The following is a 72089-nucleotide window of genomic DNA, read 5'->3' on the forward strand; positions in this document are numbered from 1 at the left end:
AATCACCAACCAGGTCTTTTGTGGCCTCTTCATGCATGAGGTGTAGATTGTGTAGCTACCAGATAGCTAACTGAAGTCTTTAATAGGACGACATACATCCACCTCCAATCTGTATTCCTCTCAAGTGAAATGTCTGTGAAATGTAAATGTAAATTGTCTGTGGAAGGAGCATGTGAATGGTCTGCAACTTGATAACAGCAGCTTAGTTGAGTCTGAAATAACAAAGAAATTAGCAGCTCCTGACACATGGAGTGACATGAAGTAGCATGCTGCTGTATTTATGGTTTATCTGATCCTAGATCAGTGCAGCCCCCTGAATGATGAGAAAGCGCCTATGAATATTATTATTGTGTGCATGTTTTAAAATGGAGGAGCAAACCTAAACATTCACTATTTTACTGTACAAGAGAAAGTGACTTTTGCTCCTTAGGGGCCATTTTAGTCGAGGACCAGACCTCACTGTGAAGCCAGCTGTTACAGTGAACTCAATGCCAATCATTAACTTTGTATTAGTAGATGAGAGAATGTCGCTTTCCATTAAACCTCGGAGCTCGGCCCTCGGAATGACGTCACACCTGAATAATGAGTTGATCGCGTTCCAGTTGCACAGTTTGGTTGGATGTCGAAGAATGAGAACAGAACATGTGACCGCGCGGAACGATGTTTACTTCAGCCAGCTAGCCATTGTTAGCAAAACCAGTCCATAATAAGGCATTACGCAGTATTACACGCATCTTAACATCGTAGTAACACATCCACAGACAGTTGGACAGTACTATGTGTACGACAAATTTAATGAGCAAAATGCTATAATAAGCAGTAAAAACTACAGCTTTCACTGATTGTTGATAAACGGAGCAGCCATCTTGGATTTCGAAGTGGGTGGTGAGGTTCTTCCCACCTTCTGAGTTGGAATTACGAATTAAGGGGGCATTCCAGTTGCAGCTTTCGACGCGGGGGTCGGTAGTGCCGAGCTTCGAGGTACAAAGGAACGCAGCATTATCATGATGGTGAGAGCAGCTGGAGGAAAAGAGAGATCATCACACAGTTATCTTCACATTTAGAAAAAAATTCAAACCAAAGTATGAATAAAACTGAAAGTAAAACAAAGTTTAAATAAGTGTTTTTCCACTACTGAATATTTCACTTTTTTTCTCAGTCGTCTGTCTGCTCTGATCAATCAGGGACAGTTTGGATTGAACCAAAGGTCCAAAAAGGTATAATTTTTCACGACTTGTTTAATCAGTTACTGTAAATAATGTAATCATTAGTGATGCATGCTGCTCCAGCACAAAAAAAAACTGATTGCGGGGACTGTATGATCTTTTTTTTTCAAAAAGACAAGAGGGTTGCTCCCCCTGGTGTGTTACTGAATTTTTAACGTTGTTATGCAAACTGCAGGTTCTGAGATATATGAGTCTGTCCTGTACATCATGTTTAGGTGAGTGGTTTCACAGTTCCTGATGTATGCTCACATCTGCTTTGGTTTATTATCCTGCTGTAGAATTTAGCCTCCCCTCACATTCATTTCCTAGACTGCAGGACATTTGCGTCCACAACCTGCTAGAATCCATTCGTCTGATAGTGCAGTGTTTACTGGGCCACTTAAATGGACAAAAACATATTTCATGACATCCTCATGTTGATACACAGGACAGAAATAGGATTCTTTGTCACTACCTTAATTCATTTAACAATAAATCTGTTTTTTTCCTGTTTGTTCTGTTTTAGAGTGGGGTCTTTGGCTTATCCCTCTCCTGCACAACATCTTGTTCGATTTTTTTATATATAAGTCAATATGTGACTATTTGTAGGTATGTGTATATACATAAATACATTGGTGTGCATTTTATATTTTTATAATTATTATATTTTAAGATGCAAACATATTTAAAAAAGACAAACATAAAGACAACAGTGTAAAATATGTCTTTATACATGGGAGAAACAATATTGTACAGTATCTTACGTGCGTATGACACAGCTGCTTGTTACCACTACACAACAGCGTTATCGGACAAATGCTGAAATTGTAACCACTGCGTTTTTTACAAAATACCAGCTTACATCTCAAGAAGTGTGTGTTACACCTCAAAGGTATACTATGCAGGATTATCCAGAAAAACACTCATACAAAGGTTATCCTTCTCCATCATCACTTGTAACCCACAGGAAGTGTTTAGAATCTGAAAAAGATGCTGCCTTCTGCCTATACCCACTGATGCATAGCCACCAGCTGATAACACTGTGTGTCTTCTCTGCAATGGACCCAGGTCCCTGACCCGTGTACAGGCTCGAGTTTGGTTGCAGGTGTGTTCAAGAAACACTTGTTATCACCATACAAAATGTTCCACTGTAAAGTTGTAACCTCAGCACAGGAAGCATGTACCAAACTCATGGTGCAAAATTCTATCTTTCACAACAGCAAGCTGTGAATTAGAAACACTGTGGACACAGAACAGTAACACTTATGACTGTGTATAAATAAATTTCAATTTGAACCTACTCGTTATAAACAGATCGTCTTGGAGCATGGGAATCTCAGCAGATCCATCTAAATCAAACACATACACAATGAAAATATGGTTTTGCACAGTTTGCACTGCCACTGACAATATTGTGCCAGCAAAGTTACAGAGCTTTCCTGTTTTTCATGAGTGCACAGTAATTTAGAACAAAACATATCTCTGTGTCCTGTCAAATCACCATTGTGGTGGCTGTTTCAACAGACTTGCGGCTTTTTTCCACGCAAAAAAAAGAGAGATTCACATCCTAGCGGTGCTCAGAAATTTATACGAATTAAAGAGAACAATAATTTGTGAATCTCCAGTTTAGCGATACTGCTGTGGAGGATGAACTCTGCTCAGACGACCCTGAGCTGACACGTGACACCTCTCTGCTGGTTATTTAGCAGCAGTTAGCGGTTACTTATAGCAGCAAGTAAAGACATTTCTCCCTCAGATAACTCCAGTCATTGAGAACTGAGGCATACATCTGACATCTACACCTTTCTGAAATGTTATGTTGTCTCAACCTCTTGTCCCTTCCCTCTCATCTTTACCTCTCTCTAAAGTTTGCATGATCCCTGCTCTCTCTCTCTCTCAGACACACTTTGTGTTTTTAAAGAGTAATTGAATAATCCTGCATATTATACCTTCAAAGGTTCTACCCTAAGAATTGTAATAAATAAATAAATAATTCATGATTCATATTTAGCATCTTTCAGAATGTTTTGATGGTATCCTGTTCTCTGACTGCAGTGTGTGTGCTGCTATCAGCTCGTTTATCTAAAATAAAACACAGATCACCCAACACGGGTTGATTTAGGCGTGATAAGCGTCTTCCCATCACATCCTACGGTTACCTTCGTGTGTCGACTTGGCTTGGAGCCACTGCTGCAACAGGACAGCTGCTGATGCACACAGTATCTGGGTTAGAACGATAATGATTTGACATATTAACAGCCGAGACCGGTGTCGTCTATAAAACCAACCATTCACTTTCAGGCAAGACACAAAACTAAATTTTCTGTGACAAGTTTTCTGAAGTGTTATGTTTAAATATGCAACTGAGGCATTATTGAATTAAACATGAAATAATTTACATACATTTCCAGACCAGAAATCTGAACAGTGGATAAAACCAGGTTCAATATTCTTGTTTCATTGTAATGTAGAACCAAAGGTTTTTACAGAGGGGGTTTTGCTCCATAAATGAAAATAGTGTCAACAACCATGATAAAATAAATTTCAACTTAAACTTTTATACACATGATATTTTATGAATCATGAACGAACCCCTTTGTTAAAACCTTAAGAATATAAAACTGGTATGTCAGGTGAATCTGAGTGAAACTGAACTATTTGTTGAGTATGAGAAAACTAATTTGAGAAAAAAGATCAATCAAGAGTTGTATTGTAATTTAAATCTGTAAAAGAGAAAGAAGAGAAAGAATGTTATGGAAGCAAAATAGCCCAAGATGTCAAGTGACCAGGGCATAAAAACAATGTTTTTGCCTGAAGTGTCTCACCCCAGTTTTCTTTTATTTTCTATTCCTAATCTTCTAAATGATTTCTCAGCCAGCAGAGGACATTCTTATTTAGAGGCAGTAATGTCTTCCAGTTTAGCCACCAAATAGCGAGTGTATGTGTCTGACCTTTAGAGTTATTAACCATAAAACTTAGTATTCATTAGTGTGGGTTTTCCCTGTCGCTTTCCCATCATCATGGAGCCTACATGATGGATGATGATGGCTGATATGCACTGAAAACCACAAGTCTAAGCCTCAACTGACTGCAGGGTTTGCATTTAGAATTTAAAAATGTGTTTGGGTTACTTCAGTGCATGATTAACTTTAAAGCTGCAGGCACTAATAAATATTTTACTAATTACATGTTTATCAAAAATGTCTCCCTGTTAATGAGTTTTTCCTCTTCACAGTCGGCCAAAGTGCTGCTCGTTGTGGGAAGATTTTAAGGTCTTGACCTTCTATGTAAAGTGCCTTGAGTATATTATGATTTGCCGTTATACAAATAAAATTGAATTGAATTGAACAGTATGTGTAATGTAAAAGTGAGTACCTCAAAGTTATTACCATACTTCTAGCAGCAGCAGAAAACAACTTGTCTAGCACCAAGTCACAGTTAGCTACTAGCTGCAGAGCACATTGGAGCATTTAGCTGCACGTGTTAAATACCTTTCACAAGAATTTAGTGAGAATTAATATTTCACTCCCATTTGTTAAAAATAACTGTTCTCCATATTAACATGTGATAATTATTATGATGCTTTAAAGAAAGGTTTAATGTTTTAAAAAATATTTTTGGGATACAGTTTATTTTATCTGTAGCAACACCCACACTTAGCTGGAGGGTTAACTTCAACAGCTTAAGTGTCCTTGTCAGCCTGAACAGGTCAAGTGTCTCTTCCTCTCTCTACTTAGAACTTAACATCTTATGGCCTCAGGTGCTATCGTCCAAAGAAGCACAAAAATGTTAAGAGTTTAATAGCCCATATGCACCTTTCCCTAGCTGCTTCCTCCATGTTCTGATCGGTGCACCCAAGGCAAAGTCATCTCTGGTATGGGGCCTGACCAAGAATAATTCACAAAGCCTGGCATCGTTCCGAACACCTCTCAACCAGCACCATTCTGATGTTGGAATCAGCGTGGCCTTTTGTAAAATCTGGTCCACTTCTTGAAGTGATAGATTGGCGAATGCAAAATAAAAAGCCACGAGTACCTTATAGAGGAGAGTGTCCAAAAGTGCGTGCAGTTATCTCTATTTGAACAGTTACCGTGTCTCAACCCTATGGTCTCAACCTGACGACAGCAGACTGTGTATGTTTAGAACATAGTATCCAGTCCCTTTTGCTTGTCGACATGGTTTGACTACACTTTCGGCTAACAGAAAAACAACAGCCTTACGATACCTGAATGATGCATCTGTACAGCCACATTAACATGTGATTTTCAGTGTATTTCAGTCACAACTATCATTATGTGGTTTGAATCCTAATTACCATTTAGGATTAAATAAAAATATCGATGACTACTTCAGCTTCAAGGAACTGGTATCAGCCTTCAAAGACTACAACATCAAACCCTGGTCAGGAAGCACATACACAACAGTGGAAACATTGTGGAGGTAGGGGTGGAGGAGGTATGGTTTAACTCTTGATAGAGGAATATAAACTCCTGACAATTGTGGATTTGCTATGGTCAGCTCATAAAAGCGTGATTTGTGATGATACAGATTGTATTCTGTGAGAAGTCTTTTATCGTAAATCCAAACTTCAGACTGACCGATTGGGTGGAGCTATAAGAGCGTGGGTTATGTCAAGACGTGTGCACCTGCCAACAGTGCTGAAGTTGATCAATGAAAGGAGGGAGGCGGAAAAGAGGAGGGTGGGGTCAGGCGCTCTTCAGAGACAGAAGTCAAAGGTCAGGTCTGACTTTCCCATGTTCTGTCTGTACACCGTGTCAAACTTTTCATTCATGGACACTGTGAAGACATCCTTCCACAGCCCCACACGACCTGCAATGAGAAAGAAGGAAAGTTTATTCATAAATACTAAAAAAAAAAAACTTTCAGTCACCTTTTATCACCTTTGGTGTAATGATTGTCCAAAGCCACTGTTCATTGCGACCTCAGTTTTTGAGCCACAGTTCAGTTCAAACTAAAATACTGCCTGAGTGTTTGCATGATGACTTGTACGGAAATCAACAGCTGCAGCATGGATGCAGCCTGGTGAGGCCATGACTCACCTGCTGTGGCACGTGTGACACAGATCAGAGCGACTGCCAAATGTGTGCTAAGACTAAAGCACACCACACACCAGACTTCCATACACTAAAAGAAAAAAACATTAGATGGGAAAACAGGAAGACAGAAACTATAAGGAAGACAGAAAGTTAACATAAAAATCAAGAATCCGGAATGGCAACATAAACCAAACTGAAAAATGAGAATAAATTTGTGTAAAAGGAGGAGTCCTGCTGGTTGAGGTGTAGGTGCAACATGTAGCCACAGAGCAGTGCTATAATCATACTTATCCTGTGTTCAATAGTAAATACACTTTTATTACAAGATCAACCTTGATATGAATTATTGTGTCTAAATTAACTAACTGTTTGTGGCAGTATCAAAGAACCTCAAATCCAATAATACATATAATGTAATTTTGACCAGCAGTATTTCATGTGAGGTTTGAATTCATGTCACTCTTCATGACCACTCCCTCAGTTTCATGCTCCGTAATCTGTAATATCATTATGAAACCAAGAATGAGGGATAAGGTGAAGCATGAATATTTTCCACTGTATCAGAGGACCGGGCCTGCAGAGCAGTGTGCACTCCGGTCTACTTGAAACCCACACTCACATTGTTCTCTGTTCTCTAAAAACAAACCTGGCAAAATAAGAACTGTGTTTAACATAGTACAATAACCTATGACAACCTAATGCTTACATTTGTGGGTTTATTATTTAAATGATCTTTTATCCATTTTCTAGAAAGAACTGTCGGGTTTATAACCAGTGGAAATTTCTTGATTTCATGCATCAACCTCCACAAGACTAAAACAAAGTGTTACCTGGATTAGTCAGGGGTTTGAATTAAACCTGCTTGACATTTTTAAGGCTGTAGGGTTGTTATAGGGTTGTTCAACCAAGTTAGATGGATGCTCAGAGGGGCACAAGTGCTGTTTAAATCATCTGGGTGACTGTGCCAGTCAAGAAAGAAGGAAAGATACTTCATTACACTGGGTTAAATACAGTAGGACACACCACTCATGACTTACTGCTACATGTGAGTTTGAGGCTTCCGTAATTTATCTAGAATTCTGAATCCTGTTTTTTGTTCCCTTCCTAATGCCCTTTCAATCTTCCCCAAAAAGGTCCGCTGATGCGCATTCTAGGAAACCAAGGGTAATAAAGAGGTGCAAGGTGCCACCATCCTTGTTGCTCCCTCACCTCACTGCTTTGCACTGACAATAACAATTGGAGGAGACAAGCAAATCAGTGTTTTTATCAGGTCTTCTCTTATCTGCCAGATATACGTACATGAACAAGAGCAAAGTTCAAACCCTACTGACAGGTGTTTTACTGTATGACCTCATTTAATGAATGAGGTCAGGTTTGTTATTTACAGCACATACTGATGACCTAATCCACCTAGAGGTAAGGGAGAGTCTTTGATGTGCTGCCTTTCATTTTTTCAGGCTGTTCATGCTGTTGTTGTTATTAGATCAGACGTCTGTCAGTCAGAGTTCATCAAAAATCAAAACTGATTTCAGAGTCGAAAAATACAATTGTGCTGATATGCAAAAGCTTTGGAAGGAGGCATATGGTGCCTTATTCCACATAATAACACCACTGATATGAAGCATGCCTGATTAAATTCCACCAAGATGATCATTCATTATATTTGCACCCTATCTGTGAATACTGGGTATATGTTCTTTCTCTTAAATGCTCTCATGACTCTAGTCCCATTACCACAGTGATGCATTTATGTGGCCCTCTACTGGGAATTGTACTTTCATGGAAATGTGTGTTCTGGTAGCTTGTGTGTTTTTGACCCCATGTATTGGTTTAACAATGGACATGTTGTGTCTTTTCTAAACACTGTACTTTTTTAATGTGACTTAAGAGTAGGAGCTTTGTGAAGACTACAGTCTTGAAAAGTAGAAAAAAGTGATTTACTGAAGTGATATGAAATTCTGCATTTTTGGTAAATGGTAAAGGGTCTGTACTCAAGTCTTGATGACAACTAAAAGCACTTTAAAGTACAGTTTTGCCTGCAATTAAACTTTTTTTATTCCATGTTATTACTACTTTTATTTAAGTAGAAGGATCAGAATACCACATTTAGGGCTGCATTCATGTTTACCCCTTGTAAATCCAACAAAGTTAGGTGCAATGCTACATCAATGTAGTGCTCCTTTAATAAAATGAATGAGTGTGCACTAGTTCTATTGGACATACAGTACAAACATATCCTCTTTGGTCTTTTTGGAGGTTGACTCTTAATAATCTTCATTGTACCTTCATTGTTTTTGAAATCTGAAAAAGTCATCCTCTCATCGTTTTGTTCTCTTTTTCCTCAGCCACTCACCCCTGCAGATGGACAGTGCCTCCATGGTGCAGCACTGCTCAAGGAGCTGGTTGCAGCTCTCTACCATGCCCTCTAACTGAGCCTTGTCACAGGAAACACCCAGGAACCGGGCTAACTGTTCCACCAAGGTCCCCAGGTCCTGTGGTGAAGAGAGAGAGGAGAATTTATAATGATAGGAAAACCTACAAATGTGATGATCACTAAAAACAAAGTGAAGTTTGTTAGAGGTTTGTAACCAAGTTTGACTAGAGTATTTTAAATGATCCAATTCTTAAATTTGACTTATATTAATGGAAGTTGGAAGTTAGAAAAATCTCAAATCTGTGTAATAACCACATATCATTCCAACATTTCCTTCCCAGGTAACAGCCACAAAAAGACTATGAACTATCAATTCTCTTACTCAAGAACATATTTCTCCATACTTTTTTTCACTTTTGTCACTGTGACCTTTAACCACTGAAACATAATCCCTTCGTCTTTTGAGTGCAAGTAACAACTGATCAGAAGTTGAAGAATTTCCCTCAAGCAGTCTTCAAATATCACATTCAAAAGGCCAAAAGGTAAAGTGTGTAGAATTTTGTGATATCTAGTGTTGAAATTTCATGTTGCAGCTGAACACCCCTCACCTCATCCTCTCCTTCCAAACATGAAAAAGAAACAGTGGTAGTCTTAAATTGTCATAAAAACTCAAAAGGTGTTTAATTTGTCCAGTCTGGACTAATGTAAAAAACATGGCGGCCTCCGTAGAGAGGACCCCCTCGATGTAAATATAAAGTATTTAAATATAAAGGACCTTTTCGGCGGTAAAGAAAACTACAATTCGTACAATTTAGATTAAATAAACTAGTGAATGAGGCCTTTGACCTTTGACAACCAAATTATATTCAGGTCATCCTTGAGTCTAAGTGAATGTTTGTGCCACATGTAATGAAATTCCCTTTGGGCACTCCTGATATATTGCGTTCAAAACAACGCAAGGTCACACTTTGACCTTTTGACCTTTACCCACAAAAATGTGATCAGTTCATGTTTGAGTCAAAGTGAATGTTTTTACCAAATTTGAAGAAATTCCCTCAAGCTGATCTAAAGAAATCATGTTCAAGAAAGAACAAGCCTTGACCTTTGACCTCTGCCTACCAAAAATCAAGAGATTGAATCCTTGAGTCCAACTGAATAATTAGTGCCAAATTTGAAGGGATTCCTTGACAGTGCTCCAGAGCGATCACCTTCACAAGGCTAAACATGTGCTTTGTGAGGTCACCGTGACCTTTGACCGCCAAAATCCAATCAATTCATCCGTGAGTCCGAGAGAATATTTCGAACAAAAGGCACCCCTGAGATATCGCTTTCACAAGAATGGGACAGACAGACAGACAGACAAACAGACAACCCAGAACATAATGTCTCTGGCAACTGGCAATCGTTGGCACGTAGGCATAAAAAGTGTGGAAAGGGTCAATAGTACAGACCTATAGTCATCATGTTAATTTACACAATGAGCTCCATCACATACATTTTCTAAATTAAAAGCAAGATTGATTTGTGGGGGACATTTTTATTTAGTTTTCCTTTAAGTGGTTATGATGTTGGTTTGTAAAAAAATTATTAAGAATGCAATAACCTGTTGGGTTTCTCTACATTTTGATTTTAAGGTCCTGACCTTCTCTGTAAAGTGCCTCGAGATAATGTACATTATGATTTGGCGCTATACAAATAAAATTGAATTGAATTGAATTGAATTAATGATAACAACTAATAACTTATATTAATCTTAGAATATCTTGGAAATAAGTTGCTGTTTTTATAGTCTAAACTGCATGAAAAATAAAGATTAAGCCTATCTGCAGAAGAGAGGTGAGTAAGCCTTGTAAACATGGAAAAGTCTGATAATGTAAAGAACAACCTTTGGCAATGCAAAGAGCAAATATTGAAATGACATGTTAAGCTCTTTTTCTTTGAATGGAGAGTTTCACAGAAGAACAATCTGAACAAAGATAGGACCAGATAGGATAGACGTGTCTTCCATGCTGGTTATGGTTAAAGGTTAAAGTGCAGACAAATGATTGGACAAGGTGGAAATGAAATGAAATGAAATGAAACAGATTAATTGATTATTAATCGGATAAAAAGACAAATGCTTTTATATGGATTACACTTATCTACAACCTTATTATGATGATCACTTCAGATACCTACAATTGAATCCTGACCAGTCATAATCCAAGTTTAAGATTTCACCTTAGTTCAAGATACCTTCTATTAAGTTTGAACTCGTCAATATGGTGTTGTAGATATCATGAACTTGAATTAGGACTGGTCAGAATTATAGTGTATATATCTAAAACTGGAATTAAAGAATATAATATAATATTTCAACTGTATTGTACATATTTATAATGAGAAACCACACAGACACAAATGAAAAAAGTTCTTTGAATCTGCCTATGTAATTACAGAATGTTTCTGAGCTGTTAAAACAGATTCAAAGACATTGTTTTGACAAGTTAGAATGATGTTATATACATCTTATATCACTGTATATAAAACAATATTACTTGTCAGCGTGAAAGTACAACCAGTCAAAATAGCAGCATAACATGACTGCGGTATGAACCTAAAGATGTTTATGATCCACCAGTAAACTCAGAGCAGAAGAATGGCTCCAACATGTTTGATGGTGTGCTGCTGTTCCATGAGAAATCAGCTTTGCGCACCAACGGACATATGTAACGGCTTTAATGTAAACTGTTTCCACACTTTTGACGACTTGTATGGTTGTATGGCTACACAAGGCACAGGATTGGCTGGTTTACTGCAGCCCCCTCGGGAGATGCTGCGACAATGTGTGTTTTGTAGAGTAAAATACTCAAATAAACCATTACTAAATTAGTTGCCAACTGAATTTATAATCCATTAAATCGATTAGTTGTTGCAGCCCACCAACAGACTAGTTTTTATTGCCCAGCTTCTGTGGGAATTTTTCCAAACTTCAACAGAGGACCAGAGAAGACATACCTTAACAACCACATTTGTGATATTAATCAAATTTGTAAAAAAAAACCTTTTTTTTACAAATTTGATACAAAATGGCATTATTAACATCATGTTTTAAGCCTAAAAGTCCTTTAATATCCTCCTCTGGACCCAAGTTCACACCCAAATCATTGCGAATGTTTAGGCTAAAACAATATTTTAACTGTCACTGTTTCAAGTCGAATTTGAATTTCAGGGCTTACGGACACATGGACTACACCACAGGTATGGAAGAATTTTTTTTATGTTGTTTTTTTTTTGTTGAATGGTTCACCATTTACTTCAGTTGTATTGAATAGTACCTTTTAATTCAGGATTAATATTTATTATTTAACATTTAGGTTTAACATTTAACATTTCGATTTGAAAGTGACATTATCTTTAATATATTTCTCACAAAAGAAATAAATATGAAAAACTTCACATTTGTTTAAACATTCTGGAGCTTAATATGGTGAAATGTTCAATTAGCATCCCATACGCAGCGACATCAGTTTTATATCACAGCACAGTCTCTGTCAAGACACAGGATGTGGGATCTTAGACTGTGGAACTGCTCAAACTGCACTTGACCAAGATGTCTGATCTACCAAAAAACTGCTTCCAGCACAAGGTTATATCAAGTGTTATACAATCAAACTTCTTCTAACCAAAGAGTATCTCAAAAATGAGGCTGTGCTTCTTCATCATCACATCTCAACAACTGTAATTTGTTTTATTCAACCGAAAGCTTGGGCACCAGTCAGCCCTACAGCAGACATAAAAATCTTAATTTAAAAATGTTTTAAAGTTAGAGTAAATTGTGATATAACGTGATTCGCTCTATTTAGATTTGGATTGAGAATGGTTTGTGATACTTAAATCTGGAACACACTGCTGGCAATGCAGGACTACAGTGTAATTACTGTCAATGACGGTACAGAAAAGAACACGTTTAAGGGTGAGGGTAAAGAGCATGTATGCTCATTGTATGAATAGAGGTTAAAAATTGACTTCATACTAGACAGCAGCACAGTACACATGTACACACGTGCAATATCAGTACAGCAGTTCCACTGGAAAGATGTACTGAGTAACTTCCTATCTGAATCATAAAAAACATTCTAAGAATCAAACCCTGACAGACGAGAGACTACTGGGTTAAGACATAGATTAGAATGTTACATAATGTTAAAATAATAGAGAATGTTGAGACAGAAACTTAAAAAGGCACAGGAGACAGTGATGATGTTACCTTGTACATATCTTCATATTTCAAGAAGAGGACATTCGTGTTCATACGATGCTCCCAAAATTCCTGAACATGTTCAAACCAGGAACCATATCCCACTATGACAGAGACAAAGATAAAAAAAAAAAATACACCTAGATGAGCTTATAGTAGTGAGAACACAGGACCAGATGGAAGGTCCCGGTGACCCAGTCCTCCAGTAACCTACTTACATACTTACACTTGTCATCCATGAAACGGCGACAGAACTCCTGGAAGGTTCCCCGGTAGCTCATGGTCCGAAGAGAGCGGTGGAACTGGTAGTAAGAAACCACCAGGTCTTTAGGGTTGCGAGCCATGTAGATCACCTAGAAGAAAACCAACATAAAGTTATCTCCAGGCACTCTATATATTAAGGTCAAGATCTTGAAAAGAGTCCTGTGAATTACTGTTGAACAACAGTCTTGTAGAATTAGGTTACTGGAACTGAGGGTGGTGAAGTCATATGAACACGGTCTATCCCCAGGCTTTGTTAGCCTGAACAAAGATCTCTTGGTGTCATGGCTGCTTGAAGCAGAATTATTATCGGTAATGTTATTATTGGTTAGTCACATCATATTCAGCTTTGACTAATTCTCCTACCTGTTTGATGTTTTGTGTGTTTGATAAAGGCAGCTAGACACGTGTGTATGCTGCATTGAAATCAACAGTTCCGTACTGAAAACAGAACTTTAGATATTAATAAAATCAACTTCACACATGAAGAGGAAGCTGTGACAGCAAATAGCGTTGGCATGACTGTTTTTGGCAAATAGCATTGAATGTCATGATATAGCTGTACTGCTAGGTGAAAAGAGTTGTCTCCTTCTCCTGACAACTAACATTTTACTTATAAATTAGTTTTGGATTTTCTATAGCATTGTTATAGCGGTCAGTAGATACAGTAATGAGTGAATTTAACAGGACACAGTTTGTTTGACACCTACCTCAAAACATATTTAACTGTCTTAAAATGTCTAAAATGATCTTCCTCTGGCAGTAAAACATGTGTGGCTACAGTGTGGTATTGTCCAGGCTGACCTTGGCTTCTCCATTGTGCATCGCTGTCGGGAGGAATCGGTAGGGAAGGTGACTTTTTATCAGACGAGGGGATGTCAGCTCCTGTGGAAAAAATAAGACGAGTCAGTACTTTAATCTGTATTCTTCCGTTTTTCTTATCAGTCCAGCAGAAGGTCTCGAGTTATATCAGGTGTCTCTTATCTGCTAGAAGACTAAACAAGTAAAAAGTAATCTATACCCTAACTGTATCTATATTTCTGTGATACTGGTCCTGTTTATGTCTGACCCTAAGAATATCTCAAATTACATGGATGAACTTCCATCAATGACTCCATATAATCCATATCTAGGACGATCCATGCCTACAATGGAAACAAGGCTATGAGTACATATAGATCTGCAGTGTTGATAATGTGTGTTTGAGAAGCTGTTGGCTCTGCCTGTGTGTTCCTTGTTCTCTGTTATAGCATGCAATGACATGCTACAATGACATTACATGCAACCAATAATGATCACAATGCTTTCCAAGTATAGTCAATATGTTATGACTCATTATTCTGGACTCTTTGTTTCTTTGGACTCTGCCTCTTTAATGGACTCCTTGTGTATTGTCTCTATCCCTATGTTTATGTTTGGATTTGAGTTTTTTCAGTTCCTGTTTTATTTTTTAGAAGTTTTGTTCCTTGTGTGTTTCCACCTTTCCTTCCTGTCTTTCCCCTTTTTCCCGCCCTTGTGATTGTCTGTATGTTCGCCCCTGCCTCCCCTGTGAATATAAATCTCTGTGCTCCCCTGTATCTTTGTCAGTGTGGTTCCTCCTCCATCATCCCCCCTTGCCTTTGAGTTTGTTCTTGTTGCCAGTGTTTTGATTTTTACCTTAGTGTTTTTCCGTTTATGGACCTTTTGGATCTTACTTTTCCTTTTGTAAGAATTTTACCTTTATTAAAGGACACTTTATGTTACCAATTCTTGCTCCTGCATTTTTGGGTCCACCTGCTCCATAAAATGTGACACTGTACATATTTAAACTAGAATGGCACCCAGTATTAATTATTCCCTAGGAATTCAGTGAAAATGTCAAAAACGTCCGATACACAATGTTAAAAAAAGTAAGAAGAAATTCCTTCACCTCCAGATCCACAATTTAATCAGTTCTTTCATGGCCGATGCATTCTTCCACTAAGTATTTTACAACCACTTTGTGTTTTCATAGAACTTTACTTCCTGGACAAAGGAACTTATAGAAATATGAGCTGAGATAGAGGAGATCCACATTTAAACTATCAATTCCGAAAATAACAGTCCTTTTCTCATGCGTGTTACAGAGTCTTACCTACTGTCAGAGTGAATTCAATTTGCAAAGATGGTTGACATCTTTAAATTGATTGGCATAATCCTAGTTTGGGACCGCATGTCACCCCTGTTGTTGTTTTTACCTTGTCAGCTTCTGAGTATCGACAATAAATTTAGTTTTGCACTTAGTGACTCTGCAGTGTTGTAGTTCTACATGTTTTGTTTGAACAAATCGAGAGAGAGAGGTTAGCATGTGGCCAGGCTTAGTGTTTGAAAGCAAGGGTAGCCTGTGTTTATGTCAAATAGAGACAGTAACCAGCATCCTCTCATGTTTCACACATAAGCAAGGTGTTGTTTTGTCCTAATGTGTGGGTCTACTCACAACAATGCAGGCAGCAAATCTTCATCTAAAAGCTCCCAATAGCTCAGGCCTCCTGCAGTCCTGTAATAATTAAGGTACTGGTTGAATGCTAACGTGATCTCAGCTAGAGTACTGTACCTGTATGATATCCAGGCCAGGTTGGGGGTACTCTAAGACCGGCAGCTGTTCATCAATGTTCATAAGGCCGATTTCATCTGGGTCTGCTCCCTGGCTTACTAAATACACAACCTCTTGAAGCAGACTGGTGCCTATTGGGAGAGAGCAGAGGACAAGGATAGAGAAGGGAATGAAGAAAGTGGATTGGATTGCTGTGCACACAGGGACTGAACCAAAACAAGACAATACAGAATAAAAAGTGGCAAAACCCTCATTGGATATTACTGCACTAAGCATTCTAAGTGGTCACACAGGGGCAGAGCATACATGCATGTGTTTAGGAGGTAATAGAAATTTAGTTTGCGAATTGAAAGTCTACAAGTACAGGAAACCAACCCAATTTATATTGCATTGCATTTAATACATTAACTATATGAGGGCGAGTTATTTTAGAAAATTCCAAAGATGGTTAACCTGCACTAACTAATATCTTCATATCAAACATTTATAACACGATCATATGTAATATGAAACCTTCATCTACTCATCTACTTTTGATTTTGCTGTAAGCACCCAAAGAAGCAACCAGTTTCAGCACCAAACATCAAAGTTTAAGATTGGGTCGTGTAAATATTGGTACATTACAACAGAATAAGAGGCTTACACCAATCAAACATAATTAGAAACAGGTTACTGCTTTTAAGTGTCTGATCAGACATTATCTTTCTCTCTTCTCTCCCCTCTTTTCCACCCATCTCTCCTCTCCTCCCCTTTTTCTTTGCTCACCCCAACCGCTCGAGGCAGATGGCCGCCCACATTGAGGGAGTGTTTCTCTCCACAGTCTCCAAAGTGCTGCTCATTGTGGAAACTGTTGGGTTTCTCTATATTAGTAAGATTTTAAGGTCTTGATCTTCTATGTAAAGTGCCTTGAGATAATGTATATTGTGATTTGGCACTATACAAATAAAATTGAATTGAATTGACTTGAATTGAATCAGCATATTTTTGACTTAGTCAAGCCATTAGGCCAGTTGTTCTCAAACTGTGGTAAGTGTACCAACAGTAGTACGTAAGCTCTCTCTAATGCTACGCGAAGAATCTTATAATATTATTATCATAGAGCCCTGGCTGCAGTGTGTGGTATGTGTGTCACGATGTTCTCAGCAATGAATCCATGAAACCATCGCATTAGGGCTGGAAAACATGCGATAACATTGTTTAATATCGCGATTACGATATGACTTGGGATAAATAAACAGTCCTTGGCTACTGACGCAGAGATCACGGAGAAGGCACACAGCCCTGGCACAGTACCACCAGGTCAGGTGCAGACACCAGGGAGCCATGCACAGCTCCACTAAGTCCACATACAGTGTTAATGTGGGGTTTAACCACGTTTAAAAAGTCTGTTGTTTATACACGTGTCCGATCATACTGTTTTTTTGTGTGGGAGAGAGAGAGAGAGACAGGAAAAGAGCTAGCCTGAGGGCTGATGAATAAAGATTTAACTCATTAATAAAAGTATTGATCATTATGTGATGATCAGTGTGCATGTTGTTGCAACAAACAAATAAACTTTAAACTGTAGTGAGGCATGAGACTTCAGCTGAGAGAGGGAGAGAGAGACACTGTGTGTGTGTGTGTGTGTGTCTGTAACTTTTCTGCGATCATTAATAAGCTTCACAATTCTTTTATATAATCAACTGCTCATAATGATGAATTTAACTTAACGACGTCATCACTAGAATTTTCCACAGTAGAGTTTAGTTGGAGGAGGTGGAGCGAGATTTGATGGAGCCGCGTTTATATCTATACACCAGTGTGTGGAAGTTTTTAAGTGCCAGTTCTCGTTCTACACTTTTCTACAGCATTGCAAATAATTTTCTTATTAGGAATAAACATTCCTCTTGTGTGAACTGTCTGTAGATGAATAGGTTCGGCCTACGCTTCTATATTTTAAGCCATGGAAAATAACTGAGACAACAAATGAACTTTTCCATCACATTTCTGCTGGTTAACAGTGAACTCGTTCAGAACAGGACACATCAGGCAGGGTCTGGGGCTTTCACTACGAAGCGAGTTCACCATACCCAGGATATCTTTCCTTTATCCAGCTACATTTAACCTAACAAACGCAGTCAGGCTACGCAGTCACATGACGTTTATTATCAATGCAGTAAGTCAACACAAGTTTTCATACTCTAGATATGAGCATGTGCACATAAAAGGGGCAGTGTTTACTGCAAATGACCAATCACCGATATGGACAAATGTACTTACAGCAGAGCCCCGTTTCCATTACATGAATGCATAATTTACATATTTTCATTGTGTGTTTGACAGTTTTAGACTTATTCTTTGGGTTCAAGGCTACATGGGTGCAAATAAAAAATAAACATAAAAATGAACTCTAAAGCTGTAAGTAGACAACACTTTTATTCCATTTATACTGTATATCAGTATACGAATGCACAATGGGGTTTGCAAACAAGTAAGATACAAAATGAAAATAAGTAGAATACCAAAAAGAACAATAATCATTTAAACTACAGAAACGACATTGCTATTAATGTGCTAAATGCATGTGAAACGTCTATGTTTTTGCTGAGCTTCTCTCCATCACCCACAGTGAACAAGTAACAAGCAAAGAAGCATAGAGCAATGCATGCAGTCTGTGGTACTGTGAGTGCACTGCTTCTACCTGTGGGGTTGGTTTTGTTCGGCTCCAGCAGCCGAAAGATGCTAATAGGAGTAGTCAAAAGGATTCCTCCAGTCGTTGAAGACTTGCTCTCAATCCAAGCACCCAATGTTCTCTGTGGTATCCCCATGACTCATTTTGGCTTGTAAACATCCTTAAGTGTACTCGTCCAATCTAATAATCTAAATATTTATTTTGGAAAAAAAGGAATCTAATAAAACAACTAAATAAATAAATAAATAAAGGCTGAATTTTAGAGAAGATATCAACCTTTAAGCTCTCCAATGTTCTGTGATGTGAAAAAGTCTGACCGTTCTTACTCTGAGAAAGGGATCAAGTGGCCTCAAGCTGGCCATATGCTGGCAGTGAAACCAATAAAATGATGTAATGTTTACTTTTATTATGAACATCAATCTGCCATAACATTAAAACTTTGTTTATTAAATCTTGTGGCTGCTTTGAGTGTTTTGCATCCATGAAATGGTTAAACTGTCAGCTGTGCCTTACAAACTGAATAAAGCCAAGCAAAAATATTAAGAGAGAACAATAGAACACTGGGTGCAGGACATGTCTAACCCATGGGTGTGTGGGGGGGCTTTGAGCCAATGCTAGCTGGCATTGGGAATGACCATTCACATTAACACAGAGTCCCCAATAACCATTCCCTTATTTACACATCTTTGCACTACGTAGGAAGCAAAGTGGACCTGCTAATGATGGCTGATACCTATCATACTTCTGTCCAACCTAGGATAGGTATCCCTCACTTGTGACTCTACCAGAGTTAGAAGATTATCTTCTGTAGTCGAGGGGTAAGGACAGAGGATGCTGCAACTTATACGGATAATTAAGCACGATGAGGCAAATTGTTATTTGTGAAAATGGGTAAAATGAATAAAATTTGATTGATTTGATTGATTAATCACATTAGAGTAGATAAACAAACCCTGTATCCTCTCTCACACTTCATACACTCTTAATCCTCCTTCATGCTGCTGTGGAGAAACCCAGAGCTTTACAGAACCATCTTTCATGTACATGGGAACACATCGATTTCAACAGCCTGTGATTATTTCTTTCGTGTTTTAACAGGGAACATCTGTTTGGACATGTGAGCCAATAGAATCCTCGCTCTGCAGCATCCCATCCATGTGATCTGCCACGTGCTTTCTTTCCTCCACACCAGAGACACAGATATACCAGCACAGAGCAGAAGGAAGGACACAGGATAGGCAGGTTGGTTAGAAGCATTTCTTCCTGCTTCAACAAACAACATGTTCATTTTGCTACAGCTATGGGGACATGCATCCCTGTCCATAGTAAGGTGGCCGGCAGAGGACACACTGGTCATCATTCACAAAGGTCCTTTAAATGTCAAACATAAAGATAAGTGGGATTTATGAGGTTTTCACCTTATGACATTAATGTCTTGTGTCGAAAAAAACCACAGAGAAACAAACAAGGAAATCAAGCTCACATAAAGCATTCAATGTTGGGTGCATGGATCATTGCAGATCCAGCCCTGACAAACTTATGTGAGTAATTGTTCTCTGTAACTATGTCCTGATCTTAACAGACCTCACTGAGGAAACAGGCTTGATATAAAGACCATTGTTCTTTGGAAATAGACTTTATTTATCAAGTAATATGGACTTGTGTGCGTGATAATGTAAAACCCTAACCCTAAAATACTCAGCAAGAGCCCCATGAATTATATTAATCTTTGGGCAATTTCTCATGACCAGTGCCGTCATTCAGTGGTACCTTTATAGCAACACTGTATCTCCCGGTATGGAACTATGCAGGGAACGTTTTGCAGCAGTTGCTGTTGGGTCGCCTTATGAAGCTGAAATGGTAAATGAATTAACATACTAGGTGTCTATTTATAAATTATATTTCACCCTTTTTTTAAGCCTCCACCACGTACCAATGGAAAAATCAGGCTCTTTATCTGCTAAATGCTGCACTGTGATCACCAGCTGCTCTCTGGCTGTGTCTGTCTGCTGCAAAATAAAAACTATTTGCAGAAAATAAACAAAAAAGCTCTGCAGAGCTGAGTTGCAGAATTTCTGAATTTCTGTTGGCCCTGTCACTACAAGCAACATCTCCACTCATCTCATTACATGTCATCCATTGTTTAAATAATTACCTTTTCAGTGCAGCTTTGACTGTGCGTCGTAGTTGCCTGATGCTCACCTCACATGCCATAGTCCCATAGTCTGGCATAACCATACTGTGGTTGTCATTTAAAGAATAGTTTAGAATTATGGCTTTGACAAATTGTCAGGCAATATCAAAAGGAAATTGAAAACCAGTGCCCAAATTAACTATTTGTGCTTCTGTACGTCATCCCAATTAATCAACAATGCATGTCTGCTGCATTTATAAGAAAAACATCAACAGATGATGCAACCTATGATTGGCTGGCCTGAGGGTCACTGTGCTCTAAATGAATCATGGCTGTTTAAAATTACCACAAGGCCTCTCTGGATGAAAAAGGGTGATGTATCATAATCCATTCACCATTGATTCACTCAAGTCCTTTATCTTTATCTTATTTTAGTTTACTTTTTTGCCTCTGGCACCTTCCCAGAACACAGTCTGTAGTCACACATTCATTACACATTATTTTCTTTAAGCATATTCACTTTGTTTTTTTGTTTTTCTCAGACTTAAGCAATAATTTGCTTTCTGTTTTCTAAAGGAGATTGAAGAGATGCAAGACTAATATTCTCTAGCATCTTCGTATCAACATGATTGTCCCTAATGACATCAGTAAGCTTTTCTCATGATGAAATTTACCTCTGATGATCACTGACTGTAATTCCTGTGCGCACTGACAGAGAGCTCCAGCTGCCCACTGGCGATCACATGATCAGACCCACCCAGCGCACGGCAAGGCACCGCGCAACGCTGCGCAAAGACACCGAATGCGAACATCTCTCCCGTCTTCCATCTCTGTGGAGAATGACGCAAAACTTTGACTAAGCTCATTGATGCGCTACAGCCAATCAGTAATCGATTTACCTGGTCTACATCGGCTTGTTGGCTTGTGAACGTGACGCGGAGGCTGGAGCTTTAAAAGCATGCATGAGAAGGGCCCATAAGATGTAGTCCAGCTGCATACGCGTCACACGGGCCTTAAGATGACTATGAGCAACTCAAAGCTATTTAATATGAAACACGAGCTGGTTTCCCACTTAAACGATTCCTGTGAGATGCACATTGCGCACAGAGGAGGCCATGGCTGATGTACGCTGTTTTATTTAAACTGACAAACTTTTAGAATCACAGGAGAAACCCGCAGTCGCCGCTGCAGCACAGAGCAAGTGCCAGGTGATTAAATGTGAAGACAGAATGCGCCGTGCAGAGGGAGGCGCACATGGTTGTTTACCTGACTTTGGGTACGTGACGATCCATATGTCACTACTTCTCAGGGAGAAATTGGCGATCTCCTCCATCTTCCCCCTGCAAAAGGGCGGCAGCCGCACTCCATCAAACTCGAAGTATTTGCTCTCAAACTCAATCGGCGTGCTCGGCGTATCTGCCTCGCTTTCGGCCATCGTCCAAACGAGCCGCCAGTGCAAGAGAAGAAAACGCGCACACGCAGGCGATCGGTTTTTATCGTTTAATCCCGTGAAATACAATGTGGGGGCTGATGATGAGACTGATTAAAAAAAACAGCGTCTTCGGGGTGAGGAGGCTCTCGGTGGATGCAGCACGGCAGGAGAACGAGATGACCTACAGCCAATCACGCGGGAGAGAAATGATGTCATGCGCGCACACGAGCCACAGCATCAGGACCACTCTCACTGGGGCGAGGATGCTTCCCACTACGTCACACAGAGCTACATGCTCCAGTAAACACTATGAACACGAGGCTGCTGCATGATCCTATGATATATATATATATTTATACTCTTGGGAGTCTAGGCCCAGACTTATATGATGGTCTCTTTAATATTGAGTTAATAGAACCAATTAGCATCATGCTAGCATGTTATCAATATACATAGGATTGTACAGTACAGTACTATGTCAAGCATCATAATATTTCTATGATGAGTACCCTTTCAGATCCACTAATACCCAGTTAATGGTGAGAGTAAGGTATACCATTTGTGTCAATAATGATGAAGTATTTGCCCTTACCATATTTATAAGTTCGTTTATGTCTTCCTACTGAATATTTTTAAATACACATTATATTGCTATATATTTTATCTTACTTTTAGTATTGTTCTGTCTTTTGTTATTTAACTGTAGCGCCTACTTTAGCTAATTTACTCTTTTGAATGGAGTGTCCATGGAATTTTTAAAAACAATTATAACAATATCACACAATAAACATCCAAAATCTACAGTGTCACTATAATAATCATATAAAAATCATACAGTATTCTTAATACCCTTAGACCCTTAATCCTTTGATAGTCAACACTTAGCTCCATCAAACATATTATTTCCACTCCGTTCACATGTTGTCATCCAAGTCTGCATCTCAAGTTCTGTTTTCAAGAAATAAAAAGAAACAATTTTGCAACATATGATGGTGATGTATGATTGAAGTAAGAACAACTTTCAGAGGTCATCAAGAAGAGTGAGATCAAGACACAGACCATTTACCATTTTACAATTGACCAAATCTGGGACATGGTGTTTCCTCTGAAAGACCAGGAACAAACAGTAGTGAAAGAACAACAGTCTGCTGTTGATGGTTTTTGGTGAGCATCCATTAATCCAGCCCTGGTCTCGTGTCTTTACCATTGACATCATGCATCTCCACAGGCATACTCAGTGACTTCCCGCAGCTTCCCGCTGTGACTCATGTGAGCAGAGTGCAGATGATGGTCATGTAGGCTATTCGTCTTCAAACATCCCCAACAGGCTCATGACGCTTGCTCAACCCACAACTTCACCACCGGAGAGTATCAATCACAGACAGTGAAACATCCTTAGATAACAAAACATTATAACTTATTACAACTTATTACTATGTTTAATTATCATCATATGAAAGGTGCTACCATAGGTTATAAGTTATTATAACTTATAATGTTATATTAAATATAAGTGCATACCAAGGTTATTATAGTTTTGAAATTTTCATTCGTTTTTATTTTTGATTTGGTTTTTCAGGTTGCTTTTTTATTTCAGTTTAGTTTTAGTTAGTTCAACAAGCGATTTTGTAGTTTTAGTTTAGTTTTTATTTTGAGAAATCGACTAGTTTTATTAAGTTTTAGTCTTAGTTTTAGTTTTTCCAGGTATTAAGAGAAAGCCTTGACTTGTAGAAGCTGAAAAAGGATGAAACAATGTGTGACACCAAATATGGTTTATCAAGTCCTTTAATTTCATTCTTTAACCATCACCTGCAGGACAGGCAGTAATCCAGGGAGAAAACGAAGCTGAATTTATCTGCAGTTCAGTTTAGTTTTAGTTAGTTTTGCATTGTTCATTGTAGTTTTTATTTTTATTTCAGTTTACTCAATCATTTTTTCATTGCTAGTTTTAGTTTTAGTCTTAGTTTTCGTTAACTATAACAACCCTGGTGCATGCACAGTATGCAAGAAAACATTACATTTTTCAATTTGCAGTGACGTCCTATGACATGGGAGTAGTGATAGTTCAGAGTGCACCTGAATGCAGCAGCAGCGCCGCCGCCCCCGCTGCTATACAAACAGAGTCATGTGCTCCAGGCCTTTATATACAGTCTATGGTTCCAGACCCGGAGAGTCACATATTATACATGAGCAGGGTTTCGATCGCACCTCGCAGACAGTAACCTGTGATCGGTCAACTAATCTCCGGGCTCCGCGGCCGGGGCATGCCCCGCCATGTTCGACTTACACAGCGGCTGGAACCTGTCCTTTGCCGGGTGCGGCTTCCTGGGGATTTACCACATCGGAGTTGCCAGCTGCTTGCTGGAGAAAGCGCCTTACCTCGTCGAAGGGGCGACCAAGCTGTGCGGAGCCTCTGCCGGGTCTCTCACCGCCTCGGTGCTCGCCAGCCAGGCATCCATAAGTAAGACCCAGACTGAGACTCGATAGCCTGGAGCTTTGCGCCCTTCTGGAAGCTGGAAGTTGGATAGATGTTATTGTAGTTGTTGTGGCAGAAGTAGGTAAAAGTGTCTTAACCAGATGCTGCGGACTTAGCTTCATATTGGGATTTGTTTATAACACGTATTGTGTGGTGTCCTGGTGGAAGGCTCAGGAAGACGTCATGAAACAACATTACCACAATCATTAGGAATGTCAATCAGATGTCCAGTGTTGCTCTCAGAGGACAGAAGCAGTTTCTAAATGGGACAATGAGACTAAAAGCTTCAGAGTTACCAGCTAAAAATGTTTTACTGGTGATCATAAGTTTAGGATTTGTGACAGAATGGTGCGTTGATTAAACAAACACACGAGAGAACCATACTACAGTTTAACAAACCCACAGCGACAAATGATGGTGGGAAATACATGACGACAGCCGGACCAGGGTGAAGAACCACTATTCTTCAGAGACTGCAGCAGGATAATGAGCCCAAACACAGTCAAAGACCAGGGAGTCCTGACTGTTACAGACTTTCCTCCACGATCACCTGAACTCCATTGAACATTCAGGGGGTCATTTGACTGAGAGAGGCATTCCGAGATAATGGGTCTTCAGGTTTCCAGATAATGGCAGCTCCGGTGTATGCTGTCATTGAGGCAAATTGAGGATATAACAAATAATGATAATCGGATATTCTCTAATTCAACCACTTTCTTTAAAGATTCAACTTTTCACCCATGTTTCACATTTTCATCCCCACCGACATCCGTGTCCGCTCCTCATCAAGACTCTCCAAATTCCACTAAACTGCTACAAACCAAATGTTTGGCCACACTTTAGATTTTTGCTATAGTAGCACCTTTCCTATGCTGATAATTAAACGTAGTAATAGATGTATATTCAGTACTGGATCATCATTTCTCCCATCATAAATGTAAACCGGCCTCAACTACTTTGGCCTAGTACCTGGAAGAGGGCTCACTGAGGTCTTTGTTGGTTGTTGACTCCTAGTAACTAAAGTGAATATTGATCCAGTTGCAGGTTGTCATTTTAAGCTGTGTGTTTCTGTTTGCAGTTGACTGCTCAAACTTCAGAGAACTTATGTTACTCTTCCTTTACCTTCATTTTTTTTCTATTTCCTAGCTAAATGCTGTCAAGATGTGATTGAAGTAGCGAAGGAGGCCAGGAAGAGGAACCTGGGTCCCCTTCACCCAACCTTCAACCTGGTCAAGGTGATCAAGTCAGGCCTAGATCGTGACCTGCCCTCTGACGCTCATGTCCGGGCCTCGGGGCGGCTGTGTGTCTCGCTGACCAGAGTGTCTGACGGAGAAAATGTGCTGATATCAGAGTTTAGCTCCAAAGAGGAACTCATTCAGGTACGGGTTGGGGTTTATCTTATAAATCTGGAGAAGCCTTTAGGGTGTTACAGTGTTGAAAGAGATGTGTTCTCGTTCAACACTATACTCTGTCCACAGGCACTGATTTGTAGCTGTTTCATCCCCATCTACTGTGGGCTGATTCCTCCATCTTTCAGAGGAGTGGTAGGTGTCTGCTTTCAATTTTATTTCATCTTATCATCGAGCTTTGTTTCCACTAGGGTCACTTAAGTGTTTTACATTACATGTGATAGAAAATGATTATTGTATCAGTGGCAAAGAAAGTTTGACATATACAAGCCGTATATCAGAGGAAACTCTTCATGAGTCTAAATGTGCAAATTCTGTATTAAAAGATCATTTGATTTGGCTTTTTGTTGTAGCTGTAATGAAAAACCTCCCTGTTATGTGACCATATTCCAGTAAAATGATGCAGGTCAAGGTGCAAGATTGCTATGAGATCATTTTGTTCACCATGACATGTCATCATAATAAGTGACTTGTATGTTCAGAAATAGAACTGTGTATCACTTTAGCTGCTACACCTAGATACTGATAGCAGTGTTGCCTTCCCTTTAACTTATCAGCTGCTGTTGGACTTTTGATAGAGATTTCCACATCTTCTATCCTCCGCTACCAAGTCACTCAGTTTGGATTCAGATCCAGTGATATAATAATTACAAAACACAAAGTTCACGATCATCAAACTCAAGGCAGATAAAAATAATCAAGCAGATGACATGAACTATAATAAAATGACATAGAATAATCAGCCTAGCTTTAAAATGAACAGCGAATGAACATGTCTGCTGATGCGGTGAAAGCGTTACTTGAAATACAAAAACTTGCGAACATGGAACTGTTTTATAACAGCTGAATTCCTCATTTAAGAATCCCAGCTGAAAGCAGCTGAAATGTGAAAATAACAACACACAAAAGTCAAAAGTCATTATCCTAATGGCATGAATGTTATGAAATGTATGGAATAATTCTTAGTTTCCAACTTCAAAATGCAACAATGAATGGATGTTGTAATTCAATATATATATAAACTGCATTGTAAAGCACTTTTGAGTGGTCATCAAGACTAGAAAAGCACTTTATAAATACAGACCATATATAAATACATCACCACAGCGAAACAGATAACACTGGACAGACGTCCTCTTTGTGGACATCTTGGTGATTTTAACCTTCAATAGAGCCTCTTGTCTCAGTCTTGGTGCCAAAATTCACAACACGCAGTCTACCGCCACACTCAGTTAAGTGTTTATATGTCACAGAGCTGTCTGTACATTCTGTGTTCTGTCTGTGGATCCTGTACATTGTGTTCTCTCTGCTGCCCATATAGACTGCTGGCTCATAACCCTACATAGTGTGACTCACTGACTTGAGCCATGACACCTTGTGGGCAAATATTCTTGAAGAGACCAGACCAATGCAATATGTGAAAAGTCAAATATTAATTTGTAAAAATTGTAATTAAATTGTAAATAAACTGGTAATTTGGTAGTTACAAGGAATATGGACACAGTGTTTAAATGGTATACTTTACATATATTGATACATGTTGTTTGGGTCAGAAAATACCGTGAATTGTTATAATAATAATTTATAGTAAGCTTTATTTATTATTATACAAGTCAATTAAAATTAGATATATGGTATGTGTCAAGTGGACAAATCCATGACAGGCTATCTGCAGGTAAACAATATACAGTGTATCAAAGGGCTTTTTCGACAACAAGAATAAGTGTGTAATATATGCTAGGATTAACCTTGGGTGAAATTTGTTGTCCAAAAATTAAAGGAAAATATAAGAATAATACAATATTATCACAGCGTGATTAAAATGGACCAAATGTTAATTCAATTTTACAGAAAGCATATGCATAAGTACACATTTATATACATTTACACAGATAATTATGTATAAACAGTACTTTATACATACACCACTGTGATAAGTGAATCATCCTGACCTATATTCTGAGGGCCTGCACTTTCAGGATACAAATGTTCTCTTGTTTATCCACAAGGCCGCATCTCTACCTAGAATTTCATAACTGGCATAAATGGAAAAGGGTTACTTCCTTCTGCTTTGCAGTTTAAGTCTTTTAATTCTCAGTGTTCCAGGGGTTGAGTCTGAAACGGAACTGTTGTGCGACTCATGTTTACAAAGACGTCTCGTTGGATCCGAGAAGTTGCTGGACAAAGATGCAATGGTTCAAAATATGTGACCAAATGTGTGGATACAAGCATGGCTTTGTGTGGAGCCTGGGCCAATTAACACGATAAAACAGTGATCATTTGTGTTCAGTGAAACCTGATCAGTAATGGTGGACAGAGTGCAGACAGTGAAAATATTGAAAACGACTCTTAGCTCTCTTTTATGTTTGTTCGTTTGTTAGCTAGCAGGATTACACAAAACAACTGAACCAATTTTCATGAAACTTGGTGGGAGGATGAGGGATGGCTCAGAGAAGAACCCATCAAAATTGGGTGCGGATCTGGAATCGGATTCAGGATTTTTTTTTCACCTACTGTCACACTGCGAGATGGGGTGTTTTTCACTACTGAGTGCCAGTGGAGCACGTACTTCTATACCAACTGAGTGTCGCTTTACCCTTTTCTGTGTCTGTAGCGGTATGTGGATGGTGGGATCAGCGACAATCTGCCGCAGTCGGAGCTGAAAAACACCATCACCATCTCTCCATTTTCTGGGGAGAGCGACATCTGCCCTAAGGACAACTCCACCAGCTTCCACGAGCTACGCTTCACCAACAGCAGCATCCAAATGAATTTGGGCAACATGTACCGTCTCAGCAGAGCTCTGTTTCCACCAGAACCCAAGGTAGGTTGCACACAAGCATCAGAGCAGCTCTTCACTTTTGAGATGGTTTGGTAAGTTGGAGTAGACAATGGCAAGAGAAGAAATTCATTGTGTCCTTGAAAATATGTGTCATGTATGAGCAGGCACGTGCACAGCATTTTTGGGAGCAGGTGCTCAAGCCAAAAAAAGGGCACCCAATACCAAAGTATTGGTAAAAGTATAAAATTAAGAAAAAACACAGAAGGACATATTTTACTCATTTATTTATTTTTGTTAACACAATCAACACAGTCTAATCGAATAGAGTAACTCAAATTATCAAATTGAATAAATAAATGTATAACAGGCAAAAAATAATCATAAAAATATTCTAACTTAAAACTTATCAAAACTCTGCTCTGAATAAATTAAATAAAAATAAACATCCAATATATTCTAGAAAATACATCTATTTACAAAGGAGGTGAAGGGAGCAGGATCGTGTTGTGGTTCATTTTGCACCAAACAATGTCAGGGATTGCACAAACACTGTCATTACCTGTCTGTCTGATGCTGCGGGTCAGAGGAGACCTGCAGGCTGCAGCGGTTCTGCGCTCAGCGCTGCATGAGAGCTAAGTGGAGGAGGAGGAGGGAGGAAGGGGCAAGGCGGGGCCTTGAGCATCGCTAGGGGTCTATCTGTGCACGTGCCTGTGTATGAGCTTGTGGCATGACTGTTTTAGTTTCACCTCTCTTAATCTCCCTCCACTCCATTTAGCCATGACTGACACAAAGTAGAATACCCATATTTAAAAATAAATAAATAAAGTTCAGGTGCACTTTTATAATGCACTTACATGTAGCAGTTTGTAGTTTGGCTTTTTTGAAGAGTAATTGTACTTATATGATTCTTGCTGTTCTGGGTTTGTGCCCTCATGGTTGAATGCACTTATTGTAAGTCGCTTTGGGAAAAAAAGTCAGCTAAATGTAATGTGATGTCATGTCATACCTCCTGCCTCTAATTCACTTGCTGCTGGTGTCCCTCTGGTGCTGTGAAGATAATTTAATTACCTAAATAAGGAGCTGACCTTTGACCGTGTTGGGGTAGAGCTCTTTGTGCTCCCGTCACGTGTGTACATGTGTGGTATGCTGTCCGGAGCCTATGATTATGTGACGGAGGTCACAGATCTCTAAAGTTCTTTGTGTCTTACCACGTTCATAGAGGGAGGAATTACCCCCCCCCCCCGTGCATGAGGGACTTCTCACAACAAACACACACACACTTGGCGGATGCAACACTGAAGTGCGTAGCAACACAGGATTATTAAGTATTTTGATTCATACAGTCTAATCTATTAGCAGCACCTTCTTGTTCTATGAGGGGCAACTCGGGGTTCAGCATCTTGCCCAAGGACACGCCCATGACCGCTCTACCTCTCCCACATTGTGTGTGTACGTGTGTTTCTAAATCTGAGCTAAAATGCTGTATATTTCTAATCTTTCTTTTCTAAATAATTTTTCCTTTAACATACTGTATTTTGTTCATTATATTGTAAAAATGACATCAAAAGCAATGCAAGTAAATATATCAGTGTTTTTTTCATTATTTGATACAGACTCATTATTTGACTCAGAGCCAAAAATATTAAAATATATGAGAATAGTATTGTCATATATCTCCCCATTAAACCATACTATTCAACTGTTATTTGTGGTTTAATGGGGTTTTAATATGCCAAACCACCACGAAGGGTCACAAATCCACTATCTGAAACACTTTATTTTGTGAAAAGGAGTTTTGGTTACATCGCGGTCATCAACACAACAAATTAGCATGAAAGACAGGTAAAAGCAAAAAAATAAATAAAAGAGATGGGAGTAATAAGTAATAAGAAAAGAATCTATTGGCACAAATTGAATATAAAATAACCCTACTGATGTTTTCACTTGTGTGTTTCACAACATTTTTATCAATTGTTGTTTTCTATAGCTTAGAAAAGGCCCTTTGTATTTAAATACTTTATATTTACATCGAGGGGGTCCACTCAACGGAGGCCGCCATGTTTTTTACATAAGTCCAGACTGAACAAACTAAACACCTTTTGAATTTGAAGCTACCACAGTTTCTTTATGTGTTTGGAAGGGGAGGGTGAGGTGAGGGGTGTTCAGCTGCAACATGCAATTTCAACACTAGATGTCACTAAATTCTACACACTGTACCTTTAATTGACTGTATTTACAGTATATAATGTTTTTCTAGTCTTGTCAACCACTCACATTTATACACACATTCTTACAGCGCTTCTATTCATATACACTGCTGGTACAGCTGTCAGGGGCAATTTGAGGGTTTAGTGTCTTGGCCAAGGACCACCAACCATCTGGTTAGTGGATGACCTGTTCTCCCTCCTGAGCCTCAGTCCTTGAAGTCAATAAAGTGAAGTCTAATCTTTGATTTCCTTCTTTTAATAAGATGTGTTCCTCTCAACAGGTGTTGGCTGAGATGTGTCAAAGTGGTTATAAAGACGCTCTACGCTTCCTTGAAGAGAACAGTGAGTACTTTGCTAATGGGTTACTATGACTTTTAAATAACCATGTCAGTCAGCTTAACCTTTTGGCTGTGTCACCATGTTTTGTGGCACCAGACCTGCTGATGTTAGAGCGTCCGACCCCCGGACTCACCCTGCCAGAGAGCGCCTCCGATTGCTGCTGCAAACCTACTGAAACAACCAAAGAGTGGGTGCTGCGGAGGCTCCACCTCCATCGTAAACAGCACTGGTGGTTGGATGAGCAGATCATTCTGCCTACACCCATCAAGAAAGGTGCCGTGTAATCTCACACTCATAGAGCTTTTTAGAGATGAAGATGTGTTTGAAATTACCGCCGTTCAATTCAGTTGAGGATAACAAACTATGTCATGCCTCTTAAACTGGTGTGTAAATAATGGCGCTAACATTCTGTATGTTTTTTTCTGGTGCGGTCATTCTTCAGTGTTCTGCGAGGCCTGCCAAGATAAGCCTGGTCTGTTTGCCAAGGTGTCGGAGATGCTGCCAGTGAGAGTGGCCTCCTACATGCTGATGCCATACACACTTCCTGTACAGTCGGCCTACTCAGTGGCACAGAGGTGAGGTGTCGCTCTCGTCAATGACAGGAATCTCAGCTTTCGGAAAATGAGTTAAAACTTGTAACAAGAGTCACAACCAGGGCTGAGCTGCTTTTCGTCTATCATGGGGTTTCTGTTGTCTGCAGGTTTGTGGAGTGGATCCCAGAGGTGCCAGCTGATGTGGGCTGGCTGTTTGGCGTGGCTGCGGATGTGTACCGGCAGGCCCGGAAAGGACAACCAGTCCACTCCATCAGGTGATAAAGGATTTTCCAGACAGTGTCATTTTCAAACACAGTGCTGGAGCAGTGATCATCAGCTGACAGACTGAATGAAATGAAATCAGTATCTTGAATTTGTTTTCCTACCCACTACCACACATTGCTTCACCACCACAATTTCAACAATTACGTAGATTTTCTATTTTGTATTACCTCAGCTGGGTAAAATCTTATTTCATTGTTGAGCTGTGCACAGTGCATGGCTTCACTCAACATATACTTGAGCCTCTTTCTCTCCATACCTTATCTGCCCCCCCTCTCCCTGAACAGCCCCTCCTCCCTGTGCTCTTGCTGAATCGAAACATGGTCATGTGCAGTAGAAGGAATTGTTTTCCCCACAGAAGAAAACAGCTTACGTTGCTGTTAGTCGATATAAACCGCCCGTGCACGCAGATGGTTGCTAATTGTTAACCAGATGATTATTTCTTAAGAGGCATAAAGACAGCCTGAAACTTAAGAAACTTGTGGAACAGTGCAACCCGTTATCACATCAGTTTCTTTGGAATATCTTTAGGCCTCAGCCAGTGCTGCTGTGGGTTAAAAAAGGGATACATGAAGCTTATAAGGAGATGTAGGGGAGTAGGAGGGGCAGACTGTGTGTTGTTAGAAATGATTTACTGAGCTCAAACATGCCCTTTTGTTCTGCGGGTCATTGCACTGGAGCTGATGCAAGAGTCACTTCCTCATAATGCTGTGCTGAATAGCAGGAGCTTGAGACTTAAAACTGAAACAAAGAGAAATAGCTGGTAAAGTGAATTATTATTAACCTGCCAATCAGGAAAACACTCTGCAATGATGATGATGAAGAATAATAACTGATATTAAACATCGCTCCTCAGTGAACTGTCTCCGTGGTGGCCTAAATATTTACTTGGATTACTCATGTTTTCCTGGAGCCCTCTCACACTGATAAAGGCCAATAAAAATAACGTTATTATTGTAAGAAATATTAAATAACGATGACTAGGCATATATAATTTGGTTTGTTTAATGTGAGACTCTGACCCCCACAGTGTCTGCTTAGACAAGCATAACATTATTTGCCATGTGCTAGACTTTCAATCATACAGTTGTCCACTCAATATATCCAGTCTTTGGAAACAGTCAGTGTCGAAGAGTACAAACAAACATTTCACAAAACGTATATATGTTTCCTGTTAACCCAACCCAAGCTGCACAAACACATATTGAACCACAAAAAGCAAATTAAGTAGATTGGGTAAGATCATATTTGGAAAACTGTCTAAAACGTATGAAGGTTTGAGGCAGCGCTGGCAAAGATAGGATAACCCTACTGTGAACTGTTTATGATCATTTAAAGGTACAGTGTGTAGAATGTTGTGATATCTAGTATTGATATTACATGTTGCAGCTGAACACCCCTCACCTCACCCTCTCCTTCCAAACATGAAAAATAATCTGTGGTAGCTTCAATTGTCATAAAAACTCAAAAGGTGTTTAGTTTGTTCAGTCTGGACTAATGTAAAAAAAGAAGGCAGCCTCCGTAGAGAGGACCCCCTCGAAGTAAATATAAAGTATTTAAATACAAAGGGCCTTTTCTGGGGTAAAGAAAACTACAATTCATACAATTTAGATGAAACGAACTAGTGAAAACATCATGACTACTTGACAATACGTGTGCTGATTTTATCAAATTTAAATTTAAAGATACAAAACAATTATGAACCGTTTTCAAAACATCCCAAGAAAAAATGTCATTATGCAATAATTTTGAGGTATAGCTCGCTGCATTAACTCTTGTAAAGTTAACAGGTGACATTTTAAAGGTGGGTTTTTGAAAGCCAACAAAATGTCTTGAGTTGTCTCTAGGGACGGCTGTTACTTGAATGTGTGAATGGTCGCGTGTCCTGGGGAAGACACTGAACAACAAATTAACCCTGATGGTGGTTCTGTCAGTAATATGATGTGTAATAGGAAAATGGTGGTGGTGCAAAGCTCTTTGAATGAAACTGTAGTCCCTTCACTTTGATGTTACGATCTTAACATATATATAATTGACTTCACAGTGAGCCATGTCTGAGGAAATGCTCGAGTGTGCCACCTCTACCTGCAGACCGTGACAACCCTGCACAAAGAGACAAGCTGCCCACTCTTTCCTCATTAGACCTCCATGGCAACTACTGGGAAATCCACAACTCTACCTCCTCGTCCTCGAACAAGAACCATCATCCTCACATCACCCCCACCTCTCCACAACAAGTCTGCTTCTTTGTCAGCTCGCAGGACGAATCCCACAGCCATGCACAGCAGTGAGAGATCCAGGACTTTTAAAACAGTGACGTGATTGAGTTTCCATTCTGTGAGGAGCTGCAGGACTAATGATCAAAGTCTTGTAAATGTTTAAAGGAGACACACATTTTTGACACTCACTCTGAACACTCCCAGTAGTACAAAGTGTGTTATTTTTTAGTGAGCTCTGTGGAAGACAACATTACAATTTACTCAGGATCACAGTTGTGTGTTTACCAGCCCTGCTGTTGGGGGTGGGGGGACGGGACGGGCACATACATAAGTATGATCATTTCTTTACTGAAAATACAATTTGTTCTACTCCACCACCCCATGTGAAGATGGTGCGGCAGAAACACTTCAGTCAGACGATCAGAACAGAATAGGTGCTGAGCACTGACTTGTTAATATACAGTATAACTGTCACAGTCTAAAAGGATTTAATTACAAGCAAATCAATATGTAATATGAGTCAATAAAAGTGATAATAAAAAACAGAATTGTACACAACCTGTGAGTCTTTTACAATAAATCATATACTCATGATGTTCACTTCTGTAAGGACTGTTGGTAGAGGTGGCGATTTGATTTTTTTCATGTTTAGGGTTGTTGTTTTTTTATATTGTGTAATACAGTATGTACAAGTTGTTTCAACATATTTGTTTCTTTCAGTCTAGAAAATATTTGGAACATTTTTACATACAGTGCTTCTGCTCAACAGACTTTATTCACGTCCAAAGCAATCTTAAACATCATGTGCTGTGCATTTTAATAGCCTGTCACAATGTCAAAACATGGATGTAAGATAGGTTGTATGTCTGAAGCAACACATCAACATTATAGCAATGTGGGTTGTGTAAAGTTCTTTATAGCTTTACACTGTCAAACACAACAGCCTCTGCTTGAAGAGGATGTAACATTTCACTATAGTTTGCTCCCGCTTGAAAAAAAATGCTCTTGTGACACCAATGGACAGCAAGAAGCGTCTGTCTCCCCCTGTCCCACCGCTGCTGTTGTAGACAAAATGATAAACTAAAAGCTTTTCAGAATTACTATTCTATTTCATAAATGCGTGTTTCATTACAGCTTTACAACACAACAAGTTATTTGCAGGGACACTTGTGGTTGATCCGTCGCAAGAAAACTATTATTCCCTCAGCAGAGAAGGTTGTTTAAAGGGATTATGGGTTCCATGTTTTGGATATGCAAGTTAAATTACATGTTTTTTGGTAATTTCCATACTCCATTGAAACCAATGAACGATTCCTGTCGCAAAATATTCATGCTTTCTTTTTGGGAGAAACAGGGATGCTCATGGAACAGTGGCTGTGTTATGAGACCTGTAGCGACCTGAGCTACCCCTGTAGCATCAGGGTATTGCGACAGGGGACGACAGAGCTCAAGTCTTCTCCCCGATCTGCAAATCTGTTTGTTAAAAAGGGAGCAGTGTGGAGCAGCCTCAAATCCTAACTGTTGCAGGACCTTGCAAAGTGCTGCGAGCGAGCACTCATCCAGCTCAGCCTGGTGCGTCACTGAGGTCAAGAGGAACTGGCTGCTGCTGATGGTGGAGTTCTGCGAGCGCACGAGCACCAGACACTTGACAGGAAATGATACTATCGTAGCAACAAGAGTTAGTCTTCTTGTGTTGTTTTCTCCCTCATGAATTTGCTTCTTTTTTTTTTCAAAATAAAACTCTCTCAAGCAACATCTTTTCTTAGAAAAACAGACTTCAGTTCAGGACTGAGCAATTACAGCAAAATCAATAGTTAACAGTACAACCACAAAGCAAGGTTACAAAAATAAACAGAAAACCACATAATAAAAAAGAATTCAAAGAAAGATGGAAGTTATTATAATATCGGTTTGGGTCCATTTGAAAGATACATTTAACATGTATGTAAAATGCCACTATATTCATATAAAAGTGTTTTTTATATGAATATAGTTGTGTATATATATATATATATATATGTTTTTTCAGTTTCAATGAATCCATGAAAATAAATAGTTTTTTCAAAAATATAATAAAGCATGAGGTGTGTTACCGCCTGGCTCAAGGCCGGCAACAAAAAGGGAGGCCACACATAGATATAACAAGACAAAAATTAGTTTATTTAACTTAAAACAAAGCAAGCAAAGTAACTACTGGATGGGGTGTGTAAGTAAGAAGGTCATCAGTCATGTTAAGAGTGTGTGGATGGGTGAGAACATGGTGTAGTGTGTGTTGAAAGGTGCAACAAACCAAACAAAGGACATGTGGCTGCAGCAGGTCCAGCTGAGAGAGCACAGACTGGGGGAGGAACCCCTTTATGCCTTTTGCTCCTCCCACCTCTCAGGTGCAATCAGTTTCTCTGAAGACCCACCCAGTCTCCTTCAAGGAGTAACATGAACAGGAAGTCACTGGGTGGGCCGTCACAGGTGGTTTTTAGAAATGTACATTTATTCAAAAAATGCTAAGAATTTTCTGTTCTCTATGATAAGACCAAGTTTTTGTAAGTCAAGACTACAATTGTTACACAATATCCAATTTTGAAAGTCCTCCCAAAATAGATTTATTACGACAGAGCATCGGATGTTCATTTGATTCTATTTCTGCTTTACAGAACAGAAATTCATTTGAAACAATATTGAACCTGAGTTGTAAAAAGTAACTGCAGGGATACATTTCATTCATTGTTTTAAAGTGGACTTCTGTAGTTTTTTTTTGGATTTATGGAGGAAAAGGGAAACTGAGATATCTACGTCTTAGACATCACAGTAGTGTATTCCTGCAATCTACCAGTAATTCCAAAATACTTTTCAGTGGTTTTTGATGCTATCCCCACTGGTTTATGTTATTTCAAAAAGATGACCCCTCTCTACATTAGTCAGTGTTGCCCCCTGACCCAGCTCAGTTGTAATTAGAAAAGTTAGTTTTTTTGTTTATAAGGGTGCGAACTCAAGAATACAGGCTTTATTTCAGGACAATATGTTTTCTGTTTCTCCAGACACATTTTATTAAAGCACCTTTGATTGTAATATTGACTGGAAGAAGGTTTGATCCTTGCTACAAAGGTCCCTCCTCATAAACAAGGTTAAAGATGTGTCATGTAAGCTGATTCATAGATTTGAATCCGCTGAAGCATTTCTTGAGTGACACAGTAAACTGTTCCTTCTTTGAACTTGCATCCTCTTTTTACTTTTTTAATTCCCCTTTGTTGGTGTTTTCGTTTATTTCTAATTAATTATTCCATTTGATTTTCTGAATGCATAATTTACACGTGACAATATGTGAAGTTCCTATTATTGTGTTTTGACACTACATGTTGACTTTGAATGTTGACTGTTAATAAAGTTCGTTGGAAAAAAAGAATAAGTCGAGGCCCATCTGTGCAACTCTAAACAGGATGCTTTGAGAAAATATCAAGAGAAATAAATAAAACTACAACTATCAATTTATCTTCCTATAATCTGTGACAAAAAAACAATCGTAACCATTACATAGACAGACAAATAAATACATAGCCTAAATCATTAAACGTGTCAATAAATCTATACATATGCAACATCAATAAATGGCTTAGATGTTCTTTTATCTTCATTTAGCACGGCACGCTTTAGTAACCTAATTAAATATATTCAATGAAATAGTCTGCGTCCTTCCTCCCAAATAGTGTTGAAATCATAGACTGTATATAAAGAGGTTGAAATGGTTGAAAGTGACCAGCAGAGGTCCCCATGTGTCCCATAATGACCAGCTTGGTATAAATTTATGACATTAGGCCTACATTGTGGACAAATCAATCTGCCACAGCAATTTTGGTTTTTTAACAATACTTTCCATGGGTATTTCAATTATTTTAGTTTTTTTGTCTCTATACTTCCACTCCACTCCATTTCAGAGGAAATGTTCTCTCGGTTTTTCTTTTCTTACAGGATGAATATTGAATATTTTACACAATAGATAGTGTAAAAGCTCTTACAAACAGCAGTGTGAAGGAAGGGGTGACATTTCAGATGTTTATGAGCTGTTTAATATTACCATCTGAATACTTTTGTTCACCACAACATAAATGGTAAACCACAAAATGTTTATTTAGAAAGGAGCACACATTCATTCTTTAAGCAAATTGTATTAACTTGATTTTTTTGGGGATAAAAGCATCAGCTAAATAAAATGTAATCATTTAATTTGATATCATGAATGGCTGATTGTCTGGGAATGTGAAATTAGCAACTGTATCATTAAGTGAACAATTAAAGTTCTAATGACACAACTTAGGATGTCTATGATCACCATTGATCACCATCACCATTCCAATCTCTAAATGCTTTGTCATTTTTGACATTTGTTAAAATTGATCACCTGCTCTGACATGAGCCTGACACTTGTGTCACTGTTTGTCATAATAAAAGTAATTACATCATATCACAGATTGACACTATAAATTATATGGACACTGCATGGATTGCTTATGGTACTATCGTAGCACAGGGTTGTTTGTAAAAGAATAAGTAGTTTAGAAAACTATGCAAAAGCATGTTTTTCCAAAGCGTGGGTAAGTAGTAGTTGACCAAGAAGAGACAAGAAGGACTGCTGCATCTGTTGGGTGAGGCGATGCTTTGCGCATGCGCACTGGCTGACTTGCATCATCGCGGAAGAAGAAGATGGCGGAGAACGGGAAAGAAGAGCTGGTGATCACTGACGCTGACTCAGAGCCACTGGCTGGAGAGAGGAGCTTAAACATCGTGGTAGGACGACATGTTTTCTCCCAGAGCACCTGTTTCCAGCTGTGTTGTGTTCAGCGTTAGCTCACTGGATCCATATTGACTGGTCATCATTCAGGATTAGTGTTCGAAATTTGAAATAGTCGTGGGGGTTTTTTTCAATGGCGTGTACATGATAACATTGGTTCGTCAAACTGTTTCCTGACATGCCCTCCAGAGGATGTGTGGAGAATAGCTTCATACGAAAACTCTGCACCCTGAATGAGTAGGTGTTTGGAGCAGAGATCCAGATGTGTGTCTGTCACTGAAGTGGTCAGGTGGGGGAGCAGTGATCCAGATGTGTGTCTGTCACTGACGTGGTCAGGTGGTGGAGCAGTGATCCAGATGTGTGTCTGTCACTGATGTGTTCAGGTGATCGAGCAGTAATCCAGATGTGTGTCTGTCACTAACGTGGTCAGGGAGTGGGGCAGTGATCCAGATGTGTGTCTGTCACTGACGTGGTCAGGTGGTGGAGCAGTGATCCAGATGTGTGTATGTTACTGACAGGTGTAGTTTGTGGAACAGTAATCCAGATGTGTGTATGTTACTGAGGTGTTCTGGTGAAGGAGCAGTGATCCAGATGTGTGTATGTGACTGACATGTTCCAGTTGTGGGGCAGTGATCCAGATGTGTGTCTGTGACTGAGGTGTTCCGGGTGAAGGAGCAGTGATCCAGATGTGTGTCTGTCACTGACGTGGTCAGGGGGTGGAGCAGTGATCCAGATGTGTGTCTGTCACTGACGTGGTCAGGTGGTGGAGCAGTGATCCAGATGTGTGTCTGTCACTGACGTGGTCAGGGAGTGGAGCAGTGATCCAGATGTGTGTCTGTCACTGACGTGGTCAGGTGGGGGAGCAGTGATCCAGATGTGTGTCTGTCACTGACGTGGTCAGGGAGTGGGGCAGTGATCCAGATGTGTGTCTGTCACTGACGTGGTCAGGGGGTGGAGCAGTGATCCAGATGTGTGTCTGTCACTGAAGTGTTCAGGTGGGGGAGCAGTGATCCAGATGTGTGTCTCTCACTGACGTGGTCAGGGAGTGGAGCAGTGATCCAGATGTGTGTCTTTCACTGAAGTGGTCAGGGAGTGGAGCAGTGATCCAGATGTGTGTCTGTCACTGATGTGTTCAGGTAGTGGAGCAATGATCCAGATGTGTGTCTGTCAGTGACGTGGTCAGGTGGGGGAGCAGTGATCCAGATGTGTGTCTGTCACTAACGTGGTCAGGTGGGGGAGCAGTGATCCAGATGTGTGTCTGTCACTAACGTGGTCAGGTGGGGGAGCAGTGATCCAGATGTGTGTCTGTCACCGACGTGATCAGGTGGGGGAGCAGCGATCCAGATGTGTGTCTGTCACTGACATGGTCAGGTGGGGGAGCAGTGATCCAGATGTGTCTGTGACTGAGGTGTTCTGGTGAAGGAGCAGCTATCCAGATGTGTCTGTGACTGGGGTGTTCTGGGGGAAGGAGCAGTGATCCAGATGTGTCTGTCACTGACGTGGTCAGGGAGTGGAGCAGTGATCCAGATGTGTGTATGTTACTGAGGTGTTCTGGTGAAGGAGCAGTGATCCAGATGTGTGTCTGTGATTGAGGTGTTCTGGTGAAGGAGCAGTGATCCAGATGTGTCTGTGACTGAGGTGTTCCGGGGGAAGGAGCAGTGATCCAGATGTGTCTGTGACTGAGGTGTTCCGGGGGAAGGAGCAGTGATCCAGATGTGTCTGTCACTGACGTGGTCAGGGAGTGGAGCAGTGATCCAGATGTGTGTATGTTACTGAGGTGTTCTGGTGAAGGAGCAGTGATCCAGATGTGTGTCTGTGACTGAGGTGTTCTGGTGAAGGAGCAGTGATCCAGATGTGTCTGTGACTGAGGTGTTCCGGGGGAAGGAGCAGTGATCCAGATGTGTCTGTGACTGAGGTGTTCCGGGGGAAGGAGCAGTGATCCAGATGTGTCTGTCACTGACGTGGTCAGGGAGTGGAGCAGTGATCCAGATGTGTGTATGTTACTGAGGTTATCTGGTGAAGGAGCAGTGATCCAGATGTGTGTCTGTGACTGAGGTGTTCTGGTGAAGGAGCAGTGATCCAGATGTGTCTGTGACTGAGGTGTTCCGGGGGAAGGAGCAGTGATCCAGATGTGTCTGTCACTGACGTGGTCAGGTGGGGGAGCAGTGATCCAGATGTGTCTGTGACTGAGGTGTTCTGGTGAAGGAGCATTGATCCAGATGTGTGTCTGTCACTGAGGTGTTCTGGTGAAGGAGCAGTGATCCAGATGTGTGTCTGTGACTGAGGTGTTCTGGTGAAGGAGCAGTGATCCAGATGTGTCTGTCACTGACGTGGTCAGGGAGTGGAGCAGTGATCCAGATGTGTGTCTGTGACTGAGGTGTTCTGGTGAAGGAACAGTGATCCAGATGTGTCTTACTGTTGCTTCCAGGTGGTGGAGCAGGGCTGCAGTCTGCTGCGCAGGATGGAGATCTGTGTCGCTGAGGCTGAGAAGAGGAGCGGCAAAAATGCAGTGAACATGCAGGAGATGTTCACTGTGTACCTCATCGAGACAAGGTGAGAGCAGCATGATCTTCATGATGATTCTGGTCCGACACCACAGTGAGCACAGGAAACAACATGTTTGTCAGTACTGAGCGTGTTGTGTTATTTTTGTGTGGCTGTGTGATTTACTATACAACATATTTTAATAGAATCTGCACACTGTTGTTATTGTATGCATCAAAGGGATTTGGAGCTGCAGTGTTTCAGGCAATTTAGTAATTTAGTATTTGGTGGCATTTCTAATGCTTTAACACAAGGCTTTTCAACTTCAGTAACAAGGGCAAAAGGGCGAATAGGAAAAATAACTGGAATATTTGTCAACTAATGGCTACAAACAACTGTTATGTTAGTAGATATATTACTACATGGGATGAACTAATCAAATCAAATCAAATCAAATTTTATTTGTATAGCCCAAATTCACAAAACACATTTTGCCTCAGAGGGCTTTACAATCTGTACAGGGAGTGACACCCTCTGTCCTTAGACCCTTGGTTCGAAACTTGCCCACAAAAAAACCTTTTAACAGGGAAAAGAAGGTGGAAGAAACCTCAGGGAGAGCCACAGAGGAGGGATCCCTCTCCCAGGACGGACAGACGTGCAATGGATGTCACGTGTACAGAACAAAGCAACAGAAACACATTGTACAATTACAATGAAAGACAATGATTACAGTAGCAGTGGTTAGCAGTGGTGGTAATATGTAACAATGCTACAATAATAAACAAGTTAATATTAATGTCATGGAATAATGAGTAATAGTAATAACCAGAGTGGATGTCAGGCAGGGCCATGGCAGTAGTGGGAACCACGATCCAATACAGGGAGCAGCCATGATCCATGAGAACCTGCTGGACACGAGAGCACAGCTCTCAACTAGTGATATGCATCCCTCTGTCACTGTTTTCAATTCAACAATCAATTCCAGCAGCAGTAGTTAGTCCATTCAGTGTTTTTCTGACATTTTCCTTGCACTTAAATAGCTTCTGTTTGCACTTAAATTTGCTCTGCTTCCACTCAGACTGTGTGCTTACACTCAGATATATTGTTGCTTGCACTCTTGAATGAAGATAAGAAAAAACCTCCATAATTCAGGCTACTCACTGAACTCACTGAGCATTTTCAGGTCAAACAGTTAGATCTAAAACATGTCATTTCTAGGTCCATATCCATAAATGTAGAAAACAAGATGAATATAGTAAAAGAGTATCAAGCAGACTCATGAGCTGTTGATACTCGAAGGTTGTGATTGAATCAGCTCAGACAGGGTTTTCCATTCACATATACATTATATGGACTAACAAGTCAATGGGAGAATTCATCCCCCCTCGGAGTAAAAAATGTATCCTTACAAGCCCAGCTTGGCTCTGGTAGATTCTAGTGCCACTATTCCTGATACACACTGATCTTAATTATTGCAAACTTCAATGCATATTTTTGTAAAAATTAGAAAACAGAACTTTTTAAAGGTCCAGTGTGTAAGATTTAGGTGAAAGGGAACTATTGGCAGAAATTTAATGTAGAATAATCCTCATGATGTTTTCACTAGTTTGTTTCATCTAAATTGTATGAATTGTAGTTTTCTTTACCCCAGAAAAGGTCCTTTATATTTAAATACTTTATATTTAAATACTTTATATTTACATCGAGGGGACCCTCTCTACGGAGGCCGCCATGTTTTTTACATTAGTCCAGACTGGACAAACTAAACACCTTTTGAGTTTTTATGAAAATTGAAGTCTACCACAGTTTCTTTTTCATGTTTGGAAGGAGAGGGTGAGGTGAGGGGTGTTCAGCTGCAACATGCAACTTCAACACTAGATATCACTAAATTCTACACACTGTACCTTTAAATGATCATTCACTTTGTTTCACACAAAGGAGGAAAACTCCAAATGTAAAACCAGGCATAACATGATAATATATGTTACTGCAAGAAGCTTCATTACATCATATTCACTTCATAAATATGTGATATGGAGAATTTGATATGACGACTTAATGAATATTTGTAGAGGAACTATATGAGACATGGTTTGTCTCAGACAAGAGATAGGTTTATAAGAGGTTAACCAGGTTCATGACAAACTAACACTCATCACTCAGAGTACAGACAAAATTATTGTCGTGCTTATTCAGGATAGGGGCAGACGTAGATAGGGCCGAGTTGCCTTGTATCCTGCGGGAGTATCCTGCGGGAGTATCCTGCAGGAGTATCCTTCCGGACTGTCCTCCTTCTTCACTCCCTCACTTTGCTCTTTAACAATAAACAGCAATCAGAGGTTTTTAGGACCCCTCTAGTACTTGAAATGATTACTTTATGTTTGCTTGATTTGCTTTAGAATTTAAGAGGCACACATTTCCCATGAACACAAAAACAAAGGAAGTCAACATGTAGACATGACTAGAAATCCATGACTTGTCATGTGATATTGTGTAAAATACTGTGATTTGTTGCAACCCTCAATCTTTTAAGGCCAATGGATGCAGTCGCTGAAGGTCGTAATCCAGCCCCCGACTCTCTGTGGAGGAGATACAGTGAATTTGAGCTGCTGCGGAGCTACTTAATCGTTACCTATCCATACATTGTGATACCTCCTCTGCCTGAGAAGAGGGTGAGTTCATTGTCCGTCCAAACCCTGTTCAGTGATTCAAGAAATGTCCAATATAAAGGCTCTACTTTACACTTCTTTTAGCTGTGTCGTAGGACACAGAGCAACAACACTAACACCTGTCTCGAGACGTGATGTTAACATTGTCCTGAGCGATCCGATCAGCAATAAGTTCAAATGTGTCCGAGTTTTGCTGTGTGAATAAATGCAGGTTGGGTAGCGTTTCCATTTGAACCAATACCGTTACCCATCTGTACCTTTTTTTGGTACTTTACTCACAATGTATAGCAAAAGATAATATCTGTCCATGTTTTTTTTTTCTGCGTAGAGAATTGCGCGGCAGCTGCCTCTGTCAAATTTAGCCTCGCCACGAACTTTTTGTATAGTGGAAACTACCCATAGTGATCACATATGTCCTGGGCCAAATTCAATGGTTGCTTACTTACTAAAGAAGTTAGTAGCTTCTGTATGATAGTCCCGGAACTTAAAGGAAAGCTAACGGCACCGCACACACGCTGACCCCGCTGCTCACTTCTCTCTCTCTCACACACAAACTGAGCTGATGTCTCTCATCCGCCAAAGTTTAAACGTCCATTTGTATGAAATGACGCCACAATATCAACACTGATCACCACATAACGACCGATACTTTTCTTCAATGAGTCAAATCTTCCTTTATAGCTGTGCATTCATTCATAATTCAGCTCATCTCTCACGCTGACACACACACACAAACAGTGGGATCAGACATGTGTAAACTCTGATTGGATAAAAACGACCGAATTCGTAAACTTAGTCAATGTATGGACGGGCGGAGGAGATGGCGGGGGCGCTTGGTTTTGCTCGATATATATACTTTGTTGTCTTGCATACAGGCAGAGTTTGTGTGGCACAAGCTGACTGCAGACAACATGGACCCAGACTTTGTGGAGCGCCGCAGGGTTGGGCTGGAGAACTTCCTACTTCGTGTGGCTTCTCATCAAGTCCTCTCCAATGACAAGATCCTATACCACTTCCTCACCGAGGTAAATGGTGTAGCTCAGGGTTAAATTCAGAGGTTCACATGATTTCGTGTAGATCAGAAGCTGATCAATAACTGACTTTTTTCACAAATGTGTATGGCAGGAACACGGCTGGAAAGAAGTGGTGTATGAGACAGGCTTTCAGGCAAAGGTTCGGAACTTTTTCTGAATTCTGGTATTTCTTTGTGAAAGACTTTCAGTGTTCACAAAACTCGACATCTGACTCTTCTCAATCTTTTTGCAGGCTGATTCCCGTCTAAGAGCTCTCAGTGCCACCTTCCGGGTGAGAAATACAGATAAGTAAGTTAGTGTTTCCAAAACACACTGTAAAGCAGTTTTTACCCAGAATTGGGTCCGGACATTGTCTGGATTTTGCCGTTCACACATGCACAACACAACAGGAGATTCTCCACTCAGACAACAACCCAGAAATCTGTGTTCTGGTTGAGGGATGGTGCAGTAGGCTCTTCGTTGGTGTCGTCTATATGGAAAAACCTTTTCATCTGGAGATATTAATTTCAATTTAGTTTTCTTCACGTTTGTGTGTTAGAAAAATCGTCAACACACCCTCTGACTTGCGGAGGATCTCCTGCTGTGTTCTCACATGGGCACTTTAGACTTTCTGCTGACACAGAAATCCTTCAAGCTCTCACTTGGGTTAACACACTCAGCTGAAGTTACAATACTATTAATGTAAAAATGATAAATCACTAGATATTAAGAGTTGCATTTTATAGTTGGAGCTGTGTGTTGTCATAAGCTGATAACTGAGATAATATAAGGTGTACTCACGTTGTGAAAGGGGCTTCACTCAGTGTGTACCTCCATTTAAGACCCATTATTAATTAATCTATTATTTTCTCAGCTCTTTGATTTAAAATTTGATCAAAACATCACAATATCTATTGCAGAAAAAAACATCATAAAGTCTAGTTATCTATAGCAAATTATCACATTTGAGAAACTGGAACCATTTGTCTCAAAAGTGCATTTAATGATTAGACAGTCAACAAAATAATAAAACAACTAGGTAGAAAATGACTTGTGTATATTTTATGTGACGCAGGCGCTTCATGGATATGAAACACTACAGCGATGAGTTGCAGTCCCACACATCTCAGCTGCTCCGAGCAAGAGCAGTAAGTTTCTTTCGCTACCTACCTGTCTCTCTCTCTCTCTCTCTCTGTCTTTCTCTCTCTCTCTCACACACACACTCACACTGATTCCATTTTGCATAAAATATTGAAATACCTGTAAATAGCTTTCGATCTCTAAAGATGCAACAACTGGATTTATCCACCGCAGCAAGAAGATACACTGACTGCAGGACTATGTCCAGAAAGCTCTAAAGCCGCAGCACCACAGCTGCACAGAGAACAGTACACCTGTTTATTGAAAGTTCAGCAATGCACGACTGAAGAATCAGTTCCCTGATCACCTGTTTATTCAAAGTTTATTAATGTAATGTATCAAGTGTCCAAATGCACCAAATGCGACGCTGCACTTCCTTGGACCCTACAGATGCCAACTGTGAGGATGTGAGATATGTGAGCAACATGTAGACTGGCAGATGGACAGATAGACATTTCTGGAATTATTAGATGAAATGATCCTCAACGATCTATGTTTTATCCCCCCATTCCATATTGTGAAAAAGACGTGTATTATATATATTTAGAGCGGGGGACATTAATATTACTGGTAAGGTATTAAGGCATAATAACTAGATCGTGCATTAAAATAAAAAAATAAATACTTCTGTCAGCTGCTGGGCTCCAGAGGCTCGGGAGCCAGGCTTTAAAATGATCGACATGTTTTATTTGAATACTGACTTTCAGTTATTGTCTGTCTCTTGAAGAGAGTTGCTGATCGACTCTATGGTGTTTTCAAGGTCCATGGGAACTACGGCAGAGTCTTCAGGTGTGACGAGAAGCGTAAGAAAGTGTAAAAAAGCACCTGGGGCCTGCACTACGAAGCAGGATTTCTGGTCATTATGTTAACTTGCTTAGTCTACAGCAGTGGACACCAACATTTTAAAGCACAAGATCACTTTTTAATTCCAAATGTAAGCCGAGATCTACTACCCGATATCTTGCAAAAAACCAACTCTGCAAATTCTGTTAAAGGCTAAGTGTCGAGCATAAATCTACACAAAGAAAGGCAGTTATGCTACTTTATCTATTCAATGCACAATATTCACATTCATATGAATTCATATCGACAGCATCTGTTCAATGCACATTTATTTAGCTTCAGTTCAACAATATGTTTTGCAGAGAAGCTGCAAAAACGATCCACACAACTTTTTTATCAGCATCACATTCATAATAGTTGTTCATCATCATCAGACAAAAAGATAAATACTCACTGAGTAGCTTAATAAAATGATTCTGCTTATTTATAGATTATCTTTAGCCGTATACATTTAAATTATACCTACTTTTTCCTTTTTCTAGTTATGTCATGGTCACTTTTTGATGTCTCTGTTAAGAGTACTGGCAGAAATCTGTGTTTCTTCTCATATCATATTAAGAACCTTATTCATGGTTGTGGCGATGTCGCTTGATGTCATTACTCCGCCTCTATCACGTGACCATACTGGTAGCTGGATAAGAAAACCCAGGGTATATAACACCATCAATAACTAGCTTCATAGTAGGCTGCAGTTCATCAGGACGTGGGTAATATAGCGAATAACCAAAACCTTCCTGCTGAACTTGCTTCGTAGTACAAGCCCCTGAATATTTACTTGTGTGTGTTGTTTACATTGTCAAGTCAATAGTATTAATAAAGCTCATCCAGCATGTCCAGAACCTCTCAGTCCTTAAAGCCTCAATTCAGATGAGGAAACATTTTAAGAATAAAAAGCATCGTCTCATGTTAATGTTCTTGTTGTGTGTGTGTGTGTGTGGATCCATGTGTTCACTGCAGTGAGTGGAGTGCCATCGAGAAAGAGATGGGAGATGGACTGCAAAGTGCCGGTCATCATATGGATGCGTGAGTATTTCTCAGACAGCGATTGCTCATTATTCCTTCGTGTTGGTGAGAGCCAGGGCCGAGGTCACAATGTTTTCGGGTTGACCGTCTGTCCCACTCGTTTTCACTTGGACTCATAGATTAGCTTATTAGATTTCAGTGGTCTTGGGTCAAAGGTCACTGTAACCTTATATGAGTCTGGAAAGAAAAAGTATGTAGACTGAAATGGCACTGGCCAGCAGAGGCAAACAACTGTAGGGCGGTAACTCTAGTTTTCTCTCTTTCACACCCAAACAAACTGACAGTCATCCCCATCCCATCGTGGAAGAAAAGAATCAAATTCTGTCAAAAACACTTGTGTACTTGTGTACTGGTTATAAAGACAAGTCCCCTTTTGTCACACACTTGCAGATATGCTGCCTCAATAGATGATATCTTAGAGGAAGAGGAACATTATGCAGACCAACTGAAAGAATATCTCTTCTATGCTGAAGCTCTGAGGTAAGACATTTTCACCCAGTTGTTTTTTTATTGCTCATGAATAAGCCAATTACGAAACGAGATGGCGTAATGCAGTGGTCCCCAACCTTTTAAAGCAGAAGATCACTTTTTAATTCGAAATGTAAGCCGAGATCTACCGCCATGATGTCTTGCAAAAAACCCACTTAGGAGGGTCATATTTATTATCTTAGTATGAGTTCATGCATCTTCAGCTCCAATATTTCACGATAAAAAACTTTTTAAACAAAAGAATGGAGTTGGTCAACACAAACGCTGCAGTGCTTTTCTTTTGTGTTTGTCACATAAATTCAACAGTGAAACACAAAGTTGATCTGTCTATGTCACAAACGTATTTACAACACTCCTTGAACAACAGATCCACAGCTGATCTGCCGCGCAACCGCAGACTGTGAGTCCAGAGAGTTACAGAGATCGACCAGTAGATCACGATCGACGGGTTGGCGACCCCTGGCGTAATGACATAGTAAACGTAGGGAGTTATATTTTAAAGATGTTTCTGTCAGGGGCTGTAGGTAGATATTAGCTTTTGGATGGATCTCAGTGGTGACTGAAACTTTACAGATAAAGATTTGGAGAGACTTGTGGGAGACTTGTGAATGAACAATTGATAGAGATCATTATTATTAATTTGCTGCATACCTTTAATGTTGTACAGCTGGCACATACCCCTGCAGGATTTCTCACTAGTACAAACTACTGTGAGCTAGAGGTTGTTTTCCTCATCTATGAGGAGCTGATTGACATGAGCTGTCAGTGACTGTCCAAAGACTGTTGTTTACAGATAGAAGTTTATGTCTTTTGTCAGAGGGTATGTGATATATGATAAGTGGATGAATAGATAATCAGATGGTGAGCAAATGATTTATACCACTGCACTTCAAAGTGCCATACCTGAATAATGAAACTTGTATTTATGACCTTATTTTAGAGACAAATGTCTTAATGCTGGCTCTGTTTGTTGTGATGTGTATGATATTATGCTGTACTCTTGGCAGGGCAGTGTGCAGGAAACACGAGTTGACCCAGTTTGAGCTGGAGATGTCCTCCCAGGACCTCATCTCGAAGAAGCAACAACGTGAGGAGCTGGCTACAGGGGTACACTATGCTCATGTTCTCCTTCATTTTTAGGTCCCTATTTTGCTGATGCTGTAAGCCAGGGCGAAGCGCGCCTATGTCTAAACTACACCGCTCAAAACAATTTGTCACAGTATATACTTTTCAGGGATAACAATCTGTCCATTTAGGAAGCACAAGTGATAATGAATCAGGTGCAACCCCCAAAAAGGGAATGGTTTTACATGTGCAGGCCACAGACAGCTGCTCTCTCTTTGTCCTTCCTGACTAATTCTTCTTTAGTTTTGCCTTCTGCTAGTGTCCTTGTCAGTACTGGCAGCATGAGGCGGTATCTGCAGCCCGATCAGGTTGCACAGGTAGTCCAGCTCCTCCAGGAAGGCACATTACAGATGATAGCTGGATCACACTGAGCACATGTGACAGGCGTGAAAGAGTCTGGAGATGCTGTGGTGAATGTTATGCTGCCTGTAACATCATCCAGCATGACTGGTTTGGTACCCTGACTGCTGTTAGGTACCAGGATGAAATCCTCAGAGCGATTGTCAGACCTTAAACTGGTGCAGTGGGCCCCGGGTTCTTCCTGGTGCAGGACAATGCCTGGCCTCACGTGGCCAAAGTGTGTAGGCAGTTCCTTGATGACAAAGGCATTGATGCCATTGACTGGTCCTCTCGTTCCCCTGACCTAAATCCAATTGAGCACTTATGGGACGTTATGTTGGTGCATCCGACTCTGCAAGTATCGCCACAAACTGTCCAGGAGCTCACTGATGCCCTGATCCAGGTCTGGGAGGAGATGGGTTAATGATTTTGGTTTCCATTGACTGTGGTTCCACAAATTATAGAACGTACATCAGTATAGATTTTCAACTTGAATAATTCATTCATCAAGATCCGATGTGTAATTTAAGTTTTCCCTTCATTTTTTTGAGCAGTGTAGTTTTAGATGGCCGCATTGTTTAAATAGCAAATGTGCTTGTGTCCGCACAGGCAAATGAACAACCACAACTTTTCTTTAGCTATTAAACTAACAAAATTGGATTTGGACACAAACTGAAAACACTTTGTCCATGAGCGTTCGACCATGAGATGAAATTATTAAAGGTTTAAGATTGTTAAGTCTTAAAGAATCATGGTTGAGTTTGTAATAGATGTCAAACTTAGGAAAGACCTTTAATGAGGAAGCTACCTTCAACCCAACTTCTGTGTTTTTCGGTTCTTTCTCTTCACCTCATCAGGTAGTACGAACATTCTCCTTCAAAGGAATGACCAACAAGCTTTTTGGACAAGAGGCACCTGAGCAGAGGGAGGCCAGACTGAAGCTGCTAGAGGAGCTGATAGCAGAGGGTGAAGACACAGTCAAGGAGAAAACAATCGAGTGCGAGTGAGTGCTCGCAAACTGTGTGAAAGCAGCCCTAAAGTTTCTGTCGTTTATGCTCCGAGCTGAATTTTAGAGAATGTGTGTTAATGTGATGTATATCACTGCAGAGAGCATGTTGAAAAGGCGTGGGTGGACATGCAGCGTTTTGAAGAGCAGAAAGATAAAGATCTGAGGGAAGCGCTTATCAACTACGCTGTCATGCAAATCAGCATGTGCAAGAAGGTACACAACAGCACATCCGGGCAGCTCTAGGATACGGGAGAACTTTAGCAGCGATGGTCATGAACGTGTTTTTATTTCTTCTCTCCCTGCAGGGAATACAAGTGTGGAGCAATGCCAAAGAGTGTTTCCTCAAGATGTAAAGTCGAAGCCAGAGTCCAAGGTTTTCCTCCCTCAGTGATGGTTGCAAATAGTGTCTTCTGGTTGAGGTTTGCAAACAGTGTCACCAATAACACCAGAGACATAACATCTAATAAAATGTGTCTGAAGAATCTCAACTAACTGCAAAGATAATTTGCATGCAGGTATTTTGAAATCGTGAATGACTTGTGGATTCAAATGGCAAAGGGAAGTGATTGATCACACAGGCGCTTGACCAGTTTTACATGATAAAGTCAAGAACCAAGTTGTGGTAGTACTACATTAAATGATACAACAAGGGAGTCTTCTATAAAGAGTTTGTGGATATTGATTTTCTTTAGTCAATATAAACATTTATTAAGTTAAAACAGCCATATGCCCCCATAATAAACATTTATCTAAAACAGCTGTTTGCCAACACACATACATATATATTTTTCTTTGGTCTAAACGTCAGGTGTGAAAGTGACCTGAGCCTCATGAACAGATCTATAAAGGTATCCTAAAGTGAGCTGTAGTGCTTAATAGCATCTGGTCATATTTTATGTGCCAGCCTTAAACTGGCTATCATTATGAAAACATGAAGTCATAGTTCTAAAAACAACATAATGCAAGTGGCTTCAGGTGCTTACATCTCTGTTTCAAAGGTACAGTGTGGAGAATTTAGTGACATCTAGTGGTGAAGTTGCATTTTGCAGCTGAATGCCCCTCACCTCACCCTGTGAGAACCTGTGGTAACCTTCAGTCCTCATAAAAACTCGAAAGGTTTTAGTTTGTCCATTTTGGACGACAGCAAAAAAATGGCCTCCACAGAGAGGACCCCCCCCCCCCCCCATGTAAATATAAAGTATTTAGATATAACGGGCCTTTTCTGGGATAAAGAAAACAATAATTTATACAATTTAGATGAAACAGACTTGTGAAAACATCACACGGATTATTTTATATTCAGTTTCAGCCAATAGATCCCTTTCACCTAAATCTTACACACTGGACCTTTAAATGACTGAAAGAGCCTATATGTTGATCATATGCAGTGATGTCCAAGGCTGTTGGATTGTACTGATGTACATTAAGCTGTGCATACTACTCATGATACTCATTCTGAGATGATATTGAACATTAATGAGTTTTTATTTATTTTATTTTCATTTATTGACTGAAACGCTTTGTTCTGTATGTCTTACATATGTTATAGCATTATATATTTTATTTCCTGTTGCAAAAGCTTCCCACCAATAAACTCTAAGGGTATTTATTGTCATACTTACAACTTAATGCTAAATTTAGCATTTGTTCTATTTATTTGAATAAAAAGACTAAATTATGGTTATGTTTTGGTAACCAGAAATTGTCTGATATACTGTAGATGTAAACATAAAAATGTAATTTACCATACACTTATTGTCAGAGTCTGAAAATGGTTTTCTTTTTTGGCATTGTGCAGCGCCAAGTTTGGAGCGATTTGGACGTGCCATATGTTCAATATTAACAAAAAGTTGATAAACAAGCCGCAAGCTCACTGTAGCAGTCAGTGTGTGGGTGAGTGGCAGAGGGACGTGGGGGCTGCGTGCTTTCACGGCCAATCCAGGGACCCTGTTGAATATTCTTCTATGTCTGAGAATAAACTACTGCAGCTGCAGCTGTCCAAATTACAGGTACTGACACATACAATCACTTCCTGTTTGGCAAATTGTCTTTGAAGTAAAAGCACAATGTTCGTTTTGTTGCTGCAATTTTTTATATTGAGCTAAATCACAGTGTACAGCTTACTTTGGAAAGTTGTGAACTGGGGTCTGAAGATTGTGTCAATTGCTTAATAGATCTCTGAACTAGCCAAGAATGAAATGTGTGACAGAAGAACAGCTGTTCAGTAAATCATTCAAACTTAAATATGTGTTACGTTTTGTGGGGAGAGGGTAAGGGAGCAGGTGGACCCAAAAAGGTAGAACAAAGAAAGAAAGTAGGGCTTTACAAAGCAAACAAACTAAATTCAAAATAACAGCAACTCGATCATGCTCTTAAGCAAAAACAGGGGAGACACAAGGAAACAATAGAGACTTACTGGCACGACGAGTGGTGGACCGACACATGGGAAGACACGGTGCAGCATCTCATAACAACGAACTGACAAAGACCCAGGGAAGCACAAAGACTTAAATACAGTGAACTAATGAGAAACTAGAGACAGGTGGCACAGGACAAACAGGTGAGCCTGACAAGGGCAGGAGGTCCAGGGGGAAAACACATAAGGAGCAGAGACTACAAAATAAAACAGGAAAGAGAGAGGAACACAGAGGGACACAGGAGAGGGACACAGTGGTACACAGAAAGGAAAAGAGTGGGACACAGAAAGGAAAAGAGTGGGACACAGGAGAGCAAAACTTAAAACAAGAATCCAAACGTAAGAAAAACACAATCCATACTTGAAATGAAACCCTCTTTTATAAAAGACCAAAAACACAGGAGACATGACAACATGAGCCACACAGGTGAACAATAATAAAGAAATTCAGTTTCATTCTGCTCTACTCTGCACCATAGACTGATGATAAAAATCTCTACACACAACATCCAGCACACGAACAATAAAAAAGTGATTTTACACTGTTTGAGGAGGAATCATTTAGAAGTAGCTCCGGGGGGCATTAACACAGGTTGTTACATTTCCTCATTAAAATCCTGAAGAAACATATCTGGTTCCCCCACTAGCCCACCTCCTCTGTCTAGAAACAGAGAAGAGGGCGCCAGCTCAAATTTAGATAGGCGGTTGGAGCCTTGACCTATTGACCATACTTAGCTTTTCTCAGGGAACCTAAGCACATGGACCGCCAGATTATCCGGGCCTATGGATGGACAGACCCATCAATCAACTTCCCTCATAGAGAAAAACAACACCTGGCATTTCAGACACCACACTACCAACACCAGCACACTCGGTTTGAGCAGAGAAGATCACCATATCTACAACACACCAAGGTTATTATAGTTCTGACATTTTCATTAGTTTTTATTTTGATTTAGTTTTTCAGCTTGCTTTTTTATTTCAGTTTATAAAATGATTTTATAGTTTTAGTTTAGTTTTTATTTTGAGGAATCGACTAGTTTCAGTTTAGTTTTTATTTAGTCTTAGTTTGAGTTTTTCCAGGTATTAAGAGAAAGCCTTGACTTGTAGAAGCTGAAAAAGGATGAAACAATGTGTGACACCAAATAAAGTTTATCAAGTCCTTTAATTTCATTCTTTAACCATCACCTGCAGGACAGGCAGTAATCCAGGGAGAAATAGAAGCTGAATTTATCTGCAATTCAGTTCAGTTTTAGTTAGTTTTGCATTGTTTTTATTTAGTTTTCGTTTTTTTTGTAATTGTCATTTTTTTATTTTTTTATTTCAGTTAACTAAATAATTTTTTCATTGCTAGTTTTAGTTTTAGTCTTAGTTTTCGTTAACTACAATAACCCCGCAACACACTCAGCTTGTAAGCTGCCACTTGGCCCACTGGGGTGTCTGTCTGCTTCTCTACCGTCCTGACCACCATGGCCTAACTTGGTGATTGAGCCTGGCTGTGTACACTCACATACTGCCGCCGCTAGGCAGGGAAAAGGGTTGCACCTGAATGGACACTGGGACGAGAGAGCAGAGAATAGAGAGAAGACACAACAAGGCACTACACTCATTTCATCAAATTTGACAAAGCTCCTCCTGGACCAGACAAGACTTCATAAAACTGTTCCCACAGGATGAGCACTTAAACTGAAACAAAAGACAAAAGCTTAAAATATACTGAAGTGCTGGCTTGCATTAGAAAAGGTTTTTTTTTTCAGTAGTTTGTCCTTACGCTTGTTGAGAGTTAAGGGCAGAGGCTGTCACAGGTAATCTGAGACCATGCTTTATGCATGCAAAGCTCAATATTTTTAAAAACCATAACGCAAAAAATTAATAAGAAAATGTATGTTGACGTGGAGATTCTCTGTGAGAGGATGTTAAATAAAGAACCTTAAGATAAAATTGTCTTTGTGAAATGATTCAAGCAGCAATTTAAGCAATGTGGTTCAGGAGTTAGGTAGAAGAGTTAGAAGAGTGTTTTTGTAGGGCGAAACAGAAACCAGCTCTGAGGGTCGCAACTGTTTAAACATTCATTAAACACACGGTGAAGGAATACAATTCAGCACATTTTCATTAGCTCAATGCATAATTTTTGCTTGAATACATCACAAACATACTTAGATAACATTATGGAACATTGTCTTATTTATGATAGATTTATATTAATATTAATCTTGTCAGAATCCTGTCACTGACATTGTCATGCAATTCCAAGGGCGAGCGTCTGATTGGCATTTGTGCTGCACCTTTCTGTGATATGACCCCCGTGAAATCATGTGAGTTCAGTCATATGATGTCCATGCTAACCTAACCTACACTTTGTTAGAAAATAAAAGAAACAGACTGTCCCACATTAGCCAATGTACCAGATTACCCACATTCACCCTGTTTATTGTTACCTTACTTACAGTAAACGATGTGTTTTCAATTACAAGTTCATACTTAGAACATTGTATTCACAATATTGAAATATTATCTTGGAATTAAGTTAATTGAAAGTATTAGTAGTAGTACTGCACAGGGGTGGAGTTATTATCATTATAAAAGATTGTCAAAATCGTGTTTGATTATATTTATTTATTATATTTAACACTTTAACAGTAAGTGTTCTGTGAAAATCTTTCCAAACTTACTGCAGATAATGTCTTGAATTTATATAGTGCCTTTCAAGAGACCCAAGAGCACTTTACAGATGTCCACGAGGACACAAGAGATGCACTGCAAAGTATCTCTCGAGTGGTGAAATAAAAGTAAACATGAAACAATCAGAAATTGAGCCGTTGCAAGACTTTTATAACATTTATTAACATTTCTTAAAATAATACAATATTGCCCGCAGAATGTAACCACGGCTGAGTACAAAATCAAGTACAAAAACAATATTAAGTTAAAAGAGGGAAAAGAACAGGATCATATAGATATGTATCCATCTCACTTTTAAAATATCATGCAGTTCAAGTTCAAACTGTAATCAGGGCATAAACACAGTAAATGGAAAAACTTCATCGTGAGGTAGCTGGAAAAAATAACATTTCTTTCCAATTGAAAACACTACCACAAACAGCTGATATTTTACATACTAACATATGACACACTTTGTGTTAACATGCATGCACACTGTTAAAATACAGAATTACATACAGCAACAGTTATTAACAACTCCATTGTAGTAATCAGTGCAACGTTCTCCTCGATGAAAAGGCTCTTTGAGATCTTCACTACCTCTCGCTGGCGGAATCTGTTGTAAAAACGGCACAGAATAAGAACAAAAGACTGTACCTGCATCTCAAAAGAACGTGATGTAAGATAATCATTATACATGGAGCAAATCATGTTAGGGAAAATGTTAAGGATCACCTTTCTTTGTTAGCCTTGCCACCTTTTTTCCGCTCTCCAACCCTTTGTAACCAACACCCACGTTGGATCCTAGAGTAAGAAGAAAAGAAGAAAAGGTTTCACTTCAGACACATTAGAAATAACTTGCTGCCATTATGATGTGGAGCTATGGAAAACCATTGAAAAAATGTCAATATAACACACCTTGTTCCCTTTGAATCTCTCGATTTCTGGCCTTGGTCATATGTTTAGCTTCAGACATGGTCCTCTTCATCAGGGGAGTCACAGACTCGTGGGAGTTGTGCCTCCGTCTGTGTTTGGGAGCCCTGGCAGAGTGACTAGGTCCTGGCCTTGCTTGTCTCCTTGACTCATAGTTAGTTCTTAAAATGTCCATCATTGTTGCAGATAGGCGCTCCTGGCTTGGTAACGAAAGTTCCTTTGAAACCCGTCTGGGTTTTATTCTGTTGGCTTGAACCTTATTCAAAGTGTTCTTTTCATAGTAGTGTTTCCTCTTACTGGTTGCTATAGGAGTGTTTGGCGCAAGGGTTTCATCTTTACCCTGCCTGTTGACACGTTCTTTTGGACATTTCAGGTCTTTATTGTGCACTGACTGAGGCATCACAGGACAAGTACCTGAGGTGGCTTCTGCTTTCTTGTCCACAGACTGAAGCCACTTCCTTTGTGACTCTATATACAACTGTATGGTTTTTCGAGGCCTTGTCTTGCCAGTTCCACAGAGGCGGTTTACAATTTCCTTTGACTGTCTGTTTCGTTCTGGAAATGTAGCACGACTGTCTTTTGGAACTGCTGAGGGATTTCTGTCTGTTGCCTTTCTTTTGCTGACCCGATCGTCTTTTTTAGACACCTTGTCAGACTCATGGAAAACTCTTGAGGTTGCTTGTTTGTTACTCTTGTGTTGCAAATGCGCAGAGCCAACTTCAGCTTCAATCAACTGTCCACCATTTTCTGCACAGAGGGACAGGTCAGGGCAATCAGCAGATGACAATCTCATTTCTTGGAGCTTTTCTTTAGTAGGTCCATACTCCGTGTCCACAATGTCAGGTGAATGTGATGACGAAATGGCACTATTCATTGACCCTGAAGAGATGAATCTCCTGCTGTTCTCCTCTTTGTGCTCTTGGTCACTGTCATCCTCTGTGTCAGAGTCGAGGATGATTACACTTTCGATATTTTTTCTGTTGGTCTCCTGTTGAACATGCTTATGGCCAGCTTTATTTTCAAGCTGCTGCCCACTTGTTGCTGTACTATGCGATAGCTCAGGACACTGTGGGACTGGCAAGTCTGCGTTTTCTTTCAAAGTTCCATACAGACTGTCCACAGTTTCAGATGGATGTCCAGTTTGCTGACCCCATGGGGCATCTCCATATTCCATAGAGTCTGAAGAGAGTAATCGCTTACGTTTAGCTTTCGTTCTGCAATTTTGGTCACTTTCATCCTCTGTGTCAGAATCCACAATTATTATTTCTTGGTTTTTTGAATACGTTTGTCTGATGGTTTCGGGTTGTACATTCTTTGATCTAGCTTTGGCATCAATCAACTTGTTAAGGTTTTTCATACAGCTCACCTTGTTTAAGCGGCTGCTTCGAATTTTTTGCTCATTTGTAGTTTCATTTTGTTCAGTTTCTTTTTCAGGTGCATAATCGTCCGTCTCTGGTTGCAGAGGTGCTGAGTAATCACAACTGTCATCTGTTTCAGTGCTGTCTTCGGGCTCAGAGGGGAACTCGCTCCTGCTAGGTGTATATGCGTCTTCCTCGAGCACCATTTCATGGTCAGGTGTGCTTCTTCCTGATTCTGCAGCTTTAGCTTTTAGAAAGCTCTTAACTGTGTCAAATACCTCTATGTTGTAGGAAGCAGAAGCTGCAACTGGATTGGGTGCTGGACAGTATGTTGAAATCATGTCACCGTGCCCATCTTCGTCTCCACTGTTACTGTCATCTTGCACAACATTCTCTGGGACGTCCTGGATTTCATTATCTGGTCCAAATATAATGTCTGTGATGCATATAGGCAAGACTATGAAGTCATCCATCTGATCGTCACTCTCCTCTCCATCTTTGAAATAATCATAAGAAGGACTACATGAAGCTGAGTGGTTTGTTTGCACTCCCAGTTGTCTCTCGCTGTCACATTTAGGACATAAATGTTCAAAACCATCATCAGTTTCAACAAAACATGGGCAAGTACAGAGTTGTGCTGTATCCAGTAAAATCAGCTTCTCATCTGAAATGCTTGCAGTCTTTACCTGAGCCTGATCCTGCACGTGTCCATGGCCTTCATTTTCAAATAGTGACTGCTTTTTGTTGTATTCCAGAAAAGATATCTCTCTCTCTGGATTTTCATCTTCACTTATATCTTCATACTGAGGATTTTCACCACATGGCAGGAAGCTACATTTCTCATGCTCTGTGTTTGGAAGTTTTGTCATCCCCTGTGACATTTCATTATCTGAAATGTCTTCATATTTTGGATCTTTCAAACCTTCCACAGCGTGTTCCAGACTCTTGCTTTCAGGGAGTAGGGGCAGTTCTTGGACGTCGGCAATTTTTTCAGTAACTTCAAGACTGCTTAAATCTGTTTGTGAATGCACAGAACCTGCATCGGCCATCACACATTGATGACTTGCTTGGTTCCACAGAAGTTCAGTTTGGTCCGTAGAAATTGATATAACACTATGAATCTGAATTTGATCAACTGATGAAGTACCCATGGAATGTGCAATTACTTCCTGATCTGTTGTATGACAATGTTGATCTTCAGAAGTTTTCCTTCTGTTGGGAAATGTGTCTTGATTTTCTTTGAGTGATTGGTTTCCAGTGATAATTGAACTTTGCCTTTCATTCACACCTTGCAAATTGTCCAAATCTACTGTCCAACCCACATTGTCAACTGGTTTTAGCCTTGTATCTCCATCCTCTTTCACTTCCATGTGTTTGGGAGACCATGAAACACCAGCCACCTTGTGCAATTCCTCTAAATTCCTGTTGATATTTAACCCCAGAGATGTGCATTCTTCTTGTGGCTTGTTCCAGGGTTCCTTCTCAGTCAGTTCATCAAAAGTCATTCCAGACCTTGATATGAGAACCACTGGACTCTTGTCCTCGTTCTTTTTGCGGGTGGCAGCAACTGTCCCCATAAGTTGCAGATATTCTGTGGATGTAAATAGAAGAACGTTATCTATATCGCCAATCTGATACTGTTGCAGTATGACTTTAGATCACATCAATAAAAATATCAAAGTTTGCTTATAATACCATCAAGACCTCCAGATAAAATTAAGTCTTTGGTTTTTGAGTTGCTGCCGAGAAGTCATTACTTGTCTAAAGTGCCATCACATCATTAATTCTCTACATTGTTGTTGAACAGCAGTTAGAGATCAGTCCGTGATCAGGCAATGCAAAATATCAATCACTGTTGATGGTCCCCAAGACCACCAGGATAGTGCTTTGGAATCATAATTAGGGCCCGAGCATAACTGTGCAAAGACCTTTTTGAAACTGCTCTGATTATAATTTATTTTTTTCTGGGAACTGTCGCCTTATTGAGGCCCTAAACATGCTCAAAACCTCATGAAACCTTGCACACGCATCAGGTCTGGTATTTTGTGGGTCTCCACATTGGCCGCGGCCAAATGGCTCTATAGCGCCACTTATAGAGTTTCAAAAGTCAAGACCCTCCTAGTTTCGCGCACGTGTAACTCATCAAGACAAACAACAAAGTAATTGGGTACAATGACTTTCACGTCTAATGAACTCCACCCAGGGAATTTGATCAGCCTAAACAGGACAAGTTACCAATGTTAAATTGCAAATTTGAGTTGTTTTGTAATAAATGGAATTAACATTTATTTAAAAAAATTATGATCCCACCCACAGTATCCAGTGGACTGGAAGCCGGCAATCTATCTAGTCTCTAATCTAGTTCACCGGTATTGTGTGCCTTGCAATGCGCTGATCACTTACTGCTGTTTAACATCATTGTAAAGAATTAGTGATGTCACTTCAGATAAACAATTTAGTTACTTTTGAAAGTCAACTTTAACGTTATAATCATTTAAAATGCTGTTATTTTTATATTTATAACATGATCTTTAGATATAATTGGAGATGACAAAGAGCTGTATAACCACATCAGAACACTTTCCCTGTGGCCCATATTAAAGGAGATATGCCCAGACAATCAGTCCCCCAAGTAGTGCAAATTCCGTTAGCCCATATCTCCCTTAATATGGATCTGAGACCTGACATTTCAGTCACATTGAACATTTGTGACCAAATCAAGTCAAATTTCATTCAAATCTGTGAAGGTGTAACCCAAAATTGTGACGATTAGTAACAGAGTGACCCAATAGTATAAATTACAAAAATCTACTGCCACTATTGTCAACACATTAATTATTACGAGAATGTTTTAAATTTTTTTACACAGAGATTTGTGTACCTGTTGAATGTTTCTTTGATGGAACTGTAGGACAATCACTAGTCTGAGTAAATTCAGTATTTAATTTGCTGCCCTTTGAACTGTCCACTGTAAGTGTTTTTTCAAGTGCAGAGACACATTGCACCTCTTCATATTGTTGTGTCCCTTTGTCAGAGGATGTGGCGAGGTTGTCAGTGCTCTGCGTTCTTCTGTACTGTTTAACCTCTTTCACAATAAAGTCGTGTATTTCAAAATCTGTAAGTGGTTTTATTTCTTCCACTGGTGATGGACAAGTTAACTGCTGCTGGTACCGGGTACTTCTTGAAAGTACTAGGTTTTGGTTTCCAATCTGTTCACAGCTGAGAGCATCCAGTGAGTGAATAGATTCCTCATCTTGTCCACCATTATACAGACATTGTCTCCCAGAGTTTTCATTAGCGCCGCTGTATTGTGCAGTGACATGCAGTGATGAAATATAGTCAGGATTAGCTTTTCTGCTTAGTTGGTGGCAACTATTCAGAGGAGTCCATACACTTTCTCCAGGTGGTTTTGGGTGCTGGAATCCAGAGCTTGCTAGCTTGTGGTGGAGACTTTGGAAATTTTGTCTTGATTTTGCACCATCTTGCTGCCCCTGAGCTGGACCATCAACGACTTTAAGCTCATCAGGATCTTGAGGGGCTACCATGTTGATTTGTATTCCATTTGCTGGGTGAACCACTGGTGCTGGTGTAACATTGTTACACCCGTGTTGGACAGCAGGGTATGCTCTTTCTTTACTGTGTGAACATCCAGACCATGTTGCACGGAGAGCCATCTTTCAATTGATGACTTCAGTTCAGGGTTTCTCAGGTCTAGGGGAGAAAAAAAAAGAAGGAAATTCAGAATCTGGATGAGTCCATGTTTAGAGGAACTTCCTGCTACGTGTTCAATACCAATGTATCTAATGGCACTGACAATACTGTTGTTCCATATCTGCTGGATGTGTACGCAACTGTTGCATAGCTCACCATATTAACTAAAAAGGCAACTACAGATCAATATTGTGTTGAAAAATGATTTAAAACATTGGTTTGATGGATTCTGTTCTTTTAACATAATCAATCTGACCCAGTTGTTTACACTCTGGTCTAAATAATGTGTGTATGTATTTAACTAATCTTTTACAAATTCAATATATTTCTGTCATATTCCTAATTAGAAATGAAACTGAAATTTTCACATCACAATTATTGTGTTTATAATTATGTGCTGAAAATGTTCAGAAAATACTGATAGAAACTGAAGTAGTTTTATTTTTACATAATATGACCATAACAAATGTGCAACAACCCTGGCAGCAAGGAAAGCTTATGGGTATGAGTTCAATGATTTACTGAACTGAAGACAAATTCAAACAACGATGTCACAGTTAGGCTGGAAAATCACCACAGGAAAAACTTTCACTGATTCACTTTCATCAAATTATGATCTGCTGTTAGAAACAAACAAAGCCATGATACTAGGATGCACATGTATCAAAAATCATCATTGTGATATCAACATGCACAATAAATAGATGTACCGCAAGATGGCAAAAACTGCGATAAATGTGACATGCGCCACACATTCACACTCTGCATGTCAATATATTTGCCAATCAGGTGCTGCCCTAGATGATAAATTTAAGACATACAGATCATTGACAGTGAATTCACCCATTCACCCATCAGTGAATCATTGTTGGAAGAAGAGAATAAGAGAGAAAAGAGAATTAGAAAACAGAGATTTGACAGAGCCTGGCGACGCCGTCAAATCGCCTCTGACTAAATTGTACCGTGGAAACTTCTAGTGATCACGTTTGCTCAATGATCAGCTGCCTTATGATCAGAGCAGACGCTGCAGTTGTTTGTATTGAGCTGGAGTTTCTGACCTGCTCTCACTTTATGCTGAACATTTTTAAATCATCGTATCAGGCCATCATGTGAAATACCAGAAGCAAAAGAAAGTGTGTGTGCGTGTGCTCCCATACAGCACGTGCACGGCATGTGTGCTGTCACTCGCTCAGAGCGAACACACACAGTGAGATCAGAGCTTGTTCATGTGAAGCCTGTAAGAGACTTTGTTGAAGAACAGTGGAAACAGTGAAAACACAGTTCCTCTGGTCACAGCTGCTCAGTGATCAGCTGCTTCATGATCAGCTGCTTCATGATCAGCGCAGAAGCTGCAGTTGTTTGTATCGAGCTGGAGTTTCTGACCTGAAGTAACTTAGTGTTTGTTTGATTCACTCCAGAGTTTATGAGGCTGCATTTCAACATCATGAAAAATGACTCAGGACTCAGTGTTAAAGTGAGCGGAGCGACACGGATTCATGTATTTACCCATTAAACAGATAACTTTAGCCATCATCGCAACAATTGCCCCCCCCCTTAGTCAATGTATGGAGCTGGAGAAGATGGCGTCACGCTTGGTTTGATCTGACGCATTGCACAGCTTGAATGATAGACACGAGAGGAGCAGCAAATTACTGACAGAGCTGCTTAAAACTGTAAAGAAATAACTCTTCACGTCTTGTTTTTCAGTCTCGACAGAAGTTGTGTGTCATTAATTCTTGATCAGTGGTCCACAATGGTAAGGGTTTACACTGCCTCTTAGAAATCAAAGCCTAGTTCACTCAAAATTTCCTCAAACTTCACTGCAATAAAACAGAACTTCTCCTTGTCCGCACCAAGTCCACACTGGTCTATTGTAACAGTTATTCATTTACAGTTTAACACCACTCGGACTGCATATTTCCACTTAAGCAATACACACACACGCACAGCTATACTTGTCAACACACTTGTCAAACTCAAACTGCTCCAAAACACAGCTGCCCGATCATTACCAGAACCCCATCCATCGAACACGTCGCCCCTGTCCTCCAACAACTGCAACTTACTCCTCACTTTCAAGGCTCTCCACAACATGGTACCTCCTTACCTCTCTGACTGCCTCCACAACTACACACCCACCCGTACTCTCTGCTCTTCTTCCTCCATGCTCCTCACCACACCTCCTGCCTGGCTGTCTTTCATGGGGTCAAGAGCCTTCAGTCAGGCAGCCCCCCATCTCTGGAACACTCTCCCACAAACCATCAGTAAAAGTGACTCTATCCCCACCTTCAAATCCCATTTAAAAACCTCACCTCTTTCAATTGGCATACCTTTTTAGTATTTACTACAGACTTCTTTTAGTCTGTTGTATATTGCTTGTATTCATGTTTGGTCTGTTTTTATTGTTGTGTATCTGTTTCATTTTTACTATTTGTACATTTAAGGTGTCCTTGAATGTCATTAGAGGCACCCATAAATAAAATTATTATTTTGAAACGGGCACAGGAAGTGTTGCAAACATTTATGTTATGCTTATGTAGCACTAGGGTTGTTCTAGTAGGGTTGTTCTAGTGCACATTTCTGATTTCTTTCATTCTTTAATTTTGTCTATTACTAAACTGGGGACCAAAATTTCAAGCCATGCTCTTGGTGACATAATCTAGCTGGTGTCTATTCACATACATGGGAGATGTAGATGAAACAGTTTCAAGTAGGTTAGTCGTAGATTATGACTAACCCCATGCCTAACCCTAACCCTACTTAACTACAACTTAATTATGACTCATAAGTTGTAGTTATCCATAACACATAAAAAAAGACCACTATAAAAGACAATAAACAACATTTTTCAAAGGACAAAATGTAGCCTTTGTCTTATCTGATTATTAACCTACAGATTGATTTATCATCACGATATTTGTTAGAACTTAGGAGTTGATAGGGAGGAATGAAGGCTTATGGGGCTCTGAGAAAAAGAAAACCACACTGCTTGATGATTTAACAAGTTTCTACGAGTTTCTGTTTTTCACATGTTCAAATATCAGCACACATACAGCACACTTCCATGGCTCAGAAAAAACGAATAATAAAACAGAGCAACAGGCCAACTGTCTCTCCTCCCTTTGTGACATAGACAGATAATGTTTTAAAGTTCATCTGTTGAATTTATGTCAAACACTTTCTGTGGGCCTTTCAAAATAAAAGCACTCCAGCATTTCTGTTGACCAAATCCATTATTTTGTTTAAAAAGGGTTTTATTGTGAAATATTTGCAGGAACCGAAGATGCATGGCTTCATACTGTATAGTACTGGTAGTTATTTGAGTACAGAGGACAATAATTCATGCAAAGCCTATGGAAAAACATTGTGCTGCAGAGGCAGCTCCTCTGCAAAACATATTGTTGAACTGAAGCTAAATAGTGTGCAGTGAACAGATGCTGTAAATATGAATTGATAATAATGTGAATATTGTGCATTGAATAGATAAAGTAGCATAACTGCCTTTCTTTGTCTATATTTATGCTCTACACTGAGCCTTTAACATATATTTGCCAACATAATAAATATGACCCTCCTAAGTGGGTTTTTTGCAAGATATCGGGGTAGTAGATGTCAGCTTACGATTTGAATTAAAAAGTGATCTTGTGCTTTAAAAGGTTGGCGACTACTGATCTAGACTGTGGTGGCCCACAATAGTCTACTTAGTCCCATTACTCTCAGAAGGACTTTTACACTTCTAGAATATAATTTAAGATATAGCTTTCTGTATTGTTGCTTCATTGTAGAGCTGTCCTGTGGTCTTACCCCGCTGTCACACACACTGTCTTTATCCTCATCCAGAGGCAGGCACTTTGCACAAAAGGTGATTTACAACTACAACATTATGTCACAAGCACAAAACATAAGTGACCCTGATTTGATCCCATACAATGCTTCCAACTTGCATAAACATTATGAATGCCACTTGAGTGTATCTGAGCAAACAAGGATAGCAAATCTATCTAACAATTCCACAAACCTTACAGACTTTCAGAGAATGAAACAACCCCAGCCCCATTAAGTAGCTGGCAGTTTAACACCTCACTCCTAGCATACCTTTATTGAAATTAATGATACCCCAGAAATCTCACCATCACTACTATGGGAAACAGTCATAACAGTTTTTAAAGCACAAATCATGTGTATTCTACGCATAAGAAAAGAAGGAACACAAATTTTAACCCCTGTACCATAGGAACCATACCAACACACATGAACACACCCCATTTCAGTTTTTCTCAAGCCTCACAAAGACCAAACATCGTCACGTCACCCATGAAAAGATCAAAGCGTTTTCTTGTTAATGATCTGATAACAGAAAAAAAAAAGAAAAAAAATCACTGTATTTTCTTAGTTGAAACTTGTTATGATACTGGTACAGCAGCAATGCTTGAGGCCCATCCTCCAAACTATAGTTTCTATGAAACAAAAAGTAAATCTAAAACTATAAAACAGTTTTGCACTGTCTCAGCATGTCATTGTCTGACTCACCAGCACACGACACTCTGCACTCGGTGATAACTGGGCTAAAAATGAACAATGTTTCAGTAACTGAATTACCTCTCTACGCTGTTGCTCCTCTAGAAGTCGAACAGATGTCGAATGCAGAGTCTCCCCATGGTTGAACAATAATAGTGTTCAACATTGATAATTCCTTAGTTTCTCCTTCCCTCACGTTAGGAGTGTGGGTGTCATTATTGATATGAGCTTGGAAAGCTGGTGCTGTCTTTGCCCATCCTTCCCACCCAACAGCACTGCCATTATCATTCACAGCCTGGTTACGTCCCCTTATGGATTACTGTACCTCCCTTCCTTCCTTTTGGTCTCTCTCAAAAATTCCTTCATAAACTAGTCTAGAATTCTGCCGCTCGCATCATTTCCAGAACCCCCTCCATTAATCACATCACTCCTGTCCTTCAGCAGCTTCATTGGCTCTCATTCAAATACCACATTGTTTTTAAGATTCTGCTCCTCTCCTTTAAGGCCATGCATAATCTCACTCCTCTATACCTTTCTGAACTCCTGCACATCGACGGACCCTCCGGCACTCTCAGGTCTTTTTCCTTTATCCACCTCACTGTACCACCTGCCCATCATGGGATATAGAGCCTTCAGCCTCTCTGCTCACCACCTCTGGAACTGCCTCCCACCAGAGATCCATAACATTGAGTCTTTGATTCCAGTCTCAAAGCCCATCTTTTTAAACTGGCATATTTAGACTGTTTATCAATCGGCCAACCTACATAATGTTTTATTCACTGTTAATTTTATTGATCAACTGTAACTAGGAGGATAGAGCACATTAGTCCTGTTTTAGCTGCTCTGCATTGGCTTCCCGTAACATCTAGAATTGACTTTAAGTTTCTCCACCTTGTATACAAAGCCCTTCATGGACAATGAATAAGCTATATTGCCAACTCCCTTATTAGCTATCTGCCCTCCAGAACACTGAGGTCATCTGCTGCATGTCTACTGGAGGTTCCCAGGACTAGCCAAAAGAAGATTGTGATGGAGCCTTTGTCAATGCTCCCACACTATGGAACGCACTGCCAATAGATAAAAGGGAAGCCAGTTATTGATATTGTCTAAGAAAGCTTAAAAAAAAAATCTCTACACCCGAGCCTTTAAATAGCTTTGCACTTGCACTCTGCTGCACTTTTTAAATGCACTGTACTATTTTTATCTGCTTTATTTTTGATGCAATGTTATTATTGTCAAGCACTATGAGCTTTCTAAATAGGTATTTTATTGCGACTTATTTGTCATTTATTGTACTATGGTTTTAGTGGTTGCAGCTTCTAGAGAAGCCAAGGGCAAACAACTTGAAGAAATCTTTGTTACACTCAAAATGCTCTTATCACCAAATGGATTTTGCTTGTGATCATGTGTAGACGCATTCTGTTTTATTCATCTAGCGCTTTCATATTTCTTATTTATTTTTTATCTTTGCTGTAAAGCAATTTGTGCTTCAATTCTTGTATGAAAGGTGCTATACAAATAAAGTTTATTATTAAATAAATGCCAGGACACTAATTCTTACACCTTACATAAAAAGATATTCACACACAGTTAAAAAAAGTTATCTTAAACAGTTTGTATTTATATAGCACTTTTCTAGTCTTGGTGACTGCTCAAAGCACTGTACAGTACATTTTGCCATTCACCCATTCATACAGTTGCATCTATTAATACTGTTTTCTGTTCTATGAGGGTCAATTTAGGGTTCAGCATCTTACCCAAGGACACTTCCGATTGCAAATGGGAAAACTGGGGATTGTATTACCAACCTTCTGGTTGGAGGATGACCGCTCTACCCCTCACAGCCACACTAAGCTGATCTGTTAAGGGAACAGAATGATCCGTGTACGGATGCCTCCAGCACAATAATCAAAAAATACAACATAATAAAGGAAAGATGGAAATCTATTGCTCTATCTTATATAATCATGCCTGATAGACTTCTGCAGCCAGGAAAAGCAAGATTTGTGTCTGTAGCGCTTCATGCCACTACTGTAAAATGCCTGTTCTGTAGTCCAACATATATGGTCTTTTTCTTTTTCAGACGTTTTGTAACTTTCTTCTGTTTTGCGTAGAGGTGTGCATCTTCACTAGCCTCCCGATTCGATTACGATTCAGCAGTCAATGATTCCAATGGTGCATTTCAACGCATCACATTCACAGTATTCTATATTTAAGTCAAGTCCTTACTGTTCCAATAACTGTGACTCAATAAAAACCCAGACATTCCAATCACACCCACTATTGTTTCACCTCTCAAACAAACCGTGGATTTGGAGAATCGTCACAACCCAAGCAGACCGTAAAAGCTATGGGCGAAAGCATGAGCGGACATAAGGCAAAGAGTGGTGCGGACAGCTCTGCAAGGAATCGAAAGAGCAAAACATATCGATCTCTATTACAGTATAAGAAGTGTAACCTGTATACGTGCACACTCTGACATGAATGTACTGCATTTCATTGTATGTGTTGGACAAAGAGCCAACAAGGGAGTCAATTAGGGGGAGCCAGTAGCTCAGTCCATAGCGACTTGGCTTGGAAACCGGAGAGTGGTCGGTTCAAGTCCAGCATGGACAGAAGTTGGAGAGTTCACCTCCTGGGCCCTTGAGCAAGGCACCGAACCCCCCAATTTGCACCCCGGGCCGCCTTCGTGGCTTGTGTTCCGCGTGTGCTCCGTTCACACGGATGGGTTAAATACATCGGTCAAATTTCCCCCATGTTTGCACGTTGCATGCTGTGTGTGGGACCGTAGAGAGGAATCTGAATCTCAACAAGGGAGTCAATCACAAAGTCAGTGACAGTCCCCTCTGCAAGTAGAGGGTGCTGCACCCGCCCTATTTCCAGGCGCACGCTCCAGCTGCACGTGATTAGCAGGCGGAGGGTTTCTCCGGATTCCAGAACATTCTGCGGAGAGGATCCTTCCGTGGCTCTCACTTCGCTCATGGTCCAAACACGGAGCTCGAGGTACAAATCGTAAATCGCGCGTTCACCTCAGACGACGTCACTCCCGAAACGCTAGTTCCGCATTTTACCGCACAAAGCATCCGGGGGGAAACTGTTTCACACTTAAATGCATGATTCAATTAAAACATTCAAAAAGGCAGACTTCAACGAGCCTTCAAACTCTCAACAGTACTCACCGAGTGTCCACACGTCACTTTAAACGCATCCAACGCGTTCCTCGTCACCGCAAAAGTTTCCATGTCACTCCCGAAAGTTTGGCGGTTGTCGGTCACGTAATAGCGTTCTCTACTTGAACATCGTCAGACGGAGTTCCGGGGAAGCCTGCAGAGTTCCGTTCTTGGGAAGCCGAGATCCCTCGAGGGTGAAGCGCGGAGAGGCAGAGGAGTCAGCGAGGGAGGAGGACGAGGAAGAGGCGCCCCCGCGCTCCTTATATGGCCCGGGACGTGACCTCTGATTGGTGGCCTTTCAGAAGCAGCGTTCTTGTTGAAACAATTCTAATAACGATAATAACTTCCTTGTGCAACACATTCTAACTTATATGTTATCTCTGGAGACGAATGAGATGAATAGACGAACAATGCAATGAACAGCAAATGTGCCTTACAACTTCCTTTCAGCTGGAAGTTCAAACTGTGGAGTAATTAATGTCTGCGTTTGCATAACTTTTGGTGAGAAATAAACAGATTTTTCTTCTTTTTCTAAGTAAGACACTGATGAAATGACACGGCAGAAACAAAGATATACACTTTATATAGTGACGATACAGCGATAGACATCAGAGCTCCCTATATGCTCCCCCTCTGTAATGTGTGGTGTCTGAAATAATATGTATTGTCTTCCTTTTGAATGAAATGTATCTTTGGGTTTGAGGCCCCCAGCTCCTGAGAGAATCGGAGGAAGACTATAGGTTGTCTGAGAAAAGCTGAATGTACACATTAGGGCATTATATCACGGCTCTAACTGTCACCCTAAATTTGAGCTGGTGTCATTCCCTTCCTGTCACCTGACAGTCAGGAGGAAAGTCAGATGCGTCGGGAGGAGATTTACATTGGCCCCGAATCTCTCCCCAGGCAGATTGCATTGCTTGCATTGATGCTGAACTTTTTGTAATAAACCTTTATATACAATCAAGACGGTGTCATCGGAGATTCCTTCATTATCTTCACATCATCGCAACCCCAATATACGACAAGAGCAAGTGTGTTTGTGTGATCTGAGGGAGAGCAAGATACATTTCAATTGTGTGTGTAACTTACTGTGTGTGGATTGCATGCAACATGACAATAAAAGTAATCTTGATCTTAGTATGTCTTATTGAATGGACAGAGAGTCACACTGGAGAGCTAGTCCTACAAACAAGAGAGTTTGGAGTTAAAAATGAACATGTTCAGGTTTTGTTACCGTGAATGTTCAGGTATTTAATTTTCTCCTTTTGTGTTCTGTGCTCCATGTTTCAGTTAAAAATGATTTCTCTTTCCTTTTCAATGCAAGGGGTCTAAGAGACATTGCAAAAATAAAAACCTCTTTTTTCATCCTGCACGGGGAAAAATGCAAATATTATTTTTCTTCAAGAAACTCATTGAAAGATTGAATATAGTGTGTTTCGGTCTAAACAATGGGGAGAAGCTTATTTCAGTCACAGCTCTTGATGATCATTCAGGGTCACCATCCTACTGATAAAACTTTCAAGGGCAGATTGTTTCCTACAGCAGATGTTCATGGTCATTGGATGATTCGTACACTGACCCTTGATTATTTGAAATTCATATTCATCCATTTCTATGTGTACAACAACAAATAGGAAAACAAAAAAACATTAAGTTGCATTTAGATCCACGGAAAATATCACACGCAACTGATAATGTTATGATTGGAGGTGATCTCAACTTAATTCATAAAGAACGTTATGATAAAAATCATTGGAGACACTTTGCAAGTCATCCAAATGCATATTTACTAACGTTTGCAATGAACAAAGTTTAACTGATGCATGGAGATATTTAAATCCAGTCATAATCAAATAATCATGGTTCAGCTAAAATCACAATTTAAAACTGACCTCTCCTGGAGGAGTAGGTACTGCTTCCTGCAAGCTCTCCAACTTTAAGCAGACCTGCCTGGAGGAGACTGCTAAAACCTCTAACCTGGCACCAACACCTCACACACTCATCTCCCCAAACTTAACACCTACATGTGACCTCAGCCACATGACCCCACCACTCCAGGGGGGCTTTCATCTTCATAGTGGCCAGCAGCCATTTTGCAACTCGTTTACTCGCTCACTCACAGGCACACACACACACACACACACACACACCGACATTCATAATAATTGTATTAGTTTCATAATAAATGTTTTTCTTAACACACATGTCTTCA

General features: G+C 40.0%; 4 protein-coding genes and 1 long non-coding RNA gene across 6 annotated transcripts; 3 read left to right on the top strand and 2 right to left on the bottom strand.

Moving 5' to 3' along the window:
- Positions 1–1913: 1913 nt before the first annotated feature.
- Positions 1914–22158, bottom strand: sult4a1 (sulfotransferase family 4A, member 1). 2 transcript variants are annotated; one of them, XR_011240182.1, is made up of 8 exons: positions 21781–22158; positions 15710–15840; positions 13942–14022; positions 13103–13229; positions 12886–12980; positions 8616–8754; positions 6266–6350; positions 1914–6035 (listed from the first exon to the last, which is right to left on the bottom strand). XR_011240182.1 is itself a non-coding variant. In XM_020099820.2 (7 exons), the coding sequence occupies exons 1-7, from the start codon at positions 21947–21949 to the stop codon at positions 5923–5925; spliced, it is 855 nt and encodes a 284-aa protein (XP_019955379.1). In that variant the 5' UTR covers positions 21950–22155; the 3' UTR covers positions 1914–5922. The 2 variants fall into 2 exon arrangements, 1 of the variants encoding a protein (XP_019955379.1); XM_020099820.2 differs by lacking the exon at positions 6266–6350 and having other exon boundaries at positions 21781–22155.
- A 1860-nt stretch (positions 22159–24018) lies between these two features.
- pnpla3 (patatin-like phospholipase domain containing 3) lies at positions 24019–34741 on the top strand. The gene is made up of 9 exons (XM_020099795.2): positions 24019–24407; positions 25569–25801; positions 25901–25966; positions 28446–28655; positions 31102–31162; positions 31256–31432; positions 31602–31734; positions 31860–31967; positions 34019–34741. Exons 1-9 carry the CDS (start codon positions 24221–24223, stop codon positions 34263–34265), a joined length of 1422 nt encoding a protein of 473 aa, XP_019955354.1. The 5' UTR covers positions 24019–24220; the 3' UTR covers positions 34266–34741.
- Positions 34742–38846: 4105 nt separating this feature from the next.
- On the top strand, positions 38847–53354 carry LOC109637478 (sorting nexin-4-like). The gene is made up of 14 exons (XM_020099849.2): positions 38847–38972; positions 41405–41529; positions 43994–44132; positions 45005–45154; positions 45255–45302; positions 45396–45451; positions 46218–46290; positions 47010–47071; positions 48083–48148; positions 48539–48628; positions 49645–49744; positions 50959–51104; positions 51209–51323; positions 51416–53354. The coding sequence occupies exons 1-14, from the start codon at positions 38889–38891 to the stop codon at positions 51461–51463; spliced, it is 1302 nt and encodes a 433-aa protein (XP_019955408.1). The 5' UTR covers positions 38847–38888; the 3' UTR covers positions 51464–53354.
- Positions 53355–56350: 2996 nt separating this feature from the next.
- Positions 56351–70027, bottom strand: LOC109637555 (uncharacterized). The gene is made up of 5 exons (XM_020100002.2): positions 69887–70027; positions 61360–62189; positions 57106–60069; positions 56923–56991; positions 56351–56803 (listed from the first exon to the last, which is right to left on the bottom strand). The coding sequence occupies exons 2-5, from the start codon at positions 62150–62152 to the stop codon at positions 56784–56786; spliced, it is 3846 nt and encodes a 1281-aa protein (XP_019955561.2). The 5' UTR covers positions 62153–62189; positions 69887–70027; the 3' UTR covers positions 56351–56783.
- LOC138406764 (uncharacterized) lies at positions 69573–70841 on the top strand. The gene is made up of 2 exons (XR_011240134.1): positions 69573–69710; positions 70014–70841. It is a non-coding gene; the product is annotated as an uncharacterized lncRNA (long non-coding RNA).
- The last annotated feature ends 1248 nt before the right edge of the window (positions 70842–72089 follow it).

This window comes from Paralichthys olivaceus, chromosome 23, assembly GCF_024713975.1.
Source record: "Paralichthys olivaceus isolate ysfri-2021 chromosome 23, ASM2471397v2, whole genome shotgun sequence".
NCBI classification, from domain to species: domain Eukaryota; kingdom Metazoa; phylum Chordata; class Actinopteri; order Pleuronectiformes; family Paralichthyidae; genus Paralichthys; species Paralichthys olivaceus.

Excerpts from the sequence above, each read along its gene's own strand:
- sult4a1 (XM_020099820.2), bottom strand. The coding sequence starts at position 21,949 with ATGGCCGAAAGCGAGGCAGATACGCCGAGCACGCCGATTGAGTTTGAG. Across the intron at positions 8,755-12,885 it reads AATATGAAGATATGTACAAG|GACCTGGGGACCTTGGTGGA; the intron begins GTAACATCATCA and ends TCTTCACCACAG. Across the intron at positions 6,036-8,615 it reads GGCACTGTCCATCTGCAGGG|GTCGTGTGGGGCTGTGGAAG; the intron begins GTGAGTGGCTGA and ends TTCTCATTGCAG.
- pnpla3 (XM_020099795.2), top strand. The coding sequence starts at position 24,221 with ATGTTCGACTTACACAGCGGCTGGAACCTGTCCTTTGCCGGGTGCGGC. Across the intron at positions 24,408-25,568 it reads CGCCAGCCAGGCATCCATAA|CTAAATGCTGTCAAGATGTG; the intron begins GTAAGACCCAGA and ends TCTATTTCCTAG. Across the intron at positions 31,968-34,018 it reads CAACCAGTCCACTCCATCAG|TGAGCCATGTCTGAGGAAAT; the intron begins GTGATAAAGGAT and ends TTGACTTCACAG.
- LOC109637478 (XM_020099849.2), top strand. The coding sequence starts at position 38,889 with ATGGCGGAGAACGGGAAAGAAGAGCTGGTGATCACTGACGCTGACTCA. Across the intron at positions 46,291-47,009 it reads AGCTGCTCCGAGCAAGAGCA|AGAGTTGCTGATCGACTCTA; the intron begins GTAAGTTTCTTT and ends TGTCTCTTGAAG. Across the intron at positions 49,745-50,958 it reads GTGAGGAGCTGGCTACAGGG|GTAGTACGAACATTCTCCTT; the intron begins GTACACTATGCT and ends TCACCTCATCAG.
- LOC109637555 (XM_020100002.2), bottom strand. The coding sequence starts at position 62,152 with ATGGCTCTCCGTGCAACATGGTCTGGATGTTCACACAGTAAAGAAAGA. Across the intron at positions 60,070-61,359 it reads ATCAAAGAAACATTCAACAG|AATATCTGCAACTTATGGGG; the intron begins GTACACAAATCT and ends TTACATCCACAG. Across the intron at positions 56,804-56,922 it reads GGCAAGGCTAACAAAGAAAG|ATTCCGCCAGCGAGAGGTAG; the intron begins GTGATCCTTAAC and ends TTTTTACAACAG.